The following is a 72,089-nucleotide window of genomic DNA, read 5'->3' on the forward strand; positions in this document are numbered from 1 at the left end:
CACAGTACATAGGTATGCCACCCCTACTCACCTCCTTACCCCAGACTTCATCCTTTATGTGATGTGATGAGACCTGATACTCCAGAAGTGAGAAACAAAGGATTTTTTTTTTTCTCTTCTTATAAGGAGGAAGAGACATCTGTCTAGCTCTGCTCCTAAAAGGGTTCCCTTCTTCCTCCAAACCTTTCCAGAAGACTTTTCTGACCTGAATTATTTTCAAATTTGAAGACTTCATCCTTTGGCATGTAAATTCCTAGGGAGGTAATGCTCTATTCTCAGAGGCACCTTGGGGCTTAACCTAGGACCAAGATCAAGCTGTAACCATTTGACTCTCGGGGAGATATAAGAAAGTTTTATTAGCCTTTTGGATCAGAACAATTAACTAGAAAAATGGCTGCAGATACAATTCTTATGATATCGGAAATGTTTATAAGAGAATTGAAAACATACATCCTCTACTTTTATAGTGCCTATGCTTCATGGATTAATAGGGTAAAGCTTTTTATAGGAAGATTGAGAAAAACATGAAAGTTTTATTCTCCAGAGATGGTCAGTCCAATTCAGTGCAAAAACTATGGTCAAATTCCTGTTAGAGCCACTATGGCCAGTTTTCAGGTGCATATAACACAGTGCTTGCCTTCAAGGAGTTTATAATTTCATAGTGTCATTGAAGCCAAAAGACAAACAAATAACTCTAAGACTGAATGTATATACTTTAGCAGGAATACATTTATAGAACATTTGAGTGTTAATAGGAAGATGTAACATCAATTTATAATAACTGTAAAATATTTCATAAAAGTGATAATTAAGATGGATCTTAAAGATTGTAAAATTCAGAAAGGCACAATTTCTAAAAAGGGTACATTCCAGATACAAGAAACTACATAGATAAATGAATTATAAAATATTACAATATGACACTATTTGTATTACCTGGGGTTGACCCCCATTTATGGTCCAACTGACCATTTATTTTGTAATTATTTACTCAACATTTTTTTAACATCTACCCTATAACAAGGATCATTCTTGGTAATCACAAAAAATGGAAAATAATACTGTTGAAATTTAGTTTAGTTAATTAACTACTTAATTACTATACATATTGTGTGGATACATATTATAAAGTAGGATAAATGAACATAGAGACTAGAGTGATATATTGCAATGATTGGGAAGTCTTCTCTGTTAGAGTGACATTGATCATTTGATGAAAACACTGAATGAAACGACTGAGAAAGTCATGCAATTGTAGGGGAGAAAAAAATTTTTTTCTTCTATCCATCTTAGGTCCCCTGACTGGGGCTGTATAAATTAGACTGACAAAAGACAGATTAACAAGAAAAAAACAATAAGTTTATTAGTATGTGTATCATGCATACACATGGGCGGGCTCAGAGATGAGTAACTCCAAAAGTGTGGTTAGATTTGGGAGTCTATGTACCTTAGTAAAAGAAGGGGATGGGGAGTAAGGGCACTTATGGAAAAACAAATGACTTTTTATTTTTTTATTTTTTTTTATTTTTTATTTTTTTTTATTTTTTACTATTATTTTTTAATTTATTTATTTATTTTTGGCTGTGTTGGGTCTTCGTTTCCGCGCGAGGGCTTTCTCCAGTTGCGGCAAGCGGGGGCCACTCTTCATCGCGGTGCGCGGGCCTCCCACCGCCGCAGCCTCTCCCGTGGCGGAGCACAGGCTCCAGATGCGCAGGCTCAGTAGTTGTGGCTCATGGGCCCAGCTGCTCCGCGGCATGTGGGATCTTCCCAGACCAGGGCTCGAACCCATGTCCCCTGCATTTGCAGGCAGACTCTCAACCACTGTGCCACCAGGGAAGCCCCAAATGACTTTTTAGAAAGATAAATAGGACCTTAGGAGAATAGATGGGATATGTAAAAAATTAATAAACAGAAACCTCAATTAAACAGAGTCGGGAGACCAGAAGGGGGAGTTTTACTGCCCTGTCACCTTAGCAGAGCTCAAAATAAAGAAGAAAGACCCCTCTTCTTTCCTGGCAAGGACTCAGCCAATGAAAAGCAATGGACTCTGTTAACTACAGTCCTCCCGATTCCTTTTCCTCTCTATAAAAGTGTTCTTTCCTTGCCATGAGGACACTTGCACATGGCTCTTCATGGTTGCAGAGCCCAAATTGCAATTCTCTGCTGATCCTGAACAAACCCATCTTTGTTGGAGAAATAGCTGGCAGTCTATTTGTCTTATGTCAACATTTTGGTGGCTCCAGGGGCCAGAGAAGACCCCTGAGGGCTCTGGGACTGGTGAGCCAAAAGGTGTGGTACCACAGTTGAGCCCATTGTGCTCACTGCTTTTCATGTCAGTCCTGGAGTTTGAATGTAAGTCTCTCTCCTGGATCTGAGATCATACCCTCTTTGCATCTGAAGCTCTCCAGGCTTTATTTGGGATCTATTTTAAGGTTTTATGCTGTCTGGTTAAGACCTTTTTCTGTATGTGAATGCTCATTTGGCACCTGGGTCTGATTTTGGTGTAAACGGTTTCAATCCAAGCTGGCTGATAAGCTGTCAGCCCATTCCTTCAGGAACAGAGGCTGCTTCACTGAAAATGCACCAGTTCAGCTATTGGACCATTCCTTTGGAATAGGAGCTGTTCTCTGGAAACTGGCTAAAAAGCCTTTGATCTGGCTTCTCTGGGACCATGCTGTTTCCTTAGAACTTACTGGTATTAGCTAGCAGGTTGTTTGAGACACAGGCTGTTTCATTTGAGCTGTTTGAAAATCATGCTTTCACTCTAGAGAAAAACGTATGAGAAATGAGATTCCAGCTACCTAAATATTTTGAGTGCACCCCCCTTTCAGGGACTCTGACTGATTTTGTTTAAAAACCAAGGTCCTTCCTCATGCACATTCCTAACTAAATGAAACGAACTGACCGAAGGTAATTTAGAATATCAGTGGCCATTATGGGAACTTTTGAAATCCTCAATTTTCTTAAAATGTAATTGGACCACAATAGCTCAAAACTTTCCAGAAGTGAGTGGAATGAGTTATTTTGATTTGTATTTTGAGGCTGCCCCAACAATATCAGGAGTCTAAAATTGCCTCTCTGCAAAACAATATTTTAAGATGAAGTGAGGCAAACAAATGATTAAAAAAGGTAAAATGGCTCCCGAAGCCTCAGGCTCTTCTTCCTCGGCTTCTTTGTCTCAGGTTCCACCTGTGGCGCCATCCCGTCTCTCTGCATCAGACCCTCATGCTCTGACTCCACCCCCAGTGGCATCTTTCTCCTCTCCTCCCGTACCGCCGGCACCTCTTCTATACCTTCAGGACCCTTGGACTATTTCTTTTGCCGAACTTACCTTTTTCTTTGAAACTCTCCCCACTCTATTTACCTCGGAATTTATCAGGAGCTGTCCCTTTAAAATGAAGCCTTCTGAAGGTCAAGGCTAAATCCTTAATTTCTTATATACTCTGGACTAAGATGAATTGTGAGCCATAGTCAGAGTTTTCTCGAAAGTAACTGAAGATCCGCACAGATTCGCTGAGGAATTTAATATAGTCATTCAAGCTTATCAACCTAATTTCTCTGACATATGAACTAGCTCATATGCTTGTTGATAAAGGCCAGGCTCAACACTGGATGCAAGTTGCTAATTGGGAAAATCTTTGAAGGTCTGTAGAATTACAACCAGGAGACCAGCCGGCTAACTTATTCTATGATCAGACTTGGGCTATGGCCCAATTCCTATTCATAGAGCAAGTCCTAGTCTTTCTCTCCAGAAGGGGAAATAATTCTAGAATTAGACAGTAGTTGTCAATGTAACCAGGTGAATTAAATGACCCTTTGACATTTTTTATGTGTTCCATCTCTAAAGGTACTAGAGCTGATTCTGGAAACACTGGTCATTTGTCTTTATTGAATCAGCTACCACCTTTTTTATGAGCCAAATCTCCAACTAATATTAGGAAAATTCACAGCATACCTCCCATCAAGATTCGAAAAATTCCTCAAAATCTCTTCCTGGAATTAATCAATACCCTATAAGTAAAGAAGTCTTTAAGGCATGAAGCGCATAATAGAAGATTACAAGACTCAAGGCCTCATTATCTCTTTCATCAGTCCCTGTAATACCCCTAATTTACTGGTGATAAAACCAAAGGGCTGAAAGTTGAGTTTCCTTTGGACCTCTGAGCAATAAACAACATTGTTATCCTTTGACACTTTGTTGTTCCTAAACCTCAGAATTTATTAACATCCATTCCCACCACCAGAAGTAAATTCTTTACTGTAATTGACTTATGCAGTGCATTCTTTACTATTCCAGTTGATGAAGCTAGCCAATACCTTCTTGCCTTTACTTGGTAAGAAAAACAATTCACCTGGACAGTAATGCCTCAGGATTTTACTGAGTCATTCTTATTTCTTGCAGATCCTGAAGGCTGATCTGGATGATGTAAAGTTTCCTATAGGTTTTACTTTGTTGCAATATGTGGATGATTTGCTTCTTTGTTGTCCTTCACAAGCCTCCTCACAGGAAGATAGCATCCACTTGCTAAAGCTTTTAGTCTTAAAGGGACATAAGGTCACCAAAGAAAAATTTTAGTTTTCCTAAACTCAGGTTTGATTCTTATGACATCTAATGTCAGAACAAGGACTACACCTAGATTCTAAGTGTCCTAAGTTTCCCACAACCCAAAACTAAGTACCAACTGTGAGGTTTTCTTGGGTTGGTTGGTTATTGACAAGATTGGATTCCAAATTTCTGTCTTTTGCCAAAACTCTGTGTGTTTTGCTAAAGAATAACAACCCCCAAACCAATTTTATGGATGACATATGAAATACAGACGGCATAAAGGAAGTTTGATCAACCCACCTGTCTTTGGGCATCTCAATTATCAGATTCCCTTTTTCTTTTTTGTATATGATCTGCAGGAAATTCCTTGGGGTAACACTGACTTTTCATGGTTCACTGATGTTTCTTATTTAAAAGGTGACAATGGCACATTTTGTTCTGGGTATGGTATTGCAACTCCTTTTGATGTGTTGAGGCAGCATCTTTACTTCAGGCCAACAGGCTGAATTATGTGCTCCTATGAGTCTATTGCTTTAGCCAAGGACAAAACTGCCAGTATTTATAATGATAGTAGATGTGCTTTCAGAGTAGCTCATGATTTTGGAATGTGAAATCAACATGGATTCATTACTTCCAGTGGGAATAAAATTTAAAGTGGTCCCAATATTCTAAAATTATTTGATGCAATAATTTTACCTGCTGCTTTAGTGATTACTATGATTCCAGAGCATTCTAAACTTTTCTAGAAGCTAAGGAAAATCACCTAGCTTCTATTTCTACAAGAAATTCTGCCTTTAAAGGAACTAATAGCAGCCATGCTGTTTCATGGTCCAAAGGGATATTTCCCCAAATAATAAATTTTAAAAATTTCTAGAGAAGCCTAACAATTGGCCTCAGGGAGAAAACAAAAAACAAAACAAATCAAAAAACAAAAACAAAAAAAAACAAGATTGGAAATTCAACAAATTTTGGATTGATAAAAAGAGAAAGCTTTGATTTGGACCAAACAACAATCCGGCCTTACCAGAAATTCTCAAATTCCTACTTCTCACCATTTTACCTTCATTAAACCATTGGTTTACCAACAGAATGATAACATTCATGAATCAATATTGGTGTGGAAACATCAAGGCCACAAAAGTGACTAACTCATTTGTACCACTTATCCAAAGTACAACCTGGGGAAGCCTGTTCACACTGCTCTTGGATATTTTAAACTGCCTATTGGTCTGGCAAATGGATTGCATACAACTTCCTTCATCTAATGGATATAAATATGTTTTAGTCATGCTCTGAATGTTTTCACACTAAACTGAAGCCTTCCCTTGAAGAAAGACTGTTGCCTCTTCTGTGGCTAAAGTCCCGTTGGAAAAGATTATCCCTACCTGGGGAGCTCCTCTCAAACTGCATAGTGATCGTGGAACATATTTTACTGGTCAGGCACTTCAACAAATCTGTGCTGTCTGGGCAGTTTTACAGTTCTTTTACTGCGTTCACCACCCTCAATCCTCTGGCTTAATAGAACACATCAGTGACATTATAAAGACTCAACTGGCAAAATTTGTAGAGGTACTTTAAATACCTTGGCCAAAAACATTGCCATTGGTCCTTCCAAATCTCAGACCTACCTTTTTTAGAACTGGTGAACTCTCATGCTTTGGGATAGTCACAGGATACCTAATGCACCTGGCACTTGCTTCTTTTGACCCACAACCAACTAAAGGAGAGATACTCCAATATTGTAAAGGCTTAATTGCTTCTATTAAAAATAACCATAATTTGGTAGAACAGTCTTTTCATAGTGCACTCTTGGGAGACGAAGACCTTAAGCATTCTCCCTTGCAACCTGGAGATTGCATCTAATGGAAAAGAGACCTCCAGAAGAACTCTCTTCAACCTTGTTGGAGAGGTCCCTATTGGGTACTGCTAACCAACCCTTGGGTGGCTAAACTCCAAGGAAATGACTCTTGGATTCATGTAACATACCTAAAGAAAGCACCAAACTCTGAGTGGACCCGCACATCATCTGTTGATTTCCAGATAAAGATTTCACAGAATTGAAGCAGATGATATCTGATGAGACAGCTTTCCCGATATAACAGGACCAAGTCTGCTCGAAGTTTGTTGCCAAACCTTTGATGATGACACAATGCTTCAGATGATCTCCAGTGTCTATGATCTTGATAACATACGGACTTTAGATAAAATTGCCTGAGGGTTCTCCTTCCTACCTCTCTTTGTTACTTGAATGTGACCCTAATAGGTTTCAGTACACCCAGGATAGGTCTTTCCTGACACCAAGGAACAAAAACAACAGCTGAAACTAGAAAACCTGACTCTTGATCAGCGATGCTTTCAGAGAATGATCTTGAACAAAAAGGGAAAATTTAAAAATTAATAAACAAAACCCTCAATTAAATAGAGTTGGGAAGTCAGAGGGGGAGCTCTCACACCTTGTGACAATAGCAGAGCTCAACAAGAAGACCCCTCTTCTTTCCAGGCAAGAGCTCAGCTAATGATTGGTCATGGACTCTTTGTTTAGTGTAGCCCTCCCAACTTCCTTTTCCCTCACTATAAAAGTGCTCTTCTTCCCTTGCCCTGGGGGGATTTGCATGTGGCTTGCCATAGCTGCGGACCTCAAATTACAATTGTCTGCTGATCCCGAATAAACCCATCTTTGCTAGAGAAATATCTGGCAGTCTATTTGTTTTAGGTCAACAGAAATATGGCAGCTTGGTAACTGTCTGTTTGGATATGGTGTTGACTTCTCGTCTCTGAGAAGAGAAGATTAGAGTTGTTCCTGGGGAAGGAATTTATGACACTTGAGTTCTTTGGGGAGACTGATTTTAGGCAGACAAGGAATTTCAGGAACTGAAATACCTTCAGCAAAACACCATTCTTTTGCCAAAATGGCATGTGGAGTGACATATCCTGATCTCCTTCCCAGGGAATTAAGAAAAATTAATATTGTGTATGTAGACACAATATAGACTCCATATATACTAGTAAGCTCTTTTCCTAATAATAGTAGGAATAGCTAGCTTTGAGCAAACATGATATTCGCACTCACGAATCTGTCCTTAAAGTAGATAGTGATAGTCTCCTGAAGTTTGTTTTTTTTTTTCTTTTTTCCAATAAGATGGATGTGAGTGGAAGAGTTATCAGTTAGGAGATAATTGCAAGAGCATCTGTGATGGATAATGGAGGCACTAGAGTGATGACTGTTCAATTTTAAAGTGGGTGGATATGAAATTTTTCCTGGAAGGTGAACATTTGCATTTGGCTCTTGGGAATGAAGTCCAGGATACTGAGATTTTTAAGTCTACATAGTGAGAAAAACAAGAGTCCTATTCCCAGACATTGAAAATTTTAGAGGAAGAGTTGATTTTGAAAGAATAATAATGGTTTGGGAACTGTTGAGTTTGGGGTTCTGCTTAGTAAAACATCTAAGTAAACCTAGAACATGGGATTTAGGAGAAGAGATCAGTATTGCATATACTGACTTGAAGTAATTTGTTGCAAACTGACCCAAGCTGATATGCAGTTCACAAACATTAGATTCTTTTCAGTAGTTATTGGTATCTCCTAACAGTTAGGGGCTGGTGTGTGCTGTTGGACTCCTCTCTATAGCCTGAAGATATGGTCGTATGTTGCAAGTTGTGCCACACATATACAAATATTTGTAGCAAGCAGTCATACAAACAACCATTCATACTTTCTGTGATTTCCATAAACTCTCAGCTATCTGTCCCTTTATATTCTCTTGCAACCTTGCAGAAAAGATTTTCTTATGGCAAATGCAAACATATTCTGATGATAAGATTCATCTAACCTTCTAGTCAAGATCAACAGAAATATCCTCTGATACAGCACTTTAACTTACAACCAGTTTGGAATCCTAGGATTAGAACACCATTTTCAAAAGAAATGGCTCTTAGGCTTACTAAGTTCTTATACTATGTTTATCTAATGATGAGAATGTCTATGCAATATTTCAGGCCAACCTACTACCTAGAACATCCTCTGGTGTTGGTAATATTTAATGTCATTTAAAGTACTTGGTATTTTAATTGTAGACTAAGCACTCCTAAATTGTAGATTAAATTAATTAATATACACATATAGTCCTTACTGTGTATGTGAAGTGTTTTACACAAATCCCAGGCAATGTACCATTTATTTTATAACAGTCTGAGAATATATTTCAATCCTCCCCAAACAACCTTGGCCCATAGATTATGTTCTGCCATCTCCCTCTTTCTATATGTGTTACAAAATCTCTCCTCACCAGCACTCCTCAATTACATAGAGTTCTACATTACTCAGTCCCATCATGATTTTCCACATAGTGTTACATTAATATCAGAGCTAATACCCTGGAATTTGATCCAAAACAAAATTTAGGTCAGGATTAGACTAAAATTTGTCCCAATTATTTGAATATTTGAAGGAAGAGTGTGTTCCCTTAAAATATTCACTGAGGCAATAGCAACAATAGCTCAAAATTTCAAATTTCTCTGTGCCCAATACCATGATTGGTATAACAGGAACAATAAAATCCAAGAATCTTAGTAAAATAAAATATTGTAATATGAACAAGCAATCTGATGCACTTATTTTTCTGAAAGAATGTTCAGGGGGCTGTTAATACACTCATACTCCTCATTCATTATTTCTTAAAAAAAAAAAAAAGTGAAAACGATACAAGAGGGAAGGGGGCAGGGCACAACATTTAAAAGAATGACATAACCCAAGGACACAACGTAAACTGATTAGAACCAAGTAGGTCCAAGATGGCAGACGAGTTGACTTTCACTAGACCTTGAGCCTCAGTATACTCTCACATCAGCAAGCTAAATGACACACCCACAGGCGCCATGACAGTTCCAAAGCTGACCATAAAGGTCAAAGAGTGGGTGGTGGCCTAATTTCTGGAAATCCCCACCTCTTCCCCAAAATAGCTGGAATACTTCTCCCACTCATTAGCCTATGAAATGACCCACTGCTATAAAAACTGACAACCCCGCCGTACCCTGGGGCCACTCTCGCCTTCTGAGATGGCCCACATTGTCTGTGGAGTGTGTTTCTCCCAAGGCCTCTCACCTTCTGAGATGGCCTATACTCTGTGGAGTGTTTTTCTCTCTAAATAAATCCACTTCTTACATATCACATTGTCTCTCACTGAAGTCTTCCTGTGATGAGACATCAAGAACCTGAGCTTCATTAAGTCCTGAGACCAGATGTGTGATTTCAGTTAAAAACTGTGGGTTCAAGTCCCAATCTGGGTTTTAGCTGGGATCGAGTCCTGACCCATGGGTTCAAGTCCCAATGTGAGTTGCATGGTTTCAAAATCAGCTCTAGACTCTGGTCTTGAAGGACATTCATAAGGGACTTAAAACTTTATTCAAACTCAAACAATAAAAGCCTTGGTGTTTCCCATACCATACCTAGAATGAAGATCATGAAGTTAAACACTTCACTTTTTCTTTGAAGAGTTTCTTCTTGTGTCATCACTGGGTATAAGGAATTACCCAAATAATATGGTTGCTTTCTTATAACTTAATGTTTAAATTTTTATTTATTTTTATCTTATTTAAAAGTATTACATCATTTGATGTTTTTATTTATTTAATGAGTAGTCACAAACATCGATATAAGTTTTTTTTAAAAATTAGAAAGTTAAAAACAGAAAAGCAGCCATTAATTTTTTCCCTCCAGGCAACTATTGTTATCTATTACTTGTATTTTTAAAATAGATATTCTATATGTTTTCTGACATATGTAAATATGTATATATTTTATATAAAAATAAGTATGTCATTATTATAATGCCTCATTAAATATACATATATATAATTTAGAGAGAGAATTAATAGTATGACTGTCAAAAACTGGATCATTCTTTTTAAGCCACATAAAATTCTATTATGTGGAACTACCATACTGCCAACTACAAATTGACATTTTCCAGTGGCACTTGCTATCTACCTCTACAAGGATTAAATCATGTGCTGCTGCAGGTGCTGACTTTCAACACCCCCTGAAAAGAGCTCAGGATGGAGAGCTGAAATGAGGAACTCTGTGCTCTGGGAAAAACTGGCAGAACAGGTCTTCAGGTAGTTAGATATTTCCAGGAGCCAATTTTATGAGCCAATTCTTGTATCTCTTCATATCTAGAAAAGCACTAAAATCCTTCCTGGTGACATATGCGCCTCGTGACTAACAGTAACTTGCATGAGACTAGCAGAAACCTTCTGTAAATAATATGTGCTTGATTGCATGTATTCCCCCTTCACCAAAATAACATATATACTGACCTTCCCCCCTGCCCCTGCCTCTTTGGAGCAGTTTCTCAGAGATATCTGGGATGCTGTCTCCCTGGCTGCAGTCCTCATTTTGCCCCAAATAAAACTTAACTCAAAACTCTCACGTTGTGCATTTTTTTAAGTTGACAATACCATGCCCATCTTTTCCTTATTGGTGAATATTTGGGTTGGTTCCAATATTTTTCCCTAATCAAAAATGCAGCAATGGATATTCTTGCACATATCATTTCACATATGTGTAAGAATATCTGTAGCAAAAATTGCTAAAAGTGAAATTAGTAGATCAGAGTGTGCAATTTAAATGTACATACATTATTTAAGAATGAAAAAAGCATCTTAGATCAATAAAATATCATCCTTTGACTAACATAAAACAGAACAAAGAACAAGTTGTTCCTTTTTACTTATTTATAGTCCTTGTCATTTTTTGTTTCTAATAAATGTTACTTATATAAACTTCTCTAGCAATATTTGAATCCGATTCAAGTTACGTATGAAATATTTATCTAAAACATCATTTCTCAAACTGTTATTAATTTTTCAAATTCTCAAAATGAAAAACTTTTCATGGTCATCACTTTCAGGGGAAAAATGCATATTTTAGCCTACTTTAAAAGCTAAGGATCCTAAAATCTGAGAAATTTTTCAAATAAAGGAAACTGTACAAGTGTATTTAGTCCAGCAATTCTCAAATGTGTTTAACAGTTATTAACATCCTTTTGAAAAAATGTTCCTTGGAATACATAGAGTTAATACACCAGAAAATGAAATATGCTAGACTGTTCCAGAACAATCATTTAAAATCTACTATGTCTCAGATACTAGGCAAACAAATAAGCAGATTACCTTGTCCTCAAGGCTTCACAGTGTTTTCAAATTCAAAAGCAAACATTTTCTAATAGATTGACAAAGATGAGAACTCAGTCAAAAGTAAACCAAAACAGTCTCCTGTTTATTAAATCATATTCCTTGGTATGAAATATCTGTGCTTTATTTGCCAACTTTAGATTTGTGAATTTCTTCCTATTGTCTTTTTCCCAAATTATTATTACTATTATTAGGAACATGAAAATAAAAGTCACAGTGTTTTTTAATACAAGAAAGCCACTGTCATTTAATTTTTATCACCCAAGAAGAATCCCAGAATCTCAGAATTTGTCACCCCCAAATATGCCACTTTAGTGTAAGGATTATTTTGAGTTGAAGACAATAGAAAAATAGCAAACACTGAGAAAAATAAAGCTCTGCCTTCACCTACCATTTCCCTCAAAACCATTTCTTAATCACCAGAAACAACTTTAGACTCTTATCAGCCCAGAGACAGTGCAGTGGGGAATCTACATAACAAACCTCACTAAGATAACCCTTATCTCAGCGGTCCCCAACCTTTTTGGCACCAGGGACCGGTTTTGTGGAAGACAGTTTTTCCACAGACAGAGGGCTTAGGGGGCTGTGGTGGGGAGGGTTCAGGCGGTGAGGTAATGTGAGCCATGGGGAGCGATGGGGGCGGCAGATGAAGCTTTGCTCACTCACCCACCATTCACCTCCTGCTGTGCAGCCCGGTTCCTAACAGGCCACAGACCGGTATGGTCCACGGCCCGGCGGTTGGGGACCCCTGCCTTATCTTCCAACAGTTCCCTCCCCCCATATATTTACCTTCCCAGAGTTTGCCACCTCTAAAAGCCTAAACCTCTTTTTCTTTGTCTTGTCACTTTTCTACAAATTTATTGTTCTTTATTAAGATGCTATATCACCCCCAAATTCTAACTACCCCCTTGAGATACTCCTCAGTTTCTCCCATTTGTAGGTACACTGCACGTGTTAACAAATGCTGGGGTTTTTTTCTCTTGTTAATTTGTCTTTTGTCAGTTTAATTTCCAGGGTCCCAGCTGGAGAACCTAGGAGGGTAGAGGAAAAAGGTTTTTTCCTCCCTTCCAGTGTCATGCTGAGGGCTATGAATTACACAGCGGACAAAGAAATAATCATGGATTCAAGGAACTCAAAAAGGGAATCAGATGTGTCAACTGCAATAGCTAACAATAACCAAGGCAATGCATTAACAATGCAAAGCCTATTTTGCTAAATTAAATGCTGTAACTTTCCGCAGAGAGATAATCTCTTGATATTCCACATCATGAAATTGATTTTCCTCTTATCATTTGTAAACATGGGCCTTTTTCTCTGAAATTATGTTTAGCTACATTGTTTTTCCTTGGCCAGAATATTTTTGATGTTGTGGATAATCACTCTATAAGTGAACTGAAATCCCTTTTATTTACATATAAGTACACTCAAAACAATTGCCTAGGCAGCGTAATTTTTCTAGTCAAGACAGTGGAGTCACACTTGCACTTAAACACATAAAAACACACACTCTCACACATACTACACACACACAAAAGCAGTAACATGTAAAGAACATTAGCAAGTCTCCAAATTTCTTTCTTAGTTTAAAATAGGCACATCTTAGTATAGGCCACAAATAATAGAGGTATACAAGTAAACTTAATAGTACTACTGTCAGAACTGCACTATTACCCTAGAGAGAAGACTACAATATACTTTTTCTCCTAATTTAAAAATATAAACACAGCATTGTGAATCAACTATACTTCAATAAAAAAATTTTAAATTAAAAAAAAATAGGAACATGGAAACTTCATGAATGGTCTAACTTTGAATTTAGATTTTCAAAAGTATTGTTTGATTCAATAGTTTTTATTTAAAATGGCATAACAAGCAACAATAAACAGTAAAAGGAGAAACAACTAACACTGCTTTCTGTACTCTACCCAGGACCAGAGGATAACACCATCATTATAAGCTCTTCCTGACAGCTCCGTCCCTCCATATTGCCCAGGCTCTTCTGTCTGTGTGGAATTCCTCTTGTTTAATTAGTGGTGTCTTAATTGTCTTCCAAGATAAAACCCAGGCATCTTCTCTGGAAATAAATTGTTGATTTTCCAGAGCTAAAACTAAAACATTCCCTCTTTTGACCAACACTATACTTATGTGTATCATGATTACCATATTGACAACAATTATTTGTTTAAATATCTCTCTCTGGCCAGTCTTTCTACTTCTTTAGGGCAGGGCCTATGCATCTTCTTCCCAGAATCTAGGACATTGCCTGGCATATTGTAAACACCTAAACTATCTGTTGAAAAATGAATGAATACAAATGCAAATGAATGAGGAAACACAGTGAACACATAGCTGTGTAAGTATTTGAAATATCTTTGCACCTCTTAAGAAACATCTTAACATTTTTTTTAAAACATCAGAAAGCTGCTATAATAAATCACACTTCCTGAAATTTCACAATGCATTTATTTATCTCATTTCTTTTTAACATGTTTAATATTTATTCTTTATTTCCCTCTAATAAATTCAATTGGCGTACAGTGGTTTTGCTTTGGTTAGCTCATAGTGTACATAATTTGGATCTGATAGCACTTGAAAAGACTCACTATAATACATTTTTACCGTTTTCAGTTTTTGGAGATCAATGAAAAAGAATATCAGGTCAGATTTTATTTTTCTTTTCCCTGCAAAAACAGCAAGGACATATCCTCAGACCATAGATAATATGAAAGGGAAAAGAAAGCACTATACATGAAATGATTTGAGTCCTAGTTCTGGTTTATTTCATCAGTAACAAGAAAATTCCTACCGATATTCCATTAAGAACAGTTCTTCTGTGAGGACTTAACATGAAAGACTGTGAGATTAAACCCTGAGGCTGTTCGTATCCAAACGGTGCAAGGACACCTCGAGTTCCACACATAATTTAACTGGCCAAGTTTTTAGTTCTCCTGCTAATACTATAGTATATCATTTTCATGATTCCTGTTACCAGTAGGAGGACTATGGTAGCAGATTGAAGGTAAAACCTGTGATGGAGAAAGTATACAAAGAATGACCTAGCAAAAATATTTCCTTCTACAAAGCTGTTCAAATAAAAAAGATGGGTTCACTGTCTCTAGTTAACCCTTGCCCACCCACTTCCCCCCACCCCCGCCGCCAAATTCTAATTACCTGTGACCCATTTTGGCAATTAGACTATGACATATTCAAACTACTGTCAGTTTCCTTCAAAGTAGAGGTTTAGGAATAAAGATAAAACATCTAGGAGATATGCAATCAGAGTTACTTTTTCCTCTGCCTCCTTTTTTTGACCACCTAAATTAGATAAGTTGTTTTAAATTTGTTTTATTTACACACTTTAGAAGGTAAGAAATAAACAGTAAAGAAAATTTTGGTGCTGATGAGTTCTTATGCAGGGGTCCTGACCCTTATCCCAGGCAGAGTCATGGGTTGGAACATAGAATTCCCATACACTTTTTTGGATCAGACAGCAGACGGGAGCCCACATCCTTTCCAAATTTTCCATTCATGCAGAAACACTTCAGAATTCCCTGTATCTTTCACCATGACAAAGGGAATATTTGTGTAGAATGTGGTGCTGTGTAAGCAGAAAAGTTCTTTATTTGAGTGAGTGGAACTAAAATTTTATCTTCTAATAATGTACAAAAGTCTGATCTTTGACTCTTTCTTGATTCTCCCATCCAAGCTGTCACCAGTTGCTAGTGAATCCTCCTGTCTCAAATCTGGTTCCCCCTTACCTTTCCCATTGCCATCATCATGACCCAAGCAATTAAGAACATTTGTCTCTTGCTATCAACTTAATGTTTCTGTCCACCCAACATTCAAATGTTGAAGTCCTAGCTGTCAATATGTTGGCATTAGGACATGGGGCTTTTCGGAGTTGATTAGGTCTTGAGGGCAGAGCCCTCACAAATGGGATTACTGCCCTTATATAAGAGGCTCCAGAAAGTTCCCTCACCCCTTCTATCATGTGAAGATACGATGTCTATGAATCAGGAAGTGGGCTCTCACCAGACACTGAACATACCAGTGCTTTGATCTTGGACTTCCGGCCTACAGAATTGTGAGACATAAATGTTTGTTGTTTAAGCCACTGGGTTGTGGTATTCTGCCACAGTAACCCAAACAGGCTAAGACAGCTCTTTTACCCCTAAGGTTACTTGTGTCTTGAACATCTGAGCTTTTCCCCTCACCTTCAATAATGCTCATAATTTTTCATTATTAATATTTCTGAAGTACTGATCAGACATGGTACTATTCTATAGGAAAACTTTTATTTATTCTGAATAAAATCCATGTTCCTTGGTATTCTAAGAGATATCCTTTATAATCTGGTCCCTATCTACTTCTGCAATCCTATCTTCCAACAGTATCTTTTTTATCAAGAAAGATTCTAAGTTTAATATAGCCTCTATAGAGCCACCTTCATTCTCTTTCATTAGCTAAGTGTTCTCTCCTTCTCTTTTATTGAAATCTTGTTATCCTTCAAGATCTAGATTAAATTCCACTTTTTTCACAAAACAGTTTTCTCAAACACTATCAAGGCACTGATTTCCTTTATTCTTTGAACTCCTAAGTACATTATTGCACCACCCCTTTTAGCCATTATTATTGTCATCCTCATCGTCCCCACTGTTGTTGGATTATCCATTATCCTCCCTATGATGTTGTAAAAGTTTTCTCAGCAGGGGCTACATTTAGTCACCTTTCAGTAGGTAGCCTAACTAGAGCTTTGTGTAAAGAAAGCATTCGGTATATTTTTGTTGAATGAAGGGGAATCAATTGATCCTTCATTTTCAGAAGAGTTTAGGACTTGGCAGAGCTCAGAAATTGACAAAAGAAACCCTTCCCTTTATATGCGCACTTAAGTAAATAGGCGTATCCTTGCCTTGCCTTTCTCCTTCTAAGGTGCATCTGTGGCCTCCAGAGTTAGCAGGAACCAAAGCAGAAGCAGCAGCAGGTTTCCAGTGGTTAACATTGCAAGCAGCAGGTATGATCTTTGGCAACTAGCAGATTCCAGTAGAGCTTAGAGGGTGTTACTGTACCACTGAAACAGATTAACCGTCAAAGTATCTTCCTTTTTTTTCCATTTGGCTTTTGTCAGCAATTGGCAAAGCTCCACACAGTAAGAACATACTAAAAGAAGAAGGAAAGTAATGAGAAATAGAGGTGGCTCATTGCCAACCTATGTCTGCATTTGAGAAGAGAAGCTGTTGAACAATATTAGGAAAAGTAACTCCATGCCTAAAATCTAAATGAATATTGCTGAGGAGGGTCAATAAGATAATATCGTGAAAACATAAATTCTCTCTCAATTACCATTTACTGATGACTGGAGCATATTTTCTGGAAGCCATAATACAGTGGGCTGGGAGCTGAAGAATTGACATATGGAACTAAGAACCATGAACTCACTCCTTCCTTCCCTCTGACAATTCCCTCATTAATGCACAGCCAGGAAACCTGGGAAAGGCGTGCTTTCACTGAGTTGGAGAGAGATCAGTACTGTCAGCTGCTGAGCTTTTGTTCCTTTGTTCAGCCATATTAAAATGATAGAAGGGAAGTGAGGATGAAGCTTCTTTTTTCCCAAGCCCAAGGTCTAAAGGATTTATTGGACATCTGCTTACCTATTGTTGGTTTTGAAAGGTTTCTTCTCACTTTTGAAAGCAGAAACACATTAGGCTATCACATCAGGTATCAAGGATATTAGACAATTAGCCATTGCTTCTGTGGGTAAAAGATAACTGGAAATGAATGAGACATCAGGAAAAACATCAAATACTTCTTTCACAGCAGGAGGTTTTTGTTTAATAAATAGGATTTCTCAAAATGCAAGTTACCCCTTCACATCAGGCAGTCATGTTTTGAGACTTGAGTGGAAAACTCAGGTCTGTTTTAGGAATTTTAAAAGTTTTAGTGAGTATGCTGACAGAATAAAATATTAAATTAACAGTAAAAGCCTCAAAACATGGCTAGATATGGTGTGACTCACATACTCCTATTCCATGCTTTTTACCCTCTTGATCTGAAAATAAAAGTCGTTTAAGCAACATCTTCAAATGTCTTTGTCTCAGGAAGGTATTTGTAACCTATGAAAATCTACCCAAGGAGTCATAAAAGTGAAATAATTGTAAGGCTTTCTTTTATATTCCTTTTTTTGCTTTTTTATGTTCACCAGTAGAAAATACTAAGAAAACAAAGAAAGAAGCCTGTGTAGTGCTCTATTTATTCCTTACTCTGGGTCCCTTAGTGTGTAACCTTCATTAGAGCAGAAATATATTCAAATGGGATTTCATTCCACAGTGTCACTACCTGGGTCATCCGCACAATCAAAAACAATTTGTAATTAGCATCTCAAATGGTCTGAGAAATGCAGGCACCAGGTAAATGAAATCACCTCCTAAGGGACTCTCTCCCCCTCCAGTGAACTGCCTTCCCAAACAATTCCCAAATATTTAAATAGATAAATCAAATTAATAACTTATCTCCAGTATATCAATTGTGTCATTTATGGAATAGGAGACCAGATGCGGCAAAAAATTCAAGCTCTAAAACCTCATTTGCACATATGCAGACACACACACACACACACACACACACAAACTACTGTCTTCAAATACCATTCAACCTTGGGATCTAGATAGGAGACAAGAATACAGGTGGAAGAGATTTAAAATTATTTTTTTTTAACTAGAGTTTTAATAGCATCCCGCAGTGAAGCTTGGTATGCTCCCTGATGAGGATATAATTAGGGAAATAAAAAAAGATAAAAACAGCAGGTGAGAAGATGGGCAAACTATGCAAGTAAAACTTTTGGTTGTTAACTTCTATTTCCTTTTTTCCCTAGTTGACCCTCCCCACCCCAATACACACTTTTTTCTTTGAATTTCATTCTTATTGAATGGGGCCATTTCTAAGACTGATTAACTGAATCCAGGCTCCCCTGGAAAGCCTTGCTCATTTGCTTCTGATTATTTCACCAAATACTGGAGAAATCTTCAGTTCAAAGATTGCTTTACTTTAAAGAAAAAAAAAAAAATCAGAGGCTTGTCACGGTGCTCAGAGGTTAGAATGAATTACGGTGGAAATCAAGATCTCAATTCCTTAATAGAATTCTATGTTAAAAGAACTTCCTCAGAAACTTCCTGAGATTCATTGTCCTCTCACACTGGAAGGGAACAGATATATGAAGGCACAGAGATTATTCATTGTACACATTATGTACTGAGTAAACTCTTTCGAATGCCATTCTGGACCAATATATCAATTGATTATTTTGCTTTTTTGCCTATAATTCTTTTCGTTCTCCATTATATTTGTGTGATAGACATTGTGTGAAGTCTTTTACATTCATTATCTCATTTTTTCTACATAACAAACATGTCATAAATCTTACTATAATCACCATTTTACAGGTGATGAATGCTGAAGCTGAGAAAAGCTAAAAGTCTTAGTCAAAGTTACCTAGCTGATAAAGTTTACTTTTTTAATGTGGTAAAAAACACATAAAACAAAATTCACTATTTTAACCATTGTTAAGTGTACAGTTCAGTACGGTTAAGTATATTCAAATTGTTGTGAAACAAATTTCCAGAACTTTTTCATCTTGCAGAACTGAAAACCTGTACCCAGTAAATAACTCTCCTTTTTTTCCTCTCTCCTCAGTCCCTCATAGCCACCATTCTACTTTCTGTTGCTGTGAATTTGACCTCATATATTTATTTATTTTTTGTGACTGCTTATTTCACTTAGCATTCTCAAGATTCATCTATGTTGTATCATGCCATAGGATTTTCTTCCTTTTTAAGGCCGAATAATATTCCACTGTGTTGAAGTGGTCCAGAAGACACCACTGTGGCATAAAAATTATTTTTATCTGAAGGCATTGGAGAGCAGAATTTTTAAACTCCCTTATCTTCTTAAAAACAGTCTCCCAAAATAAGTCAATTGTTACAAATCTTCTTGAGAGTTTCTCCACCAGAAATTGACTCATCGCTAGAGAGAAATCAGCATGAAATCTAACCAGGCATTGTTACAAAACTATTGTATCTCCTATCTGTTCTCCTAAGGACCCATTCAGAAGTGTTTTCCCATAAGTGCCTTTCTCCTCCTCCTTTTCCCCTAGTGTAATAAGATGCTATGAAAGTCCCAAATTCTAACCACCTTCTTGAGCCACATTTTTTTCTGTGAACTCCTGTATACCCACAACGAAAACATTTGTATTTTCTCTTGCTAACCTGTCTTTTGCCAGTTTAATTTGCAGACCCTCCAAGCAAAGAACATAAGAGGACAGAGGGAAAGTTTTTCTTCCCCAGCAGTATGTAGATAGCAATTTGTTTATCCATTTATCTGTCTGTGGACATTTGGGTTGGTTCCACCTGTTAGCCATTGTGAAGAGTGGTGATATAATCATGATTGCACAAATACCTCTTCAGGACTCTGTTTTCAATTATTTTGAATCTATATCCGGATGTGGGATTACTGGATCATGTGGCAGTTTTATTTTTAATTTTTTAAGAAACCCTCATACTCTTTTCCAAAGTGCTTGCATCATTGTACAATCTGGCAAACAGTGGACAAGGTTTCCAATTTCTCCACATTTTCACCAACACTTGCTATTTATTTGTTTTGTTTGTTTATTTTGCTTTGTTTTGATAGTAGCCATCCTAGTGGGTGTGAGGTAATATTTTATTGTGGTTTTGACTTGCATTTCTCTGATGACTAATGAAATTAAGTATTTTTTCTTATGCTTGCAGCTAATATATTTTTAACCCAGAATTGAATTCAGGCAACCTGACTCCAGAGCCTACATTTTTGGTACTAAATTGTGCTTTGCATGATTTCATTTTTTCTATTTTTCTTGATTATTTACTTAACTAGAAAATTTTAACACATGTACTTCCTAATTTTATATCCTATATTTTTAGGTTATCTTATTGTTTGATGATCATAGTTTTAATTATGGAAACATTTTATTTTAATTACATAGCAATAGTTAAACCAATAATTTAAAACTTTGAGTTCTTACAGGTTATAAGGACCTGTATACCCTTCTATACCCTTTTCTTATGCTTTCCAGGAATGTTCACTTTTGGAATAATTACCTTTTTTTTTTTTTTAATTTTATTTATTTATTTATTTATTTATTTATTTATTTATTTATTTATTTATGGCTGTGTTGGGTATTCGTTTCTGTGCGAGGGCTTTCTCCATTTGCAGCAAGCGGGGGCCACTCTTCATCGCGGTGCGCGGGCCTCTCACTATCGCGGCCTCTCCTGTTGCAGAGCACCGGCTCCAGACGCGCAGGCTCAGTAATTGTGGCTCACGGGCCCAGTTGCTCCGTGGCATGTGGGATCTTCCCAGACCAGGGCTCGAACCCGTGTCCGCTGCATTGGCAGGCAGATTCTCAACCACTGTGCCACCAGGGAAGCCCCCCTTTTTTTTAATATAAGTTTATGTACCTGTATGTTTGGGGCTTGTATTTTCCCATTTCTCTTTGTGACTACTTATACTGTGAGAACCACAATTACAAAGGATAGATGCAACTAAAGTAGGGTTAGACAGAGAATGGATTTACTAAATTAACTCAGGTTCTTCATTTCCTTTGAAGAAGGAATGCCTTGAGGCTGAATATTCATGACCATGGGTTATACTTAGTATGCCTGATTATTTTAGCTCTTATATATGGAGTAATGTGCTGATCAAGAGCTTTGGTACCTGTTTATGCCAATTCCAATTGATTTATTTTTATTGTAAATATATGATTTAGATAAATCTTATGTAAAGTACAACATGAACAAGTAAAAGAAAACAACTGTAATTTTAATTTAAACCTGGTCTGAATATTTTGGAAATATTTAATGAGTCAGTCACTAAAATAAAAATAAAATTTAAATTTAAAATATGTCAAAATTGGGGAAATATGAAATACTATTAATATTTGGAAAATATAAAAGTATTAAATATTTAATACTAGATTGCTTTTCCTGTGTTTTAAGTTCTCATCCCTCTTCATGGGAATCCAAATCCAAATTGTATATTATGTTTTATGGGTATAGTTTATAAATGAAAGCTAGGACTTTAATTTGTGACTCAACATCAAAGGAAAACACGTGGACCTATATCAGAAGATTATCCAATGAATGTTTATTTATGTGTTAATTAAAAGAAAATGAGGCAGATATGAATCACATTTTTTGAGTTTAATGCTTACCTGACTTTAGTTAATCAACTAAATGCATTGCTTGCTTTGGATAAAAATGGCTTTTACTATAAAAGCTCAAGAACTGATAGCTCTTTTGGTCTCCTTGTTCCTCTTTCTCTATCTTTCCATCTTTCTGTTTCTTTCTCTCCATCTAGATATACAGATATATATAGATACATAGACCGATAGCTAGATATAATAGTTATATATGCATAGATGAATCCCATACATATGAATATTTAATTTCTTATTTATTTATTTATTTATAGCTGCGTTGGGTGTTCGTTGCTGTGCGTGGGCTTTCTCTAGTTGCAGTGAGCAGGGGCTACTCTTTGTTGTGGTGTGCAGGCTTCTCATTGTGGTGGCTTCTCTTGTTGTGGAGCATGGGCTCTAGGAGCACAGGCTTCAGTAGTTGTGGCACGTGGGTTCAGTAGTTGTGGCTCACGGGCTCTAGAGCGCAGGCTCAGTTGTTGTGGCGCATGGGCTTAGTTGTTCTGTGGCATGTGGGGTCTTCCCGGACCAGGGATCGAACCCATGTTCCCTGTATTGGCAGGTGGATTCCTAACCTCTGCGCCACAAGGGAAGTCCGAATCCCATACATATGAAAATATACTCACCTCTTCCATGTTATCAGAAGTTGTTTGAATATCTTGCTTAGGAGAAAAATTGCATAAGTGACTATTATTTCCTATTATAATTAATGTATAAACTGCAAAGTTTCATTAATGCAAAAGTAAATTCAACAATCAAGTTGGCACTAGTGATAATATATTCAAAATTATATACTGTTGATGAGTCAATCCTGCTCTCTCATTAATTAGTTATAAAATTATCTGGAACAACCTGGAGCTTGATAGAAGTTATAAACACTAGCAAAGATCAGTTGACTTGGTTTTATAGTGAATATTGGTGACCATTTTTCCCAAAAGCTATTTTTTGTTCAGAAAAACATACATGCCTCAGTTTCCTCATCCATAAAATGGCATAGTCACACTTCATAGGGCTGCTTTGAAGATTAAATAAATTAATTTGCGTAATGGATTTAGAATAGAAATTGGTACATAGTAAGCACTCTATGTACTAGATTTATTGTTATTATTGTTATTTTAATGTAAGAACATAGTATACAACATCTACCTTAGTAGATATCCAGAGAAAATTTTTGATTGAAAGCTTTGATCTCCTATGCTTTTAAATATATGGAATTGAAGATCCAAACTCAAGGGTTTGTACATCTAGCAAAAACGCTGTGTAGAAATGCAGTAGACGGTGAAAAGACACAGTAAATCATACACGTATTATTCAAATCATACTAACCAGGTGTCCATTGGTCATTTGGTTACTACAATGGACTGAATGATGTCCTCTTAAAAGATGTGCTCATGTCCTCATTCCTGGAACCTGTGAATATTACCTTATATGGCAAAAGATGTACTTAAGTTAAGGATCTTGAAAAAGGGGGCTTATCCTAGATTATCCCAGTGAGTCTTGTATACCATCAGATGTATCCTTACAAGAGAGACACTCAAAAGAAATACACAGAAGGGAAGGTGATGGGAAGACAGAGGCATAGATTAGAGTGATGGCAGCCACCAGAAGCTGGAAGAGGCAAGGAACAGAGTCTCCCCTAGACTCCCTGGAGGGAATGTGGCCCTGCTAACAATTTGATTTTGGCTGTTCTGGCAATACTGACTTGGACTTCTGGCCTCCAGAACTAGGAGGGAATAAATTTCTATTTTTTAAGCTACTGACTTTGTGGTAATTTGTTATGACAGCATAGGAAACTAATACAATTACTAATAATTTAGCAAGAGCAGAAGGAAGCTGGAGCAATGTGCACAAAGATGGCAGTGACAGTAAGAGTCTCTGAAGTGTCCTCCCCACTGGAGGAGCAGTCTCGCCTTTCCTTCATGTCCTCAGTGTGCTACTGGTTATCATTGCTGCTCTACCTCCACTGACTCACCTCAAAATCTTCCCTTTAGTTTAGTATCCTCCTGATGCCTCCATGTTTTCTGGTTAAGTGCCTGCTTTTTCCCTCATTATAAGTAATGATGAAACTCCAGACACAGGTTTTACGACGATTTCTCTAAGCTCAGATCAAAGGATTTTACAGGGACAGCATTTTTGATGTCTCATATCCCCAGCAGGGCAGGTTTAGACCTGGATGAAATCTATTTCTTCACCTGGGTTCAAATTCAAGTTCTGCTAATTACTCAATGTGTGACCTCTAACAACTTAATTAACCTCCGGAGTTGTGGTTTTCCTTATGCATAAATCCAAGATACTATCGACTTCACCGGTTAGTTATGATCATTATAGATTAAGTGAGTAAAATGTAGGGCAAATAGAAAGCTGAAAGATTTGTTCTTATTCTCTACATTTGTCCAGCTTTGTTCTGCCCTCACTCAGGACAAACCACAGAGCCTGGTATATCCGTCCATTTTGCTTGCATGGGGGGAGTGTTTTAGGTGAATGTTTGGCCAGGGAGATCTCTTACTGCTGGCCAGACTCTAAGTTCATCAACATGAATTTATATGCTCCTCTTTGTAGGAAGCAAATGAGAAGTTCAGGCTTTATGAGACAGACAGTTGTCAGAGTCATTTTTAAAACCTCTTTTATTTTCTCCTTCAGATAATACTAAGAAATAAACATGTATGACTTGCACTGGTTTTACCGATTCTGCTGGTTAACTTCCTGACCTTGAATTATGTTAAAATTCTAAGGCAAACTGAAGAATTTAAACTGCACCTGCACCTCTATGGTTTGAGTAGGGGGTAAAAAAGAAAAAAAACCTCCATAAGCAGTTTCCATGGACAAAATCTTGTTTTATTTTCTCCTTGGTGTACTGGGAGGCTGACTTCTTCTACCCTCTAACAGAGATATTACAAAATAACATATGCAGAAATCCTCCAGTTAATAAGATTAAAGGTTAGTTTATGCCCTTGTTGAAACTCAAACAAATTATCTCCTGAGGATGAAACAGCTCAAGTGCTTTGCTCTCCCAGGGGAGTTTATCAAGTTCATTTTTATTTTTCCTGTATGAAGGCAGAATTTCCACATGGCTAGTGGCCAAGTGCTCTGGTCCTGGAGGCAAGATTTCCAATATCCTTCCTGGCGTGGACTTCTTGTAATTCTTACCATCCCGGAAAAACCTCTTCTGAAGGACAGTGTGAGCCTTTGGCTGCCTTTCTTTGAATTTATTTCCTTGCAATGCAGCTCATTCGCACAGTTTCCATTAGGACTTGAATATAGCTACAGACTGCTTTTTTGACTCTAAAATCCCCTGGAGTTTCATTCTCACATTCGAAGTTGTTGGCTGACATCTTCACGTGGGTGTCATGCAAACACTTTAAGCAAACATGTCCAAAATGGAACTCACACATACAAAGATAACTAACAATTCAAAGGGAGATAAGAAAAGAGTTCCAGAAAGAGGGCACAGAGTAACAACTAAAATTTTCAAAGAGGTGGGTTTCTGCTGACTGGGGTGGTTGGAGTTGGCTTGATGTGAATGATAATTTTGAAGTAAACTTCAAAGAATAGAGGTTTCTATTCTTACCTTTCATGATTCTTACCACGAAAGGAATAGTGGGCTAAGATTCAGCGGTAGAAATACTCAAGGGATGTTGGCAGAACAGTGAATAGTCAAATTTGGATAGAAAAAAAAAAAAAAGAGTTCTTAAAGGGTTTCTTTAAACAGGAATAAAGCCCCACATGGGCTTAGCATTCAAAATTCTCCATGGTTTTGCACGTAATTCTTTGTCCTCCTTGCAGATATATTTGGCGTATTCCGTCTTATTTATTTCCTTACTCTATTTGACTGCTCAGACCTCAGTAAATTTTGCCTCACATTATCTTTCTCACAATATTTTGTTAAATTTTATCCTTTTCCAATATACATTCAATCACTTTAATTGTAGATCTCTTAATTTTTACCCGACATTGTTTTTTGTTTGTTTATTTAATAACCTCAAGTTCAAAAAGGCTGGCTTATTACAAAGCTCCTCTTTAGCACTGAATCTGATTGCATCCTCACCCTCCATCCCCTTGGGCCTTCAGTTGGCAGCTTTGTAATCCATATTTAAAAGGGCTAAGATCAACCACCTGTGCTTTACCCATCTATCCGTTCTGCAAATATATAGAGTAGAGAAGCCTAAATGTGTTTTTAAATGCACTGAGCTTTTTTTCTCAGAAAAGGACAAACATCGAAGTAGCTCTGTTGCTGAGGGTAGTTTCCTTGGGGAAGCTAGGTTGGGCCTCTGGCTATCCAAACACTCAGCACTCTCACCATTTGACATGATCCCATTAAGCGAGCTTCAGTCAGGTTCTCTGGCACTTCAGGGCTGAATTCAGCTGTGTACTTGAAGTTTGATGGCTCGTCCTCAGTTCTTCCATGGATACCATGACCAATTTGCTTTTGCATCCAGCAAGAAGCAGTAGATATAGAATTAAGGTTCATGGGGTTAAGTGAAATAGACAGTCTACATGTCACAATATGTCATACTGTTCTGAAACTGAATTTGAACTAAATATAGACAATTAATATTTTCACAAGATTTTCAAGGGGTAAACAAAAGCAATAGTATCTTTATGTAAACAATTCCAAAATTGATTGTACAAAACTAACTTGTTATATCTATAACCATCAATTTCATACTGATGGTGTTAAAAGTTGTATAATATTTTATTATGCTAATTCTGAATAAGCTTTAGTCCTATATTAAGGAAATTGATGACTTTAGGCATAATTTGATGAGGTTTTAAAATTACACAATATTAAAAAATAAACAGAAAAATTGTAGGGAGATAGTTGACGAGTGAACAGTTATGTATCTGTCAATAGACAAATTTTCAGGAATATTGTGACTCTTTTAACTTTATTATTCAAATTGTGTTTCTAGAAATTTTTTCTTCTAATAGTGAGTTTCTCTGATTATATATAATATTTTACTTTATATTCTGCTATAGGCATAAAATTTCAAATTCTTATTATAAAAGAATGATGTTTTAAAATTCTTATTTTTCTGTCTTTGAAATATTTGATAGATATTTAAAGTTTGTCTTTATAAACCGAAGTTGTGTTGAGTCAGCAAGAACAATATGCCAGGGCAAGGTAAAGAGAGTTAAGTTTTTCTTGGACTCACATTTTTCATACAGTCTAAACATTTATCATTTTATTCTGATAATGGAAAAATACAAAATTTTATTCAGAAGCCTATTCCTTATTTCATGTAAGAGGTATGAAAAAGTATGGGGGATGACTCCAAAATTTTGTGTGTGTGCTCATTAAAAAAGATGTAAAAGCACAATCACCTTAAATAAAACCAGTTAATATTGATGACAGTATATTCAAAGAACCTAAGTTTTCTGTTTGAGTGCTGGCATTACATAGATTTATAAACTAAAATCACATGGTAGATAAATAAGGTTAGATTCAATGCTAATTTACTGGCTAATGACTCATTTTTGCCCAATCAAGCACATCAGTGTAGACCTCAATCCAATTGTGAAGTGAAGATGGCTAAAAAATACCAAGTTATTTTTTAACTTGGTGATTGACTAGTGTAAATGCAGCCTAATTTACTGTATTCCTATTTTTGTTATTTAAGTATTGATGTGTCCTTTTCTATATTCTGTATATGTTTTAAACAGATTATATTCTGAGTGATTCTAAATAGCTACAGTGAGGCCTATAGTTATTTTTTTCTGTGTCCAAGATGGAAAAAATAAATCATCATTAAGATAACATCATTTTTAGAAAATTCAGTGGAATTTCTGTTTTATTATAAGATAAAGCAAGTAAATAAAGCACTTTCTTTGTGGAAGTGCTGACAACCTAAAAGTCTTTTTTTTTTTTTTTTGGTGTTTGCTTTGGTTTGATTTTTGTTTTTGTTAGTTTTTAAGCTTCCATACAAATAAATGAGTGATCTATCTCAGTTGATTTATTTGGCAAGAATAAGTTATAGCATGTCAATTATGGTACAGAAGAAAAGAAACTTTGTAGCAATAGGATTAGAGGCAGTAAATATTTTTTTGTAGGGTCAATATCCAAATGTCATTATCTGAATAAGGAGCCTAATACTTTATTTCTTCTCTTACATGACAATTATTTTATATTGTTTTGTGTTATTTTATTTTAATTTATTGTTTCTTTTTCTAAATAATAGTTTGTTTTGTGCTTTGCTTTTGCTTCATATGCCTATGACAACCAGAAAGGAAATATACCACAAGTATCCCTGTTATACCTTTTACAAATGTCCTTTGTTCGTGATGTGTGATTTCTACTTCTGCAGGCTGTGAAGGTGGATGAATGTGGATAATACTTAGTATGGCTCTATGCTTCATGTTGCTTACCTAACTTGCAAATGTATTGTTAAGATTAATGCTTATTTGAAGTACCTACTATTGCACTTTCCATTAGAGAGAATGGCTCATACACATTACAAAAATCACCCAGTGGAAATAAAATTATACATACACTTACAATCCTCTGAACTTGCAGTAAGGGTACATTTTAATGAGACAAACATTTTCTATAGCTATGCTACAGTATTCTTAGTGATCAAAAAGAAGCTGTTGAGATGCCATGAGGGGAATTTAAGAGAAAACATAGGAAGCTTTTCATCATTATGGGTATTAGTCAAATGGCATTTAAAGAACACTAAGTTATGTACATTTGGATTATATAGTCAGTCAACCTTATAAAAACAGATATACTGAAGAAAAAAATACAAGCCCATATAGCTAATTTCCCCAGATCATACCATCTTTCCATTATGAACAGCAAATTTAATAGATCATAAAACTACACTAATAATCAGATACTGTGCCTTTTGGCCCCAGAATTACTACCTAGTGACTATTAAAAATAAACAAATCTCATATGTAAGAAAGTGAAAATCCTAGCCAACCCAATACTTACTTGCTATTGCTAAATAAGTAATATTTGCTACTTGCTATTTAGGTACCCAATAAAATAGATTTTCTCAATCCATTACTCTCTATCCTAGGAATAATATTACTATTTTATTAATACCAATTTCTAAAATATGGCTATTTTTATGGAATGAAATGTTGAAGTTCAGTGCTCCCATAATTTCCTACTTAGTTCCTGGCTGACATGAACCTTCTCATGGATCCCCTGGATCACACCATGACCTAGCAACGGGAGAGTCAAATCATGGTAAGGCAGTTCCTCTCCAGGCACTTCTCCAGTGCTCTCTGATTCCATTCTTTTTTTTTTTTTTTTTTTAATAAATTTATTTATTTATTTTTATTTTTGGCTGCGTTGGCTCTTTGTTACTGTGCGCGGGCTTTCTCTAGTTGCAGCAAGCGGGGGCTACTCTTCGTTGCAGTGCGCGGGCTTCTCATTGGGTGACTTCTCTTGTTGCAGAGCATGGGCTCTAGGCGCACGGGCTTCAGTAGTCGTTGCACGCGGTCTCAGTAGTTGTGGCTCGCGGGCTCTAGAGCGCAGCCTCAGTAGTTGTGGCGCATGGGCTTAGCTGCTCCACGGCATTTGGGATTTTCCCGGACCAGGGTTCGAACCCGTGTCCCCTGCATTGGCAGGCGGATTCTCAACCACTGCGCCACCAGGGAAGCCCTCTGCATCCATTCTGATTGGCCAGAGATCCAGCCCTGAGACAAGTCGATTAATGTGTGACTGAATTTGATTAGTCTTGGTTGTGTATCTGAGTCAAGCAGTGATACTATACCTTATATCAAGAGCTCTGGACTTGGACAAAAGACAACAGGATGCTGCTTATCAGTCTCTCTCCAGTGACTTACTTAAACAGTAAGATGTAGAACTCATCAGCCCCGGAACAGTCATGTTTTCTCCCTTGTAAAGTAAACGAGCTGCAGTCAGAGAGAAGGATGGCAAAATATGGTGTGAAGGGCTTCCCTGGTGGCGCAGTGGTTGGGAATCTGCCTGCCAATGCAGGGGACACGGGTTCGAGCCCTGGTCTGGGAAGATCCCACATGCCGCGGAGCAACTAGGCCCGTGAGCCACAATTACTGAGCCTGCGCATCTGGAGCCTGTGCTCCGCAACAAGAGAGGCCATGATGGTGAGAGGCCCGCGCACAGCGATGAAGAGTGGCCCCCGCTTACTACAACTAGAGAAAGCCGTCGCACAGAAACGAAGACCCAGCACAGCCAAAAATATAAAAATAAATAAATTAAAAAAAAAAAAAAAAAAAGGCGTGAAGAAGAGATGATTAAGAGAATGAGAACAGTTGCTCCTGAACTCCAACCTGCCTTTTTCACAGCCTGGTTGTTCAACATTTCTCTAAGAGTATATGAACCACACATTCCATTCTTAGCCTGAGTGAATTCTAGCTCTTTTGTTCCTGAAACAACTAACAGCTCTCAAGGGCCTTTGCCACCATTTTGAGTCATTTAAATGTGCCAGTGGCTTGAAGGTAGGGCACTTCTCTCTTGTAAACTACCCATCAGTATTAAACACAGGTGTTACTCACAATAGATATTCAACAAATGTTTCTTGAACGACACTAAATATGTCCCCCTTTATGTTTTTATTCTCCGTGGCCCAGCATAGCCTTAGTTACCTAGAATGAGCATAATAATCATTGACCTCACTGATTTTATTTAACATTCTTTAAAAAGTATTTCTGAATACAGTCAGTACTTTTAGAGCAGGCAGCCACACTGATATAGGAAAAGATTTGTGATCTTTGACAATCAGCTATGTAATTTATTATATTGTCCCAAGTAATGCTACTTAATTAATATGGATCATCACAATGTTAGCCATGGAGGAGGCCTTTCAATTTATATGGTTTATTTTTTTATTTTATTATTTTTTAACATCTTTATTGGAGTATAATTGCTTTACAATGGTGTGTTAGTTTCTGCTTTATAACAAAGTGAATCAGTTATACATATACATATATCCCCATATCTCTTCCCTCTTTCGTCTCCCTCCCTCCCACCCTCCCTATCCCACCCCTCTAGGTGGTCACAAAGCACCAAGCTGATCTCCCTGTGCTATGCGGCTGCTTCCCACTAACTATCTATTTTACGTTTGGTAGTGTATATATGTCCATGCCACTCTCTCACTTTGTCCCAGCTTACCCTTCCCCCTCCCTGTGTCCTCAAGTCCATTCTCTAGTAGGTCTGCGACTTTATTCCCGTCTTGCCCCTAGGTTCTTCATGACCATTTTTTTTTTTAGATTCCATATATATGTGTTAGTATACGGTTCAATTTATATGGCTTAACTCATTAATTTTATTAATTAATGAGAAAACTGAGAACCAGAGAAGTTAGGTAACTTCTTCAAGGTCTCATTAATATTTATTAGTTAAGCCAAGGAGAGGATTGAGAATAGATTTCAAATCCCTTGATGTTATCCATTATACTATGTCAAAACTTTATTTTAAATATCAGTATATCAAATACATATCAAATAATACCTATGCATACCTTAATTAATGCTTCTTTGTATCATTTATTAGGCTTAATTACATAACACCATGATAAAATTGTGAATTCTGTGAGAACCACTTTTATCTTGTGCTATTTTTCACAAGTGAATGTTATAATATCTGACATATACATTGTCACATATGTGATATGATGTCACATGCATACAATTTTAATAGCAATTCACCTAATTGATATATTAGTATCATGATAGAAGCTTAAGCTTCTTCACAACTCAAAGAGAAAACCAAACCTGAGCTGATATTTTATTTCTATTTTGCTTAATCTCTTTTGATACATACAGAGATTCCTCTCCAAACAACAATTCATTTCATAATAGTTGCCAGCACAAGGACTTACTATCATCTGATTAATCTGGGATTATTGTTGCTAAATGTCTTAGACAACTTTCCTTAGAAAACAAAGCCTGAGACAAAATTTATGCACTTAGGCTTTATTGTATGATGCAATACCAAGACAGAGAGCAAGAAAGAAGGTAATTTGTTGTTTCATGAAGCTGGCATCATTTTCCAAGTAAAGCACAGCTAGTTGCTCCTTCTGGCAGGATGTGTTCCAGAAGAACTATGCAGACTATTGTACTTTGGAAGAACCTCTCATGATGAAGAAGAAAGAGGGATTAATCTACCACTTCCTTCTCATCTTCCCATTGGGTATTACCCCCATGGGTATTAACTCCTCCAGACTTCTAGGTTGTACATCTATGAAACTGTTGGAAATTCCAGGTCCACATCCTACAAGTGCAGTCTGAGCCCAGAAGTTATGGAAGAAACTCTGGCCTCCATAGTTTGGGTTGTGTTGGACACATGTGCTGTGTTGTAGGCACAAAGAGGTCAAGCAGAGCTAAAACCTTAGCTCCAAGGAGGCTAACCAAACCGGTTATTAGGGCAAATGTGGTGAGTTCAATGAATGTGATGGCTGGATTTTCCAATGAATATGTGGCTAAGTACCAAAGAGCAGGTTTGGGCCAAAAGAATCTGGAGAAGAACATAATTTATGTGTTGTACCCTGGATTGCTTGAGTAAATAATTGGTTGAAGTAAGATATATAAACTTTGGGTTTCTGATATCCGGTCTTTTGGATCCTTAGTCTAGTTCTGTATAAGTAACCAGACTTATATGTAACAAATAAGCTTTACAATAAAACATTTAACAAGTTGTTATAGGAAGAATAACAATTCTATTTCCTTTCCTGCTATTGTATTATAGTGGAAAACACAATTTTGGCCTCTCAAAGTTTGTAAGTAGTTGATAAATTTTAAGCCTTTTATTAATTTTCAAAAAGATGAATATATCCCTCACATTCCAAATATACAAAAGTGCATTTGTACTTTACTACTCAGAACAAACAAAAATTATGGTATATTCTAGTTCAGTCTAGGTCTTATTCTCAAATATTTTCTTTTGATTTTTTAATGTTAGGTTCTTACTGATAATCCAGAATCAATTTTTTAAGAATTCTACAAAATTAGTAATTTTATATAATTTCCATAATTAGAATATCTCCTCATTTTTCATTTGATCATATACTATTAAAAATGTACTAGTGAACAAAGTAGTTGTTGATATAATTGCTTGCCTTAAAAACAAACACAAACTAAAATCTTTTCTTGTTACATCCTTCTCCAGCTACTCTCTATTTTCCTATACCTTTCTAAAGCAAACTCCTGAAGAAATGTATTTACAGTTTCCAATATCTTTATCTATCTCCCTCTCTTTCTGTCTCTTTCTCAACATCTTTATACTGGTGATTTTAAGGATCTATACACCAGTCCATGTTATCTGATCCTGGCTCCACCTATAGGAGAGGGCTGAATAGAGGTCTGAGTGTCAGATCATAGGGGTAGAAAAAACCCTCTGCAAAAATTAAATAAACAAACACACAACAACAACGACAAGATTAAACTCCAAAGGCAAGGAATAATCAGATATCTCCACTTCTCTGTGCACACCTCCTAGTGAACTCTTACATTCTCTTCTTAGCAGTGAAAGACAAAAATCTTAGTTTCATTCAACAAATATGTCCTTCAAATCTATAGTTATAAATATATATGTGTGTATAAATGTGTATTTATGTTTATAAATATAAATATATATATTAAAGCTTTTTCATAAAAAAATTATAAAATAGCAAAAATTAGAACAAATGAAAACTTAGTGATACTAAGTTTTATCAACTTTTAGATGATAAATCAGACAGCCACTTTATTTCATTTCCTTCCAGTCTTTTATATCTATATGTATATAACAACCTGCAGGCATCTTAAGTCTTCAGTTGGAGTTTTGATAATTGAACATGCCTCTACAACTATAACAGGATATAGCAAATTTCTATCAAGCCAGAAAATTCCCTCCTATACCTTTTCAGTCAAATCCTCAGTGTCTTCCAAAGGTAGCTACTTTTTAAACTTCTATAATAGACTAGTTTTGAATCTGGCTTCCTCTTTCCTTCAACATACTTTTGGGTTTCACCTATGTTGTTGCATATGTCAATGGTTCATTCCTTTATTGCTGGGGAGTATTCAATGATATGACTATATTTCTATGACTTTATCTTTCTTCGGGTGATGGGACTGTGGGTAATTTCTCTAATCCCAAACAAAATACCCGTAGAAAAATAACTGGACTAGTTATTTGAAGATATACCCATATCCATAAAAAAATAAACTTAAAATGATTTTTAAAGTTTCATGATTTCAAATATGAGTCTGCTTTGAAACTTCTTAAAACAAGAAAGATTCTGTGTGTGTTTTTCCCTTTGAAGAATAAATTAGATATTAGCTTTGGAAATTAAAGAATAAAAGAAAGATAATTTATTCTTGTAGCCTCACAAAACACTTTTTAAAAAATATAAGGTCTTTTACTAAGGAAACGACATTCCTTTAATTAACAAACTATTAATTAAGGAACTATATTTATGCATAAGAACACATTTTAAAAAAAATCTGATGACCAACTTTAGTCATGTTTAAATATTTTACTATCCATTAATTTCAACACCCCAGACTTCAGTCTCAATACCATCTTTACACACACACACACACATACACACACACGTACACGTACCTTTCTCTTTCCTATGGCCACATTTTGTTGATATTTTGAGTTTTTCTTCAATAACCTTTTTTTCCACATTAAGATTATATGTGCTTAATGATATCTATATTTTACTATAAAAATAATGATCTTTTATGACTAAAATAAGAGAGATTTATTCAACAAAAACAGTGTGTGTATGTGTGTGTTCCATTACAGTTGTAACATGATATATTGACTTGTTGGACACCCCAAGTTGTCTGTCTTGGCATTCCAGTTATTCTATATTTGTCACTATATCATAAAAACACATTAGTGTGAATATTTCTGAAAGGCTGGATCATATCCAGAATGAGATATCCAGAAGAAGAATGAGAATTTTGTTCACTACTGTTTGTATCTCAATGTTCCCAAAGAAAGGGGATATCCACAGGTATTTTCTTTAAGTTCTCTTCCATAAACTGTCTCATACTTAGAGCTGTCATTTAAAATTTCTGTTTCTTTTGAGAAGCTAATATAATTAATCCACCATTGCCAGTAAGTGGAGAGGAAGCAGTACATCTGATATAAAGTGAATTTCAAACAGGTTCAGAAGTCGGGAATATATGAGATTAGAGAAGTCCCAACAGTGAGAGAGATACTGAGGCCAGCACAGGGTGTGGGTCAGCCATCAATAGGACATCCGCGTTAGTTGGTGACATACAGAGTGAGTGAGTGATATGGGAACCATGCAGAAACTAGCTTCCTTGTCAGTTGAGGAGGGAGAGTGGGTCACCTTCTAATATATGCTGAATTTCCCTTACTGTCTTATTTCCCTGAATATAGAAGCTATGCTTTATCATCAGGTGTTAATGTTATATGAAAGAGTAATGACTAATATTCCTGTGTGTGTGTGTGTGTGTGTGTGTGTGTGTGTGTGTAATACTGACACTCAACTATGTCCCATCATTATCTACTAGAACAGAATTCAGCAGTTTTTTTTTCTGTACAGGGCTAGATACTAAATGTTTTCAGCTGGCCACATGGTCTCTGTTGCAACACCCCTACTCCATTGTAATATCTTAAAGCAGTCATTGACAATACATAAACAAGTGAGTGGGACCCTATTCAAATGACATTTTAGTAAATACAGAAATTTGAATTTTACTGATTTTCATGTGTCATGAAATATTATTCTTGATTTGATGTTTTTCCAAACATTTAGAATGTAAAATGTTTTAGCTCACAGGTCAGATTTAGGCCATGAGGTGTAGTTTGCTGATCTCTATATTAGAACATCTAATTATGTCATGTTTCAGTTCAGACTCACTTTTTCTTCATGAAGTTTTCAATGGCAATTCCAGAACTCATCCTCCTCTTAAAAGGGTAATCACTTAAAAAAAAACAACAAATACACACAAACAAAAACAAAAAAACACCTTTGTTTTGTGTTTTGTGTATATTCGTGTTTTCTTCTTCACATAATTTTTTTCTTTAGATCTCTAACACTCTCTAGTCCATGAAGGTATGACTAAATTCCTATAATTAGCAGTATTATATGTTATCCTAGCCTAAAAGTCATGATAGCTGAATGCTTGGCACTATTTAAATACTGGAAAATGTAATATAAAACTCTAGACTTACAGCATTGCTTTTGATTATCATGTGGCAACGATTGGCTGGAATCGAGTAGCAGCTGTCAATTTGGAAAGTGCATTTGATTTCATGTTTACCACTGTCTCCACAACCTATTTGGCATAGGAGAATTCTTAGATGGCTACCTTGACTATGGTGGGACCTGTGAATATGAGGGAACAGTAACTCCATTGATGCATGATACATAATTGCAGGATTACATCATGTGATGTAGAAATGTATTGTAGCAGACTGAAGTCTTGGTGACTTTGAAGAAGTAAACTTCCATGTTGTTAGAGGACCATGTGATAAGGGCCTCTGGTGGCCTCTAAAACCTGAAAGCGACCCCAGCCAACAGCCAGCAAGAAAATGAGAATTCTCAGTCCTACAACCCCAAGAAACTGAATTCTGGGAATAACCTGAATGAATTCGGAAGAGAATGCTGAGCCTCACATGAGATCGCAGCACCATATGTCACCTTGATTTCAGCCTGGTGAGACCCAAGCAGAGGATTCAACTAACCTGTACCTGGAATTCTGAGAAAACTTTGGGATGAGAAATTTGTGTCATTTTAAGCAACTAACTTTGTGATCATTTGTTATGCAGTAATAGAAAACTAATATGCTATTACTTTGCACAAGCACACTTTAATTACTGATAACAATCCACCTAGCCTGAGAATGCCAAAAAGGCTAGACTTGACCTATTTCAATTGCCACAAGGTCCTCTACAAACAATGGCAAATTACATGGAATCTTCCGAAGACTTTTTTTACTTCAAAATTGGTAGAATTTGAAATAGCTAAGTTTTCTGCACTGAATAGCAGAAACTGTAGGTGAATCAAGAAAGCTATTAAGTGCCTCTTTCTGAGTAAAATTGCTAAATTGTTCTAGATTCAAATCTACCTGATATCCCTATTAATTACTCTCAAAGCAGTGGAAGAGGAATACGATTAGAAAAGAGGAAAAAGGGTTTTTTAATTCCCAGTTAGAAGATTGGTGCCTACTTGCTTGCTATATAGCTTCCAGACCTTCCGTTCACAGATGGATCACATGACCCACATCAGACTCTACAACTGTCACCTCTCTGTCCTTCCCAAGACTAGACTCTACTCTGCCCAACACGCCATAAGTGAACGTGGCCCTGACTGAATCTCAGACTGTAGCTCTGGAAACAGTCCTTTTCAAATGCAGCTAAGCCTTACTGCTTTCATACATAATAGCTACTTGTTGATCCCTTCCCTTGGGACTCCACATTTTATCTCCTTATTCTTGGTTTCATGCTAATATTCCTCCTCAGTGCTACTAGAATGCTATAGAAAAAGCACGATCCATAGACAGTATATTCTAGTCTTTCTTCTGGGTGACTGTCCTTATAAATGAATATATAAACATTTCCAGTTTTTAGGGTACACCATTTAGTTTGATTTTGTTGGCCAACATCCTTCTTTAATGTTCTCTAAAATTTAAAAAAAGATAATGATTCAGTGGAATATCTGAGATATAAATATGAATTACATGAGATGTTAATATAAAATATGAATTATAGGTCAAGACCATACTAAAAAACATTAAGAAATATTTACACACTTCAGTTTAACCTTAACTAACAAGAAAATCTTTTGTTTAACAAACACGTTTGTTTCTTGCTTATGACGTACTAGGTGGCTGGGTTTTTTTTAATTTAACAAACGTTTATATAGTGCTTACTAGATGCCCAGCCCTGTAGCAAATGCTGTACAAATATGATCTCATTTAATCCTCATCAAGTCTATGAGGTAGATGCTATTATCATCTTCACCTCTATTTTAAAGATGAGAAAACTGAGACATGAGGGTATTGAGAAACTTGCCCAAGGTTACAGCTAGTTAGCAGCAGAACCAGAAGTTGAAGCCAGGGAGTCTGGCTCTGGAGTCCATGCTCTTTTATTTTTTTAATTTTTTTTATTGAAGTATAGTTGCTGTACAATATTATATAAGTTACAGGTATATAATATAGTGATTCACAACTTTTAAAGGTTAAACTCCATTTAGAGTTATTATAAAATATTGACTATATATCCCTGTAACTTTTTTTTCCCCACACAGTTGCATTTTTTAATTAATTAATTAATTTATTTATTTATTTTTGGCTGTGTTGGGTCTTCGTTTCTGTGCGAGGGCTTTCTCCAGTTGTGGCGAGCAGGGGCCACTCTTCATCGCGGTGCGCGGGCCTCTCACTGTCACGGCCTCTCTTGTTGCGGAGCACAGGCTCCAGACGCGCAGGCTCAGTAGTTGTGGCTCACGGGCCCAGTTGCTCCGCGGCATGTGGGATCTTCCCAGACCAGGGCTCGAACCTGCATCCCCTGCACTGGCAGGCAGATTCTCAACCACTGCACCACCAGGGAAGCCCTCCTGTAACTTTTTTTTTATACATAACAGTTTGTACCTCTTAATCTGCTACCCATATGTTTCCCCTCCTCCCTTCCCTTTCCCCAATGGTAACTACTAGTTTGTTCTCTACTTCTGTGAGTCTGCTTTTTTCTATATTCACTAGTTTGTTGTATTTTTTAGATTCCACATATAAATTATATCATACAGTATTTGTCTTTCTCTGTTTGAATTATTTCACTTAGCATAATACCCTCTAAGTCCATCCATGTTGCTGCAAATGGCAAAATTTCATTCTTTTTTATGGCTGAGTAGTATTCCATTGTATATATATACCACATCTTCTTTATCCATTCATCTGTTGATGGACACATAGGTTGCTTCCATACCTTGGAAATTGTAAATAATGCTGCTATGAACATTGTGTGCATATATCTTTTCAAATTAGTGTTTTGTTTTTTTCAGACAATGCCCAGCACGGAATTGCTGGATTGAATGGTAGTTCTATTTTTAGTTTTTTGAGGAACCTCCATATTTTTTTGTGCAGTGGCTGCACCAATTTACATTCCCACCAACAGTGTACAAGTGTTCCCTTTTTTCCATATCCTCACCAACATTTATTATTTGTGTTCTTTGTGATAATAACAATTCTGACAGGTGTGAGGTGATATCTCATTGTGGTCTTGATTTGCATTTCCCTGATAATTAGTGACGTTGAGCAGTTTTTGTTTTAAGAGCTCATAAATACCAACTCACTTAATTCTTCTCACAGCCATCTAAGTTATTGCTATTATTATCTCCATTGTACACATGAAGAAACTAGAGCACAAACAGGTTAGAAAACTTGATAAGGGCACAAAGATAGAAACTAACTGAACCAAAATTCAAACTCAGGCCATGTAGCTCCAAAGTCCATTCTTTGTACCACTATGATATGCTGCTTCTAGCCATTTTTCTCCACTTTCAATTCTTGACATTGATAAGCAATAATACTTTCATAATGATAACATTTAAAAATGGATAGTGTACTCATACCCAGAAAAACAAAGTATATGTGGGACTTCCCTGGTGGTCAGTGGTTAAGACTTCACCTTCCAATGCAGGGGAGTGTGGGTTCAATCCCTGGGGAACTAAGATCCCACATGCTTTGCAGCCAAAAAACCAAAACATAAAACATAAACAGTATTGTAACAAATTCAATAAAGTCTTTAAAAATGATCCAAATCCAAAAAAAAAAAAAAAACTTTAAAAAAGCATATGTAAAAAAGTCATTTTAAAGCCAGTTTAAGTAGTACAAATTTCTCACATAACCTCACCCAAGAGGATAATGAAAAGATCCTAATGTATTATTTTGGCATAAAACATCTAAGTGCCTTTTACTAGTATTGCATACTCATATAAAAAGCATGCCTATTCTTTTTTTTATTTTTTGATAATACAGAGGAAGAGAGTATATTTCTAAGTGTTATAAATTCATCTAGAGCAATTTAGGTGAAATAAAAATCAATCTAAATCAAATCTTTTACTTATAGAAGAAAATGAGCAAAACAAGCCCAGAAGGAATTTTCCTAAAGCCTCCATTAATTTTGAACAATCTGAAATATCACCCAAGTGTTATCAAGTAAATTTAAGCTTTAGGACTTATGTTTTCTCTGCTCTTTTCTACTTATCTCCCTGCCCCCCGTAAATAGTAGACGATAATGCCACTTCCTATTTATAAAATTTCTGGAAAAGCCTGATCTAGTGTATAGTCTCGGATAAAAGTGGAATAGCTAAAGTACTCTGAATATTTCTCCAAAAGAGTTGAACTGCTTATTAAAGGAGTAACAAGAATGAAAATACTATATATGAACATATATACATATATACATGCATATATACACAAATGCACAGATATATATATACCTATATTCACATATATACATATATATTTATAAATACTTGAACAAAAAAAGTGTACTATATGGAACCGTAGTTAAAAACATAAATTCTGAAGCCAGAATGCCTGCCTGCATCTTAATCTTGCCTTTCCCCATTTCCAGCTATGTGAACTTTTACAAGTGATTTAATTAGTCTGTATTCAATTTCCTAATCTATAAAATGGGAGTAATAATAATAAGATATAATAAACACCTCATGATATTTTAGGAATTAAATATGTTCATGTACATAAAGTGCAGATTTACTGAGACCAATGCTGGCACATAATATGCTCTATATACTCATTAGGAATATATTTCTGTATAAACTGAGGGAAAACACACATATGTATATAGGTGTTTGTATTTTGTGTGTAGGTATGTGTGAATTCGTATGCATGCAGTGGAGACTCAGGTACAACAGAAAACAACTTGATTTATACCTTCTACTTCCTGTTCAAACTACTTTGAACATCCATTCCTCTTTGTCCTTGGATAAATTTAAGGCATATTCCTTGGCTTGTCTTACAGCTCTCAGGTAATAAAAAATGTTCACATGATTTCAAGTTCAAACAGACTCATTTTAATAAAGTGTCCAGAACCTTGGAAGTTCAGAACTCTGAACTTAAAACCTTTCTCATTCCATAGCTCTTGACTACTTCAGTGTGGAGGAGCCTGTGAGGGGACGAGTTCAGAGTAAGCTCCTTCCCTCTTTCCACTGCCATGGTCTTCTCCCAGTTGAGAGACTGCCTCTGACTGACCAGGATGCAGTGGTGAGGTGAGATAAGCAGTGGTCAGAGGAGGTAGGCAGGGATATTATAAAGAGCAGCTGTGGTAAACAGCCAGCTTCATTCTGCTGGGAGCACTTCTGTGCTGTCTTGGAGAAAACCTCTCTGCTCATTCCGGATCTCTCATAGACAGTGACTGTGCTACGTGCCTCCTGGTATGTCACTCAGAAAGGTCATTTCTCAATTTCTGAGGATTCAACTATATTCCTCTTCCTCTATATTTCAAAGTATTTTGCCTTTCCGGTGACTTTTATGACACATTGGTTAAATAATCCAGGTTCACTACATCAATGAGAAGCATGCAACTTTAATACCTGATCATTGTGGGTGGAGTTATTTTTGAATCAGTGCATTCTGTTCCACTGTCTCAAGACATTTAAGCCAGTCTCTTGTTCTTTGGAATGAAAAGGTGTGAGTGAGTCACATACCAAATACTGTGTTCTCCAAGTTCCAGTGGATATATACAAGCTCTCCATGTTGTCCCCACCAAGCTTGCCATAAAAAGGAAGTACCCCTATCCCTTCCTTGCAGGGGCTTAGTAAGACTTGTAACTCATCAAAGACTCTCTCAAAGAAAAATTCCAACCTCTTTCGTGATTGCTTGAGTCTTTACTGGACTGGATTTAAGGGAAGTGTAGGTAGCTATGGGTCTCACAAGTGGTTAACACATTGTACATATGCAAATATTATTTAGATGATCTATCCGTCTTTTTGGAAATTTGAGATAACTTGTCACCTATGCTTTTGTTCTTGCATTTTGTGTGTCACTGAACATCAGCCAGAAGATATTACATTTTAATGTCCTATTATATATTCTTGTATTTATATACATACAAACACTCACATGTGTCTAAAAGAAATATTAAAGCATCAGTAATCTGAAAAATATAGATGGATAAGGGGAGAAGAAAGGGTTGATAAAAATATAGAGAAAATTGGGTTATTTTTAATGGATTTTTTCATTATAAGAAACAATCATTTCGATTACAAGTAAAAAAATAAGTGCCAAATGAATTGTGAAGACACAACTAATATCCCCTAGGTCAGTCCAAAAATACCAAAAAGAAACCAGATAGCTGTCAAATATGGGCGTTTGCATATAATTGAAAATACCTGTGATTAGGATGTAAAAAGGACAATTTTATTAAAATTTCAAAACTAATAATTTCCACTTTAATTTATTATTCTATTTTTTCTCTCTTTCTCCCACCTTCTCTCCCATCTGCCTACCTGTTCACTTATCTATCCATCATCTCTTCTATCACCATGCTGGAAACCACTGAGAAAAATAAATAAGACCCACCCACAGGGATAAAAATCCTCATTTTATAGCACTATTTAAAGGCTTCTAGAGATTTATACATATTACCTCATTAACTTTCACAATATCCTGTGAGGTGTGTAGGTGGAAATTATTTCTCATTTTATAGATGGATAAAATAAGGTACTGTAAACTTACCAAAAAGACTTACATAGGAATAAAATACAGGAAACCAAATGAGATAAGCTTTTGAAAATATAAACTAATAGCTGTCTAACTTTATTTTAGGAGTTAATTTTATGTGTTGGAGCCTATTCAGAAGTTCTTTAAAGGTTGATAAAATTAGAGCCATTCTCTCAATGTTCTTGGAATATGCTAATAAATTGGGAATCTCACCAAATATGATAAATGTTCATAAAAATAGCAATTGATAATGTAGATTGAGCACTTACGCTGTGCAGAAGCTTCCTGCATCATCAGTTTTAGACTCACAACAACCCTACAGTTCTGATTCTCTATTGCAGCATAACAAATTATTCCCAAATTTTGCAGCTGAAGATGACGTTTATGATTTCACACAACTTCTGAGTTCAGAAAACCAGGAGGGGCTTAGTTGGATGGTTCTACCTCTAGGTGTCTCTAAGAGGTTACAGCAAAACTGTTGACTGGGGCTGCATTTTCATCTGAGAGCTCAACTGGAAGAGAACCTGTTTCTAAACTAACTTACTTTATTGACATAACTCAGTTTCTGAAAGGTTGTTGAACTGAGTGGCTGTTAGCTACAGGCTTCCCCCAGTTCCTTGCCACATGGGTCTCTATATAGGTGACAACACCTTTCACCTTTCTGAGATCTTTACAAAGGATTTTACAGTCACACTCAGCCTCATCTTTGGACCAAGTTCTTCTGACATTGCTCTAAATTTTATCTTTTCTCATAAGCCATTTCTAAGTTTTATCATTGGCTGCCATTTAGAGAGGCTGAGAATTTTCAAAATCATCGAGCTCTGGCTTTGTCATGTTTAACAGTCTCAGTTTATCTCTTTGCTGTCACATTTTAGTATAATCAACAGGAAGAGAGTAGGTGGCACCTTCAACATTCTGGCTGAAAATCTGCTTACCTTCCAGTGTATATGTGAAGTACAATTTTACTTTCCACATGTATTAGTTTGCTAGGGATGCCATAACAAATTACAATAGATTGGATCGCTTTAAAGAGGAAATTTACTTTCTCACAATTCTGGAGGCTAGAAGTCTGAGATCAAGGTGTTAGCAGGGTCGGTTTCCTCTGTAGCCCCTGTCCTTGGCTAGTAGATGGCCGTCTTCTTCTAGTGTCTTTCACATGATGCTTGTTCTGTGTCTGCTTATGTCCTAATCTCCTCTTTTCATAAGGACACCAGTCATGTTGGATTAGGTCACTCATATGACCTCGTTTTACCTGAATTAACTCTTTAAAAACCCTATCCCCAAATACAGTCACATTCTTTTGTAACATTCTAATGTTAGGACTTCAACATATGAATTTGGGGGGACATAATTCAGCCCATAACATTCTGCCATCCCCCCAAAATTTATGTCCTTCTCACATGCAAAATACGTTCACCTTATTCTAACAGCCAGAATAATCTTTTTTTTTTTTTTTTTTTAAAGAAGGATTTTTTTTTTTTTTAATTTTATAGCTACTTTATTTATTTATTTATTTATTTATTTTTGGCTGTGTTGGGTCTTCGGTTCGTGCGAGGGCTTTCTCTGGTTACGGCAAGCGGGGGCCACTCTTCATCGCGGTGCGGGGACCGCTCTTCATCGCGGTGCGCGGGCCTCTCACTATCGCAGCCCCTCCCGTTGCGGGGCACAGGCTCCAGACGCGCAGGCTCAGTAGTTGTGGCTCACGGGCCCAGCTGCTCCGTGGCATGTGGGATCTTCCCAGACCAGGGTTCGAACCCGTGTCCCCTGCATTGGCAGGCAGATTCTCAACCACTGCGCCACCAGGGAAGCCCCAGAATAATCTTAATATATTCTAGCATCAGCTCTAAGTCCAAAATCTCATCTAAATACATATAAATCAGGTATAGGTGAGACTAGAGGTATGATTCATCCTGAGGCAAAATTCCTCTTAGAGGATTTATCTGCTTCTAGAACACAGTGGTAAAACTGGCATAGGACAAATATTCCCATTCCAAAAGGGAGAAATTTGGGGAATTCCCTGGCAGTCCAGGGGTTAGGACTCCACAATTTTACTGCCAAGGGCCAGGGTTCAATCCCTGGTCAAGAACCTAAGATCCCGCAAGCCATGCAGCATGGCCAAAAAAAAAAAAAGAGAGGAAATCTGAAAAATTGGAAAGAAGAAAGGGATGATGTGTTGTCCCAAGCGAGTCTGAAATCTAGCAAGGCAAATCCCATTAGATTTTTAAAAAAATTTTTATTGGGGTATAATTGATTTATAATGTTTTGTTAGTTTCAGGTGTACAGCGAAGTGAATCCATTATACATGTACATATATTCACTCTTTTTTAGCTTCTTTTCCATATAGGCCATTACTGAGTATTGAGTAGAGTTCCCTGTGCTATACAGTAGGTCCTTATTAGTCATCTATTCTATATATAGTAGTGTGTATGTGTCAATACCAATCTCCCAATTTATCCCTTACCCCTGGAAACCATAAGTTTGTTTTTTATATCTGTAACTCTATTTCTGTTTTGTAGATAAGTTCATTTGTAGCATTTTTTTAGATTCCACATTTAAGCTATATCATATGATATTTGTCTCTCTCTGTCATTAGATTTTACAGCTCAAGAATAATCCTCTTGCTTTATCCTCTGTGCCCAGTGGGGAGGCAGCCTTATCTTCCATATCCACCTGCCTGGTGGCCCCACACCCTCCCTTGGCAGCTGCTTCTCCTCCTTAGCTCTGGAAGGTAGCCCTGACCCCTTGAACCTGAGTGGCCACCCTGACCCCTTTAGAACTAAGGAGAGGAGCCCCATCTCCCAGGTCTGTACCCAGTGGACCTGTGGTGGTAGTAGAAGCCTGCCAAACCTTGGTACTGCCTTCAGGGTCATTCTCTCCTTTGCTTGGGGGATAATACATATTTACAGCTGGATAGCTCTATCAGCACATTCTGTAGAATCCTAGAAATCTGACAGATTACTTTCATTTTGTCCTATCTCTGTCTCCTTCAGTCCAAGCTGGCAACTGTTTTTGCTGGTATAACCTTATCTCTACTCCTAGGTTCTGCTAAGATGGCTGATTGGATCCATAAATCACATGCCTATAATTTCTTTTTTTTTTTTTTTTTTTATGTCTGAAACATTTATATTAACATATTTCCATACATATTTCCATACAAATACAAATATAAGATTTTTAGAAATTTCATGTAATGCCTGAAACATTTATATTAACATATTTCCATACATATTTCCATACAAATACAAATATAAGATTTTTAGAAATTTCATGTAATGTCTGAAACATTTATATTAACATATTTCCATACATATTTCCATACAAATACAAATATAAGATTTTTAGAAATTTCATGTAATGTCTGAAACATTTATATTAACATATTTCCATACATATTTCCATACAAATACAAATATAAGATTTTTAGAAATTTCATGTAATGTCTGAAACATTTATATTAACATATTTCCATACATATTTCCATACAAATACAAATATAAGATTTTTAGAAATTTCATGTAATGTCTGAAACATTTATATTAACATATTTCCATACATATTTCCATACAAATACAAATATAAGATTTTTAGAAATTTCATGTAATGTCTGAAACATTTATATTAACATATTTCCATACATATTTCCATACAAATACAAATATAAGATTTTTAGAAATTTCATGTAATGTCTGAAACATTTATATTAACATATTTCCATACAAATAACCCAATGAAAGTTTAGTATTAGTTGTTTTGTTTGTTTTTTTAAACTGCAGGTTCTTATTAGGCATCAGTTTTATACACATCAGTGTATACATGTCAATCCCAATCGCCCAATTCAGCACACCACCATCCCCACCTCATCGCAGTTTTCCCCCCTTGGTGTCCATATGTCCATTCTCTACATCTGTGTCTCAACTTCTGCCCTGCAAACTGGCTCATCTGTACCATTTTTCTAGGTTCCACATACATGCATTAATATACAATATTTGTTTTTCTCTTTCTGACTTACTTCACTCTGTATGACAGTCTCTAGATCCATCCACTTCTCAACAAACGACTCAATTTCGTTCCTTTTTATGGCTGAGTAATATTCCATTGTATATATGTACCACAACTTCTTTATCCATTTGTCTGTTGATGGGCATTTAGGTTGCTTCCATGACCTGGTTATTGTAAATAGTGCTGCAATGAACATTCGGGTGCACGTGTCTTTTTGAATTACGGTTTTCTCTGGGTATATGCCCAGTAGTGGGATTGCTGGGTCATATGGTAATTCTATTTTTAGTTTTTTAAGGAACCTCCATATTGTTCTCCATAGTGGCTGTATCAATTTACATTCCCACCAACAGTGCAAGAGGGTTCCCTTTTCTCCACACCCTCTCCAGCATTTGTTGTTTGTAGATTTTCTGATGATGCCCATTCTAACAGGAGTGAGGTGATACCTCATTGTAGTTTTGATTTGCATTTCTCTAATAGTTAGTGATGTTGAGCATCTTTTCATGTGCTTCGTGGCCGTCTGTATGTCTTCTTTGGAGAAATGTCTATTTAGGTCTTCTGCCCATTTTTGGATTGGGGTGTTTGTTTCTTTGATATTGAGCTGAATGAGCTGTTTATATATTTTGGAGATTAATCCTTTGTCCGTTGCTTCATTTGCAAATATTTTCTCCCATTCTGAGGGTTGTCTTTTCGTCTTGTTTATGGTTTCCTTTGCTGTGCAAAAGCTTTGAAGTTTCATTAGGTCCCACTTGTTTATTTTTGTTTTAATTTCCATTACTCTAGGAGGTGGATCGAAAAAGATCTTGCTGTGATTTATGTCAAAGAGTGTTCTTCCTATGTTTTCCTCTAAGAGTTTTATAGTGTCCAGTCTTATATTTAGGTCTCTAATCCATTTTGAGTTTATTTTTGTGTATGGTGTTAGGGAGTATTCTAATTTCATTCTTTTACATGTGGCTGTCCAGTTTTCCCAGCACCACTTATTGAAGAGACTGTCTTTTCTCCATTGTATATCTTTGCCTCCTTTGTCATAGATTAGTTGACCATAGGTGCGTGGGTTAATCTCTGGGCTTTCTATCTTGTTCCATTGATCTATGTTTCTGTTTTTGTGCCAGTACCATATTGTCTTGATTACTGTAGCTTTGTAGTATAGTCTGAAGACAGGGAGTCTGATTCCTCCAGCTCCATTTTTTTGCCTCAAGGCTGCTTTGGCTATTCGGGGTCTTTTGTGTCTCCATACAAATTTTAAGATGATTTGTTCTAGCTCCGTAAAAAATGCCATTGGTAATTTGATAGGGATTGCATTGAATCTGTAGATTGCTTTGGGTAGTATACTCATTTTCACAATGTTGATTCTTCCAATCCAAGAACATGGTATATCTCTCCATCTGTTGGTATCATCTTTAATTTCTTTCATCAGTGTCTTATAGTTTTCTGCATACAGATCTTTTGTCTCCCTAGGTAGGTTTATTCCTAGGTATTTTATTCTTTTTGTTGCAATGGTAAATGGGAGTGTTTCCATAATTTCTCTTTCAGATTTTTCATCATTAGTGTATAGGAATGCAAGAGATTTCTGTGCATTAATGTTGTAACCTGCAACTTTACCATATTCATTAATTAGCTCTAGCAGTTTTCTGGTGGCAGTTTTAGGATTCTCTATGTATAGTATCATATCATCTGCAAACAGTGACAGTTTTACTTCTTCTTTTCCAATTTGTATTCCTTTTATTTCTTTTTCTTCTCTGATTGCTGTGGCTAGGACTTCCAGAACTATGTTGAATAATAGTGGTGAGAGTGGACATCCTTGTCTCGTTCCTGATCTTAGAGGAAATGCTTTCAGTTTTTCGCCATTGAGAATGATGTTTGCTGTGGGTTTGTCATATATGGCCTTTATTATGTTGAGGTAGGTTCCCTCTATGCCCACTTTCTGGAGAGTTTTTATCATAAATGGGTGTTGAATTTTGTCAAAAGCTTTTTCTGCATCTATTGAGATGATCATATGGTTTTTATTCTTCAATTTGTTAATATGGTGTATCACATTGATTGATTTGCGTATATTGAAGAATCCTTGCATCCCTGGGATAAATCCCACTTGATCGTGGTGTATGATCCTTTTAATGTGTTGTTGGATTCTGTTTGCTAGTATTTTGTTGAGGATTTTTGCATCTATATTCATCAGTGATATTGGTCTGTAATTTTCTTTTTTTGTAGTGTCTTTGTCTGGTTTTGGTATCAGGGTGATGGTGGCCTCATAGAATGAGTTTGGGAGAGTTCCTTCCTCTGCAATTTTTTGGAAGAGTTTGAGAAGGATGGGTGTTAGCTCTTCTCTAAATGTTTGATAGAATTCACCTGTGAAGCCATCTGGTCCTGGACTTTTGTTTGTTGGAGGAGTTTTAATCACAGTTTCAATTTCTTTACTTGTGATTGGTCTGTTCATATTTTCTGTTTCTTCCTGATTCAGTCTTGGAAGGTTATACCTTTCTAAGAATTTGTCCATTTCTTCCAGGTTGTCCATTTTATTGGCATAAAGTTGCTTGTAGTAGTCTCTTAGGATGTTTTGTATTTCTGCGGTGTCTGTTGTAACTTCTCCTTTTTCATTTCTGATTTTATTGATTTGAGTCCTCTCCCTCTTTTTCTTGATGAGTCTGGCTAATGGCTTATCAATTTTGTTTATTTTCTCAAAGAACCAACTTTTAGTTTTATTGATCTTTGCTATTGTTTTCTTTGTTTCTATTTCATTTATTTCTGCTCTGATCTTTATGATTTCTTTCCTTCTGCTAACTTTGGGTTTTGTTTGTTCTTCTTTCTCTAGTTTCTTTAGGTGTAAGGTTAGATTGTTTACTTGAGATTTTTCTTGTTTCTTTAGGTAGGCTTGTATAGCTATAAACTTCCCTCTTAGAACCGCTTTTGCTGCATCCCATAGGTTTTGGGTCGTCGTGTTTTCATTGTCATTTGTCTCTAGGTATTTTTTAATTTCCTGTTTGATTTCTTCAGTGATCTCTTGGTTATTTAGTAACGTATTGTTTAGGCTCCATGTGTTTGTCTTTTTTACGTTTTTTTCCCTGTAATTCATTTCTAATCTCATAGCGTTGTGGTCAGAAAAGATGCTTGACATGATTTCAATTTTCTTAAATTTACTGAGGCTTGATTTGTGACCCAAGATGTGATCTATCCTGGAGAATGTTCCGTGTGCACTTGAGAAGAACGTGTAATCTGCCGTTTTTGGATGGAATGTCCTATATATATCAATTAAATCTATCTGGTCTATTGTGTCATTTAAAGCTTCTGTTTCCTTATTTATTTTCATTTTGGATGATCTGTCCATTGGTGTAAGTGAGGTGTTAAAGTCCCCCACTATTATTGTGTTACTGTCGATTTCCTCTTTTATAGCTGTTAGCAGTTGCCTTATGTATTGAGGTGCTCCTATGTTGGGTGCATATATATTTATAATTGTTATATCTTCTTCTTGGATTGATCCCTGGATCATTATGTAGTGTCCTTCCTTGTCTCTTGTAACATTCTTTATTTTAAAGTCTATTTTATCTGATATGAGTATAGCTACTCCAGCTTTCTTTTGATTTCCATTTGCATGGAATATCTTTTTCCATCCCCTCACTTTCAGTCTGTATGTGTCCCTAGGTCTGAAGTGGGTCTCTTGTAGACAGCATATATATGGGTCTTGTTTTTGTATCCATTCAGCCAGTCTATGTCTTTTGGTTGGGGCATTTAATCCATTCACGTTTAAGGTAATTATCGATATGTATGTTCCTATGACCATTTTCTTAATTGTTTTGGGTTTGTTTTTGTAGGTCCTTTTCTTCTCTTGTGCTTCCCACTTAGAGAAGTTCCTTTAGCATTTGTTGTAGAGCTGGTTTGGTGGTGCTGAATTCTCTTAGCTTTTGCTTGTCTGTAAAGCTTTTGATTTCTCCATCGAATCTAAATGAGATCCTTGCTGGGTAGAGTAATCTTGGTTGTAGGTTCTTCCCTTTCATCACTTTAAGTATATCATGCCACTCCCTTCTGGCTTGCAGGGTTTCTGCTGAGAAATCAGCTGTTAACCTTATGGGGGTTCCCTTGTATGTTATTTGTCATTTTTCCCTTGCTGCTTTCAGTAATTTTTCTTTGTCTTTAATTTTTGCCACTTTGATTACTATGTGTCTCGGCGTGTTTCTCCTTGGGTTTATTCTGTATGGGACTCTCTGCGCTTCCTGGACTTGGGTGGCTATTTCCTTTCCCATGTTAGGGAAGTTTTCGACTATAATCTCTTCAAATATTTTCTCTGGTCCTTTCTCTCTCTCTTCTCCTTCTGGGACCCCTATAATGCGAATGTTGTTGCGTTTAATGTTGTCCCAGAGGTCTCTTAGGCTGTCTTCATTTCTTTTCATTCTTTTTTCTTTAGTCTGTTCCGCAGCAGTGAATTCCACCATTCTGTCTTCCAGGTCACTTATCCGTTCTTCTGCCTCAGTTATTCTGCTATTGATTCCTTCTAGTGTAGTTTTCATTTCAGTTATTGTATTGGTCATCTCTGTTTGTTTGTTCTTTAATTCTTCTAGGTCTTTGTTAATCATTTCTTGCATCTTCTCAATCTTTGCCTCCATTCTTATTCCGAGGTCCTGGATCATCTTCACTATCATTATTCTGAATTCTTTTTCTGGAAGGTTGCCTATCTCCACTTCATTTAGTTGTTTTTCTGGGGTTTTTTCTTGTTCCTTCATCTGGTACATAGCCCTCTGCCTTTTCATCTTCTCTGTCTTTCTGTAACTGTCCCTATAATTTCTTTAACAAACGTTCTTTGGCCATGCCCTCAGTGTTCTCTCAAGAGAATGCTTTCTCATTTTTTACAATATGCATAGGCTGAGAATTTTCCAAATCTTCAAGTTTTGCTTAACAATTTCTTCTTCAATTTATCTCATAAGCAGCCAGGTGAAAAATGGCTGTACCTTCAACACTTAGACATTTTTTCAGATAAACATCCAAATTCATCCGTTACAAGTTCTACTTTCCATAAGACACTAGAACACAATTCGGTCAAGTTCTTTGCCCCTTTGTAACAAGAATTGCCTTTGCTTCAGTTTCAAACAATGTGTTCCTCATTTTCATCTGAGCTCTCACCAGAAGCACCCTTGAAGTTCATATTTCTACCAATATTCTGTTCATGATGATATATGTATAACCAACTCCAAGATGATAGAAGCTTTCTCTACAGCTCTCCTCTTCTCTGTCTGAGCTCTCAACAAAATTGCCTTTAATATCCATATTTTTACCAACAATCTCTGAAAGGCAGTCTAGTCTTTTTCTAACATGCACCTCAAAACTCTCCCAGCCTCTACCCAAAACTCAGTTTCAAAACTGCTTTCACATTATTAGGTATTTGTTACAAAAGCACTCTACTTATTGGTACAAAAATTGGTGTTAGTTTGCTACAGCTGCCAAAACAAAGCACTATAGACTAAGTGACTTAAACAAAAGAAATGAATTTTCTCACACTTCTGGAGGCTAGAAGTCCAAGATAAGTTGTTGCAGGTTTAGTTTCTTCTAAGGCCTCTCTCCTTGGCTTGTAGATGCCTCCTTCTCTCTGTATCTTCTGTGCTGCCTGTGTCCTAATCTCTTCTTGACACCAGTCATATCAGATTACAGCCCACTCATGTGATCTCCTTTACCTCTTTAAAGGTCCTATCTCCAAACATATTCAAACTCTGAGGTACTGGGGATTGTGACTTCAACATATGAATTCTGGGAGGACACAATTCAGTCCATAACATCTCATAACTACAGCATAGTGTTGATAAACCAATATTACATGACAAGTATCCTCCTTCCTACAATGTCAAATAAGATTTACCTCACTTACTTACAGGACTTCACCCAGACTCAAAGAGCATGAGGCTTCTAATAACAATTTCTTTAACACACGTTAGACATTTTTTTTTAACATTCCCTCCTCCAAGTCTATTGGCCATCTCAAAGCTATTCCTACATTTTGAGTTTTTCCTACAATAGCACCTCACTTTTAGGTACCAAAATATGTATTATGTATTCATTGTAGCATAATAACTTGCCTCAATATTGATCAACTTAAAACAACAAAAATTTATTATCTCACACAATTTCTTAGTGTTATGAATCTGAAAGAAGCTTATCTGGGTATTTCTGGCTCAGGATTTCTCACAAGGTTTCTCTAGTCAAACTGTTGACCAGAGATGAAACTACTTCCAGGTTTGACTTTGACAGGAGTTTCACTTCCAAACTCAACCAGATGGTTGTTGGCAGTTCTCAATCTGGGGGGAAACTCATCAATGATAATACATATTTTAATGAAAATAGCTGTAGATAATATTGATTGAACACACTTGCAAGTGCTTGTGTATTTATACTCACAATGATGCTGCTATGTTAATATTATGGTTTAACCATTGTACATGCTTACACAAGCAGTAGTAAGAATTGAAACTTGAAAGCAAATGGTTTTAATTTTGGAAAACTTAAAAATTACTTTCATTACTTCTCTATCCAGAATAGCCTGGTGATTCCAATTTTGATACAGAGTAAGGGGAAAGTTACAAAGACAGAAAAAAGAAAAAGCAGCCCTGCATAAATTAGGAATATATGCAGTAAAATCACTCTATACCTAACATAATATTTTTGTTAGAAGAATGATAGATGATTGTGAAGAAAAATATATACAATAGAAAAATATAAAAGTAATAAAATTTTCTACACACTATACATCAGGACTATATTTTATTGTTATCTTTCATATACAGTATTCTTGGTGTTATATTTTTCTATAAATATGACTATACCCATGTGTTTTTTAATGTGTATTTGCAGAATCTATAACTGCATGTGTAGTTCATTAGTTACTACTTAGCAACCATATTTACACATTTTACTCTTTGGAAGACTAGAAGTATTGGAAAGAGAAAGGAAAGTTAAACCAAAAAATTTAAAGTTCAAATTAATGAGAGAGTGCTGAGGGGATATGTATGATTGTGTGTATGATAAATTGAGAACAAAATGAAATAAAAAATAAAGATATTAAAATTACAAGGAATATTGGCACTGCTCTAGTTCAACTCCTTACCTAGAATATGAGCTTATTTTTCTTTATAATTATACCATTTTAATATTAATACTATCTTGATTCCAAATTCGTCTTTTTCTACATACTATAAAGTTCTCAGTCCTTGGAAATCATCAGTTTGATTTTTTAAATAAACATATTTTAAAAGAAGTATTAGATTTAGAGAATTATTGCACATGTATTATAGAGAGATCCCATATACCCCACACCCAATTTACCCTATTATTAACATTTTCTATTACTAGGGTGTATTTGTCAAAATCAGTGAACCAATATTGACATACTATTATTAATTAAGTCAATTCTTTATTCAGTTTTCCTATGATCTCATCCAGGATACCACATTACATTTAGTCATCAAGTTTCTCCAGGCTCTGCTCGGTTGTGACTGTTTCTTAGGCTTTCCTTGTTTTTCTTTTTTGCCCTTGACAATTTTGAGGATTACTGGTTACGTATTTTAACATTTCATAGCATGTCCCTCTATTAGAATTTGTCTGATATTTTTCTCATGATTAAACTTGAATAATATATTTTGGAAAAGAAGAATACAGAGCTGAAGTGCTATTCTGAAGCCATTATAGCAAAGGCACATGCTATCAATGTGACTTGTCACTGTTGATGTTAACCTAATCACCTAGCTTGGGGAATTGTTGTTTCTCCACTGTAAAGCGACCCTTTTTTCCTCCCTGACCTTAGTGTCCTCTTTGGAAGAAAGTCTCTATGCACAGCCCATACTAAGGAGTGGGGAATTGTGCTCCACCTCCTTAAGGGCAGAGTATTTACAGAAATTATTTGCAGTTTATCTGCATGGGAGACATCCCCGCTATTTATTTATTCAAGCATTTATTTGTATCAGCCTAGACTCATGGAGATTTATTTTATACTTTTGGTTATAATCTAATACTCTGTTAACCATGGTTTTTATTTTATGTATTCTGATGTTTTGGCATCTGGGGCGCTACTGACCCTGAAGAGACTGTCCCTCCCGGGGTTAGCCAATTCCTACCTATAGTGAACACCTCACCCTTACGTGCGCCTTCAAATGCATACCAACCAATCTAGACGCCATACCCCCAACTACCTCCTTTTTGGGACCCTTACATGCCAGGCTACTCTCCACCTGCCCTAATCACCCCTGACAACTAAAGACAGCCCCTATGCTGCAGAGCCCACTGAAATGATTCAGACTAGCCTGTTGACATTGCCTTTCCTCTTCCTACCTACAGAAACCATAGTAAAAGCTCTTGACCGATATTTCCCCAACATCCCTGCCTCCTGACCAACTCTGGTGCTTCCCATGCATGACAGCAGCCTTTGCCTTGGAATCTGTGAGTATCTGTGTGTGCCTTTGTTTATAATAATTTTATATCTTCTTGATAATTTGACCCTTTAATCAATTTATCAATTAACCTTCTTTATCTAAAAGGTCTTTTTAAATTTATTTATTTTATTTAAGTTATTTTTGGCTGCGTTGGATCTTCGTTGCTGCGCGCGGCCTTTCTCTAGTTGCAGCGAGCGGGGGCTACTCTTCGTTGTGGCATCCGGGCATCTCATTGCGGTGGCTTCTCTTGTTGCGGAGCCTGGGCTCCAGGCGCACAGGCTCAGTAGTTGAGGCACATGGGCTTAGTTGCTCCGCAGCATGTAGGATCTTCCCAGACCAAGGCTTCCCAGACCGTGTCCCCCGCATCGACAGGTGGATTCTTAACCACTGAGCCACCAGGGAAGCCCTATCTAGAAGTTTTGACATAAAGTATGTTTTAGATTTTTTTTCCCTGATATTAAAATAGCCACGTCAGCTCTTTTTTGGTTCATACTTGGGTGAAATATTTTTCTTCCTTTCTTTTGTTTTCAACTTATTTGTATCTCTGGATCTAAAGTAACTCTTTAGACAGAAAATAGAGTTACAGAAAGAAAATAGGTCATATACTTTATCCATTCTTCAAGACTCTTTTAATTGAGGAGTGTAATTCATTCATAATTAAAGTGATTACTGATAAGAAAAGACTTACTTCTACCATTTTGCTATTTTCTATATGTCATATTTTTTGTTCCTCAATTCCTCCAATACTCCCTTCTTTTGTGGCTTATTGTACTTTCCCTAGTGCATTTTTTGGATTACCTCCAAATTTCCTTTTCTATACATTTTTTAGTTATTTTCTTGGATCCTGGGAATTGTAGTTAACATCCTAAATTTCTAACAGCCTAGTTTGAGTTGATACCAAGATAGCTTCATTAGCATACAAAACTGCTCCTCCTCAGGTCCATCCTTAACTTTTGATGAGACACTATCTCCAGAACTTTTCTTGCTTTTTAAAGCATAGTTTCCCTGTTCTTTGAATATATTTATAATAGCAGCTTTGATGCCTTTGTCTGTTAAACCCAACATCTTGGTCCTCTCACGGGCAGTTTCTGCTTCCTATTTTTTTTCCTGTGTATGGGTCATACTGTCCTGTTTCTTTGTATGTTTTATATATAACTTTTTGCTGTTGGAAACTGAACATTTTAGATAATATAGTTTAACAAACCTGGATAGTGATTTCTCTCCCTCCTCACCAGAACTTGTTTTAGTTGTGGTCTGTTTATTTGTTAGTGATTTGGCTAGACTATTTTAGTGAAGCCATTTCCCTGCACTGTGAAACCTCTGATGCTGCTCTTCGGAGGGCACAGCCTTAGGTACTACGCTCAGAGTTAACCTGGGATGCCAACAGTTTTGGAAGAGCTCTCCTTGGCTATCTCTTTTCCTGATCTCTCTGTTAATTGTCTGCCTAATTTGCTTTCCACCCAGCTATTAGGATCCACTAATTGCATGCTGATTGCTGTATTGTTTTCAACAAGTCTTTATGGCATAAACTGCTCTGGAGTCTAATCCAATTAAATTGGAACAGGGGTAGTTTTTTTGCCAGTGGTCTTTGAGGTTCCTTCCGACCTCTGAAGTCTCTTCTTAGCTTTCTCTTTCTCCAATTCTCTCTGGTGAAAATGGACTATGTTTTACCTTGCTGCTTTTAAACAAAAGGAACTATTGTTTTAAAGAGTGCCTTTAGGCTTGAACTTCCTCACACTTTTTTTTTTTTATTTTTAACTAAGTTATTTTTGAAGTTTGAGAGCTTTGGGTTTCTTTGTTCTCATAGATTGCCTCATCCCAAGAAAAAAGAATCTCTAAGCTTCTAAACAGGTAATTGGGAGGAATGATAGCCTCTGGTCTTCTCAGCTTGTTTCTATTTTTATAGAACCACTGCCTTATTAGCAACCTGATGTGAGGGAGACTGGGGCTTCAGAATTTTCAGCCTGTCAAACCTAGGGTATATATGTAGCAGATGAGTGGGACTGGGTAGAGAAGAGAGTACCCAACATTTCCTCACACTCACCAGAAAGAAGTAGAAATGCTCACATCCTTCCTCCCCTCTATATGAAATAGTGTATTCCTCTGATTGGGAGCTGAGTAGAGAGGGAGCCTAATCTTGGTCACACCTACCCAGAGTGACTTTTTATGCTAAATTGGGGGTGGGGTGGGAAAGGTAGAGAGCAGTTCATGGCTGGATCACATAGACTCTAACTGTTCTTATCAAGTTTTAGTAGATTTTCTTGAATAAATGTTTATTTGCTTTATACTCTTAGGAGTTTAAAATGTTTCTTTATATTCTTCATCAGTTGCACTAGTTTCACCAGGAGTGGGTCCATGGAGCTCTTCACACTCCCATCCCAGAAATAAAAGCCAACCAAGGTTTTTAACTGTTGAAAGTGGAAGGAAAACTTCTTCCCTCATTGAAGATATTTCCTTTCATGTGAAAGGAGATGCTTTAGCATAGCGTTCCCCCAGGGGAGGCAATGAGAATGGGAGCTGAAAATGCCTTGCCTCTCTTTCTCTTGGGAGGAACCTACTGACAGAAAGTGCCTATTTCCTTTTGCACCTAAATGACATATATCCGAAAAGAGCCATCTCTGCTCAACTAAATTAGCTGCAAAACTTCAAGATTCACAAGTTTAAATTATTGGTTTACAAACTTGGAGAAATAGAAAAAGTTACATTTTAGGACAGAAAAGTAATACTGGCTGAAGCTTCTGGCTTTGCTAGAGTGAGTGGATTTAAATTTGGGATGCACTTAAAGGATGCTACAAAGCACAGGTCTTTAACTTGCTAACTTTTTTGTTTGTTTGCATTTAGTGGTTTACAGATAAATTGTGTAGCTTCTTGACATTAGGTAACAGGAGAGAACAACATGGGTTAGCACAAACTCCAAGGAGGTGTCAGGGTGTTTTGAATGTTAACGTTCAAGCTTGACCTTGAATTGGATGGCTGCAAATGAACTCTACAAACACTACAGAAGAAATGTTCTAGGCTCCAGTTTTTGGGAGCAAACATAGATTGGCAGTGCAAAGCAGAAAGAGTTATTCATAGATTTTGAATATCCAGGAAGGAAAAGAAGAGATTTAAATATCATCTGGTGCCCAAGGCTTAAGACCACTCCACAATTCTAAGTCTATGATATAGCAGAAGTGTCACAAAAGGCACTGTCTGAGAGAAAAGAATGGAAAGAAATGTTCCTCCCCTTCTAGCCGTGGTAATCCATCATGCCAAATCGTGTTCTTCCTGGGGGTTTTCTCCCATTTGAATCAAAGTTCAGTGGTCATGGATTCTGGATAACCGACCTAAACTCTGTGACTTCTCGGTGAGAAACAAATTAGGAATATTTTCTTTCTTCCCTCCTTTTCTCAGATAACACTGAATTTCTGCTAGAGTCCTTGTTAGCACTAAATGCTGGGATTTGGTATAGAATTTTTGCAGGGAAAACTGCTCAAAAGCCTGGGAACTGACCTGTATTTTTAATTCAGAGAATGTGGGGCTAGTTTAATGAAAATCTTGTGTGATCTAGTATCTCTTTGTTATCTTTAAAGTTGACATGAGAGATTTGTCATGGAACAATTCAACTCAGAGGTCCTGAGATAACCAGATCCTTTTCAGTGAGAAAAATACAAAGCTTTGTCGATTGATTGCAATGGGATTTAATATTTGACCAAATTTTCCCTGAGTATTTGACTAGTGTTATAATATTTATATTCAAATGAGTGCATCTTATTATTTGTGTCTTTGTTGTCAATACATCTTAGATCTCTTTACAAAACCCCCAGTAAGCCACTGGAAAACATACAACTTGGCTGGTTGTAGTATGGGCTGGGAAATATGATAGGCAGACAATTTCAGTTTTTGATTCATGGTGACTTTAATGTTAATTTACTGAATAGGCTGTTTTACCAAGTTTGGAGCTTTCTGAAAGAAAATATATATATTTTTCCTACTAGTGTCCCCATAACATACGCAAAGAAGCAAGTTCAAAAGGTTAGAACCAAAGCTATACTGATAGATTATTGAGTTCCAATAAATATTCTTGATTTCTTGCGTAACTCCTTACTGAATTCCATAGAGGTGGATACACTACTTCATTGGTGGGTCACAATTATTCCCCAACATTTCCAATCTAGAAGAGATCTGTATTTCTGGGCAACAATGGGGAATCTCTCTCTCCCTCTCTCTTTTTCCCCTCTGATCTGACAAGTGTATCTATACCAAGCTACCTCTCCGGTGGGTAATACCAAAATCTATACTGAAGAATGGAATGTTTACTTGCTCACATTTATCTAGGACCCTCAAATTAAACTTTTTCATAGCAAAAGAAATATTTTGGTTCTCCATCTGTTGATAATACCTCATGCAGAATTTGGGATAAAAACATGGGTTCTGTATAATGAACTCCCTTGAGCCCATCCCAACATTAATCACTGTATTATACTCTCTCACAATATATCCATATTTTTGCTGAAATCTCTATATATCCCACTGTATCTCTGTAGACATGATAAAATCCTGACATCATTTGTCTGCCTCCTCTTTCAATTGCCATGTTCTACAAATTTAAGGATTAAAAAGTTATCATTTCCCTAACACTTTAAAAAACAACTTGTTCACATTTTAATATGATTCTGGATTGTCTTTAGGATATTTAATCTAGATTTTGAACTTTGGTTATTTTGTCAACCAATTTCTCTTAGATGTTTGACCAAAGTATATCCAACTCAGCATAGGTCTAATGTCTAAACAACATCTTCAGTAAGCCTAATGTTTAAAAAAATTTCTTTAGATGCTCAACAGTGTCTTAGGAAATTACTAATACTCAAGATTTTATAGAAAAATGTCTCACTAAAAACTTAAATAAAAATACATATTCCTTGTTCTAAAATTTTAAAAAAAGAATTAAGTCAGGTTTAAATCATCCATCCATTTGTAGATTAACCAGTTTCTCTGTACAAATAATGGATATTTTTGAAAAAGAACAATTTACTATTATTTGAAGAAAAATATAGTCCAATGAACTCTGGCAAGAAAAATAATGCACCTGTCAATGTCTTCCTATAACATCACCACCACCAACACAATGCCACGTTAAGTATTCAATGCCAACACCAAGGCATTTTAGGCAAATCGTTATTTAGGGGTGCCTGTTTATTTCATCAGTATAGCAATTGGGTTTTAGATCTACTTTACTCCCTTATCTGTCAACATATTGAAATTTTTGTATTAGAGTCAGAAAGATGCTAGCTAACTAAAAAAACTTATCACCAAAACAGTTTTATATTTAAATTTTAATACTGTTATGTCTTGAAGGATTGATAAATGTCATACTTTCATCAAAAATTCAAATATGTGACATTTGAGTATTTTACTACCATATATTTGTATTGTATCTTCTTCTTGTAGCCTTACCATCTATATCAGCGGTCCCCAACATTTTCGGCACCAGGGACTGGTTTCGTGGAAGACAGTTTTTCCATGGCCCAATTCCTAACAGGCCACGGACCAGTACCGGGTTGGTACCCCTGATCTATATGATGCTTCAGAAAGTTTGTTCTCTTTCCCTATATATGAATCTACTTGTACAGGTTCTAAAAAAAAATTAAGAAATAAAACAGAAATGACTTAAGATGAATGGAAACTATTAATATTTTCCTTAACTTGGTATGGTTTATGTATAGATACTCAATTCTTTTTTTTGTTTATAAATTTATTTTATTTTATTTATTTATTTTTGGCTGCATTGGGTCTTCGTTGCTGCGTGTGAGCTTTCTCTAGTTGCGACGAGCGGGGGCTACTCTTTGTTGTGGTGCGTGGGCTTCTCATTGCAGTGGCTTCTCTTGTTGTGGAGCATGGGCTTTAGGTGCACGGGCTTCAGTAGTTGTGGCTTGCGGGCTCAGTAGTTGTGGCTCACGGGCTCTAGAGCACAGGCTCAGTAGTTGTGGTGCATGGGCTTAGTTGCTCTGTGGCATGTGGGATTTTCCCGGACCAGGGCTTGAACCCATGTCCCCTGCAATGGCAGGCAGATTCTTAATCACTGCGCCACCAAGGAAGCCCTAGATACTCAATTCTTTAAAGGAAATTTAAAATACTATTCTGAAAATTTGAAGAGTATTATTCTTGACATAACATGAACAAGTTAAAGCAAGATTATAATGAGCAAGAGTAGAATTCTCAATCATTATGCCCCTTATTCACAATATCCTGACTACCCTGGCTTTCTGTCTGCAATTTGAACTCATGCGTGTTATGGGAACAATGGACTTGCTGCTCCCACTGTCCAGACAGTTCTTTCCCCAGACTCTGTTTTATCATCCATGTCTTAAAATACAGATGCCACCACCTTATAGGGGCCTTCCATTACTATTTTATCTAAATTGGTCCCTATGACCATACACTGTCTTCTATTACACTGTTTTGTTTTCTTCATCTTAATGCTATCTTAATTATCTTTTATGGATGTCACATTTTTCTATTGTCTGTCTCACCTCACTAGAATACATATTCCACGATGCTGGGTATATTTTTGTTGTTGTTGTCATTTTGCAGCTGTATTCTCAGCTTCTGGCACAGTCAAAATATTGAAAACTATTAGATACCATAAATTTTATTGAATTTACTCACAAACAGGTGAAAGGTCGAATGAAATTAACAGTGTTTTTATATGTATTGAAAAATGTGCTCTGTTATTATTTTTCACAAATTAGAAAATAATACTTAAAAGACTGAATAAATTGTCAGACACCACACTAGGCTTTCAGATACACAATAAGAATGAATTAGATAAATCCAATACCTTCAAGTGCTTACATTCTAGTGGAAAGTCCAGACAAATAATCAAATTCTTGTGGTTCAAGGAGACATGTTCTATGAGAGAATTATGCACAAAATGCTTTGCAAACCCTTAGAACCATTAATATAGCCAGCTCAGAAATTTAGAGATGGCATCTCAGAGGATGTTGTATTAGCACTGAATCAGGAGAAATGATAGGCCAACACAGGAGGTCTGAGTGAATGCTTTTCCAGAAGGATCATAATGAGCAAGGATTGGAAGGTAGGAGAGTGTGAGGAGTTTGTAATAATGTAAGTAGCTTAGCATGGCCCAGAGCGTAAGAGGACACAAAGAGAGAGGAGTTAGGGAAGTAGAAAGTATAATGGTACTTGCCTGTAGTACCAAGGAATTTAGCCTTGGTTTATTGTTTAACTACCAGTTTTTTTTTTTTTTAAACATCTTTATTGGGGTATAATTGCTTTACAACAGTATGTTAGTTTTTGCTTTATAACAAAGTGAATCAGCTATACATATACATATATCCCCTACCTACCAGTTTTTAAATTATCAATTTATTAATTTTATTTTGTATTTATATATGTTTTATTTATATGCTTATAATTTATTTTTATATTAATGATCAACTCAATCATTAAACTATTCCAGTTAATCAAGTATTTATAGAAGGTTTAGTATTGTACCTGCAATGTGATTGTGTGGCCTATTGAATTACTATGGACTAAAATATCCCTCAGATTATTTGTATATGTTATGTTTATGAATATTTATAAACATATACATATATATGAATACACTGATTATGATTATACATATGTGTGTTTACTTCTGAGAAGGGAAGAAAATAAAAATCTAGAATTAAGTGAAGAGAATTAAAAAATAAAGGAACATTGTAAAATATGAATTCCAAATTTGTTACCTTTGTATTTTCACTATATTCAGAGAAATGTCAAGAAGAGTTCATTAGGAAAACAATTAAAATAACTGCATTATTTATTGTTGTGCCATCAAAAATGTTATATAACCCTAAACTAAATTCTGTGAAACATTTCCAACAATAACGTTTAAACTTACAAAGTAATGGATATGCAACTTCATAGCTTTTGTTCTAAGAAAGAAAAAGACAGCAATATGGTATTTTATAATAATACAACAAATAAGACTACTAAAGAATATCAGAATAAAGACACAATTTCCTTATGAAATAACTAGAGTTTCAGTTAATATTGGCATCACACAAGAGGAAAAAAATGACGAATTTGAAAATTGTATCATACATGTTAAAATTGATCAATATTGAGATTTTCTAGTGTACTATTCACTATTATCAAGGCCAACAGTTATCAATAGTATATACTATTGGCTAAACAGAAGAAAGAGAGAGACTAGCAGAGCCTGAAGAGAGTCATAAAATTAATAAAAATAAAATAATCCAACATAATAAAATTCATAATTTTTAGTGAAAAGTAAAGCTTTATAACTTAATTTTTAATGGTGGCTGTAATGTGTGAGAAGTTGGTCAATATCAAATTAGGAAAGAAAATTACAACTCTGATATATCAATTTCATAATAAAAATGTTATATTTTCCAAGACTGTACGCACTGCTTCTTAACCAGTCTTTGTTTAAGAATTATCTTGGAGGTTTTGGAAAATACACAGCTTTAACCACCTTAACCTAGTGGATCAGGTCATTCTCTGTGATTACCTGAATTTATAATATTTTAAAAATCCACTGCTTTTCTATTGATTAGAGCTGAGAATCACTGCTCTAGAATCACCTTTTTTTTTATTTCCAAGAGAAGGTACAAAGACATCTAGTGGAGGAACTGCTTCTACATATTTTTTTAAAATACATATTCATCATATCTGAATGACTGATATGTTGTTGATGATATTGACAGTGTTGACGGTCAAAATATTTGAATTATTTTGCCTTTGTGTGCTTGTGTGAGCCTTGCGACATAGCTAATTTTCACTTAAATAATTATTATAAACACTCTACATTAAGGTAATTTAGATTGAAGAAAAAATGTCAGTTAGATTAATTTAATCAAACATTCTACATAGGGGTCAACATCTATAGTTGTGCTATCACCCTTTTCTACCAATTATAGAAAATGCTTCATGGTAGTCTTTAATGAACTTCAAAACTTTTCTTGTAACCATTAGGAATATATTGTCATTAACACCTGAGATGAAAGCTATATGCCATCCTAGTTCTATAATTTTCATCTTCAGCAACAGAATGAGTTGTGGTGGTTGTATGTTAGTCTCTGAACTAAGCTGTCAGAGAAATGTACACTAAAATAATAACTACTATAGCTCTTCTCCAGCCTCTCTTAAAATGTTGTACCTTCATTTTCTCAATTCATCTTCATAGCAACATTGCAGGCCGTTTATTACCATCACCATTTTAGAGGTAGTAAAACCAAAGCTCAGAGGTGTAAAATAAACAGTTCAAGGTCATTCAGTTACTAAGTGGCAGAAACGATTCAAACCAGTCTTTTCCTAAAGCCAATGATATCCTTCACACAGTTCTTACATTATGACACAATATAGCTTACAAAATATGGGATTACCATTTTTAAAAATGACTGTGAAAAAATCTCTGAGGAACACTGAATGTTACACAAAATATAATTCTACAAAAATGAATGTCTTCCTTGAATAAGGAGAGATAGAGCATCTCAAACACCTGAGATAGATTGACAGGTTGTCCGTTACTATCACAAGATATCACACTCCTCTTTATAGAATTTATAAAAATGGTTTTTCATTGGTTGTGTGGACCAGAATCATGGAACTCTGGCCTTGTCTTTGCTACATGAGTTGCCTATAAACTGATGGATTGATTTTAATTTGACCTTGGCAGCTTTTGTTACCCTCTGAGGTATTAGTCTTGCTCTGTTCCAGACCTTTTCCTTGAACTCTGCCTTTGGACACTTCCCTTCTTCTAAAGATTTGTCCCTGAGGCCCTAGGCAGGCTGTCAGTCATACTTTTTTGGCCATGACTGATATGGTGTGTCAAACCCGTTAGTGTTTTTGCCAGTTCTATTTTTTTTTTCAAAAAGCGGTACCTTAGTTGTCTAAAAGAATAATCTATATTTTAAGTACTTAATTTGATAAAAGAAACTCACTCAGTGAAAATCTTGCTTTTATTGATTAAAATAATAAATGCATATTATAGTGGTTTTTAATATAGAAAAACTAGTTTTCTGCACAAGTGATTCCATATTCTGTCATCCAGCTAAGTATTGTTACATGTACATCTACTCAGAAATGGATAAGTATTTCAGAAATATTAATCATAATAAAAAAAAAACTGTCAATGACTTAGGAAAGATATTCTCAACTTTGTGAAGTCTGACTCCACTTATCTAATTATTCTCACTGTCACTTATATTAACAATGGCATTACATATCTATATGTCTATATACTAAATTTGATAATCTATAACAAATTTCCTGTTCTAGTTTCCTTTCTGATATTTCTTTTGCTACATCTCTTTTTCATTATTTTACTTGCCTTATCATTTCAACAAACTCCATTCATCTTAATAACCCAGTCAAAATGATTGCTCTAAATAGCTATACCAAGAAAAAATGGAGGTATATATTTTTCGATAGGGAATGTATTTCTATGTCATTTGGGCTGGTATTCTAACAGAGAATATTATATATGTTGGGAATACTTGAGATCAAAATAATTCAAGATGTTTTTATTTCTTGCAGCAATTATTTCAAGGTGTTTTATTTTTATACTGTTTCGTAACTTTTTCATACAAGCAATGCCTTTAAACAATTACTGAACACAAAATTATAAAATGAATGTCGAATTAATCTTAGATGATGAATGGATACAATTATGAAGGTAATTGTATGACTGTAGCAGTTGTTTCACTCTTCATATATAAAACAATGTTTAAAAATATTACTGTTGATTAGTTTTCCTATTATTTTTAGCAATTCAGAAAACAGTAACTCTCTAAAACTCTCCATTTTCCCGTTATTTTTAGCAATTCAGAAAACTTTATTAATAAGTACATAAGTCCAGTCAAATTCTAGGAAATGCAATGTCACTGACCAGTACGTGTCTCTAATAATTTAATGGCTAGTATTAGAGATTATGCAGATGCAGTGATGTTTTCCCTGCAATCCAATATTGATATAGTACATAGTTAACCATTCATAGAATTGGAGAGGTTGAAATAACATTAGAAACAGTATGATCTACACTCCCTCATGTGACAGATTTACTTTTATATATACTATATTTATTTCAACATTAAAGTTAAAGTTAGCACTGAAACAGAAAATCTTTTCAATATTTTATTATATATCAAAGAAAGACATCAAAATATTTCTCTTTAACAGGTGTGTGTATGTGCACAGCTAGGAAACATGAAGTTTTATATATCTATTCCTAGTGAAATGGACTTGAATTTCTAACAAGCATTGACACTTCACACTGTGAAATAGTAAGTTCATCCTTAGAAAAGAATATAGCATTAAAAAAGGAGAGAAATTATTAGAAACAGTTGAGTATAGAAAATAGATCTTTTGACATAAAGATCTTGACAGTATATGTTGAAGCAGTAGAAATCATAAATAATACTAGTTTTTATGTTATACATTCTGAGAATTTTTATAGAGCTCAACTGGACTGTAATAAGATAACAATAAAACTCTCCCTAAGATAATATATATGTTGTAACTTTTATTTTGTGTGAATAGTAAAACAACTCTCTCTTTTTCTTTCTCTCTCCACACACTCATGTGCACACACACACGCACACACAAACACATTTTTTCAGTACAGGCATATATTTTATCTATTTTCTTGCCACATTTTGCCAACTAAAAAAAAATTTAATATAATACCCTTCTTTAAGACAGAGAAGAGCACAATGAGAGTACTAGACAACATTATTGTCCTTAACTGTAGGTGATCACAAACACTGCAAAGCATTTCATACTACATGACATCATAAAGCTGTATGTATTCAAATGCGTAAGCTATAGGACTTAAAAATAAACAATACCAAATCATACAAAAACAGAAAACAATTTTAATAAGTTACTATTGCTTTTATAAACTATAGGAAACACCTATGCTTGAACAAAAATTACTTTCTCTTTTAAGTTCTGGAATTCTTTTGAGACAATTGTATCTCATATTTCATAACTTAGATCAAGAAATGTAGAGATATATTTATTACATTGAGCATTAGGTTGTAGTAGTACATATTACTTTTAGTTCATATCTACAAGTGCAGAAGCATATTTCTTCACAGTAGAGGAAACATGGAATATAAAAATGTCTTTTTTATTTAAATGGTTTCATGTAAACATGCCATTCTTACTTGAAATTAAATGGAAAGCTTTCAAATTAGAATCATTTAAATTAAAAGTAAAGATTCCCACACTTTTCAGTAACAAAGATTTTTAAACATTCAAAAAATATTTATTAATCACCTACATTTTACAAGCCATCCTTCCAGACTTTGGTGATATAGAAGTGAACAAAACAACATTCTTTGCCTGACAGAGAGTCTCTCTATTGTAGAGAGTGGCAAATACCAAGTAAAGTCATTATTTTTAATGTTTAGTTTACATATATATGTATATAAATGAAAAAATGTGATAAGTCAAATAGCACATGAATGATGGCAAATAAATGCAAAAGAGAACATAAATAGTGGAGAGGGAATGCTATTTTATATAACTTGGTCCAGGAAAGTCTCTCGGATAATGACATTTAAATATAGACAGAGGGAGGGACCTTCAAGGTGGCAGAGGAGTAAGACATGGAGATCACCTTCCTCCCCACAAATACATCAAAAATACATCTACATGTGGAAAAACTCCTACAGAGCACCTACTGAACGCTGGCAGAAGACCTCAGACTTCCCGAAAGGCAAGAAACTCCCCACGTACCTGGGTAGAGCAAAAGAAAAAAGAAAAAGCAGAGACAAAAGAATAGGGATGGGACCTGCACCTCTAGGAGGGAGCCGTGAAGGAGGAAAAGTTTCCACGCACTAGGAAGCCCCTTCACTGGCAGAGACTGGGGCTGGATGGGGGTGGGGCGCTTCGGAGCCACTGAGGAGAGCACAGCAACAGGGGTGCAGAGGGCAAAGCGGAGAGATTCCCGCACAGAGGATTGGTGCCAACCAGCACTCACCAGCCCGAGAGGCTTGTCTGCTCACCTGCTGGGGAGGGTGGGGACTGGGAGCTGAGGCTCGGACTTCGGAGGTCGGATCCCAGGGAGAGGACTGGGGTTGGCTGCATGAACACAGCCTGAAGGGAGTTAGTGCACCACAGCTCGCCGGGAGGGAGTCCGGGAAAAACTCTGGACCTGCCTAAGAGGTGAGAGACCATTGTTTCGGGGTGCGTGAGGAGAGGGGATTCAGAGCACCGCCTAAACGAGCTCTGGAGATGGGCATGAGCCATGGCTATCAGCGCAGACAACAGACAGGCATGAGATGCTAAGGCTGCTGCTACTACAGCCACCAAGAAGCCTGTGTGCAAGTACAGGTCACTATCCACACCCTGCCTGGGGAGGCTGTGCAGCCCACCACAGCCAGGGTCCCGTGATACAGGGACAACTTCCCTGGGAGCACACACGGTGTGCCTCAGGCTGTTGCAACATCACACTGGCCTCTGCTGCCTCAGGCTCGCCCCGCAGTCCGTACCCCTCCCTCCCCCCGGCCTGAGTGAGCAACAGCCCCCTAATAAGCTGCTACTTTAACCCCATCCTGTCTGAGCGGGAACAGATGCCCTCAGGCAACCTACATACAGAGGCGGGGCCAAATCCAAAGCTGAACCCCAGGAGCTGTGCAAACAAAGAACAGAAAGGGAAATTTCTCCCAGCATCCTCAGGAGCAGCAGAATAAATTTCCACAATCAACTTGATGTACCCTGCATCTGAGGAATACCTGAATAGACAATGAATCATCCCAAAATGGAGGCAGTGGACTTTGGGAGCAACTGTAGACTTGGGGTTTGCTTTCTGCATCTAATTTGTTTCTGGTTTTATGTTTATCTTACTTTAGTATTTAGAGCTTATTGTCTTTGGTAGATTTGTTTATTGATTTGGTTGCTCTCTTCCTTTTTTATTTTATTTTTTTTGTATATATATATTTCTTTCCTTTTTCTCTTTTTTCTGAGTGTGTATGCATGCTTCTTTGTGTGATTTGGTCTGTATAGCTTTGCTTTTACCACTTGTGTTGGGTTCTGTCAGCCCGTTTTTGTTTTTTTTTCTTTTGATAGTTTTTAGCACTTGTGATCACTGGTGCTTTGTTTTTTGGTTTGGTTGCTGTCTTCTTTCTTTCTTTCTTTTTTTAAAATTATTTTTTATTTTCTTATTTTTAATAATTTTTTTATATTTTATTTTAATAACTTTATTTTGCTTTATTTTTTCTCCCTTCCCTCCTTCCTTCCTTCCTCCTTTCTTTTTCTTTCTTTCTTTTTCTCTCTCTTTCTTTCTTTCTTCCTTCCTTCCTTTCTTTCTTCCTTTCTTTCTTTCTTTCTTTCTTCCTTTCTTTCTTTCTTCCTTTCTTCCTTTCTTCTTTCTTTCTTTCTTTCTTCCTTTCTTTCTTCCTTTCTTTCTTTCTTCCTTTCTTTCTTTCTTCCTTTCTTCCTTTCTTTCTTCCTTTCTTCCTTTCTTTCTTCCTTTCTTTCCTTTCTTTTCTTTCTCTCTCTCTTTCTTTCTTTCTTTCTTTCTTTCTTCCTTTCTTTCTTTCTTTCTTTCTTTCTTTCTTAATTTCTTTCTTTCTTTCTTTCTTTCTTTTCTTTCTTTCTTTCTTTCCTTTCTTTCCTTCCTTTCCTCCCTTTTCTTCTGAGCCGTGTGGCTGACAGGGACTTGGGGCTCCGGCTGGATGTCAGGCCTGAGCCTCTGAGGTTGGAGAGCCGAGTTCAGGACATAGGACCTCCAGTGACCTCATGCCCCCAAATAATATCAAATGGCAAAAGCTCTCCCAGAGATCTCCATCTCAACGCTAAGACCCAGCTCCACTCAACGACCAGCAAGCTACAGTGCTGGAAACCCTATGCCAAACAACTAAGAAGGCAGGAACACAAGCCCACCCATTAGCAGAGAGGCTGCCTAAAATCATACTAAGTTCACAGACACCCCAAACACACCACGGGAAGCGGTCCTGCCCACCATAAAGACAAGATCCAGGCTCATCCACCAGAACATAGGCACCAGTCCCCTTCACCATGAAGCTTACACAGCCCACAGAACCAAACTTACCCACTGGGGTCAGACACCAAAAACAACGGGAACTATGAACCTGTAACCTGTGAAAATGAGACCCCAAACACAGTAAGTTAAGCAAAATGGGAAGACAGAGAAATACACAGCAGATGAAGGAGCAAGGTAAAAACCCACCAGACCAAACAAATGAAGAGGAAATAGGCAGTCTACCTGAAAAAGAATTCAGAGTAATGATGGTAAAGAGGATCCAAAATCTTGGAAATAGAATGGAGAAAATTCAAGAAACGTTTAAGGACCTAGAAGGACTAAAGAGCAAACAAACAATGGTGAACAACACAATAAATGAAATTAAAAATTCTCTAGAAGGAATAAATATCAGAATAACTGAGGCAGAAGAATGGATAAGTGACCTGGAAGATAAAATAGTGGAAATAACTACCGCAGAGCAGAATGAAGAAAAAAGAATGAAAAGAATTGAGGACACTCTCAGAGACTTCTGGGACAACATTAAATGCACCAACATTTGAATTATAGGGGTCCCAGAAGAGGAAGAGAAACAAAAGGACTAAGAAAATATTTGAAGAGATTACAGTTGAAAACTTCCCTACTTTGGAAAAGGAAATAGTCAACCAAGTCCAAGAAATGCACAGAGTCCCATACAGGATAAATCCAAAGAGAAACATGCCAAGACACATATTAATCAAACTATCAAAAATTAAATACAAAGAAAAAATATTAAAAGCAGCAAAGGAAAAACAACAAATGACATACAAGAGAATCCCCATAAGGTTAAGAGCTGATCTTTCAGCAGAAACTCTGCAAGCCAGAAGGGAGTGGCAGGACATATTTAAAGTGATGAAAGGGGAAAAGCTACAACCAAGATTACTCTACCCAGCAAGGATCTCATTCAGATTCGACAGAGAAATTAAAACCTTTACAGACAAGCAAAAGCTAAGAGAATTCAGCACCAATAAACCAGCTTTACAAAAAATGCTGAAGTAATTTCTCTAGGCAGGAAACATAAAAGAAGGAAAAGACCTACAATAAGACACCTAAACCAATTAAGAAAATGGTAATAGGAACATATATATATCGATAACTACCTTAAATGTGAATGGATTAAATGCTCCAACCCAAAAATATAGACTGGCTGAATAGATACCAAAACAAGACCCTATATATGATATCTACAAGAGACCCACTACAGACCTTGGGACACACGCAGACTGAAAGTGAGGGGATGGAAAAAGATATTCCATGCAAATGGAAATCAAAAGATCTGGAGTAGCAATTCTCACATCAGACAAAATAGACCTTAAATAAAGACTATTACTAGAGACAAAGAAGGACACTACATAATGGTCAAGGGATCAATCCAAGAAGAATACATAACAATTGTAAATATTTATGCACCCAACATAGGAGCACCTCAATACATAAGGCAAATGCTAACAGCCTTAAGAAAGGGAAATCAACAGTAATACAATAATAGTAGGGAACTTTAACACCCCACTTTCACCAATGGACAGATCAAACAAAATGAAAATAAATAAGGAAACACAAGTTTTAAATGATACATTAAACAAGATGGACTTAAATGATATTTATAGGACATTCCATCCAAAAACAACAGAATACACTTTCTTCTCAAGTGCTAATGGAACATTCTCCAGGATAGATCATATCTTGGGTCACAAATCAAGCCTTGGTAAATTTGAGAAAATTGGAATCATATCAAGTATCTTTTCTGACCACAATGCTATGAGACTAAATATCAATTACAGGAAAAAATCTGTAAAAAATACAAACACATGGAGGATAAACAACACACTACTAAATAACCAAGAGACCACTGAAGAAATCAAAGAGGAAATCAAAAAATACCTAGAAACAAATGACAATGAAAACATGACGACCCAAAACCTATGGGATGCAGCAAAAGCGTTTCTAAGAGGGAAGTTTACAGCAATACAGTCCTACCTCAAGAAACAAGAAACATCTCAAATAAACAACCTAAACTTACACCTAAAGCAATTAGAGAAAGAAGAACAAAAAAACCCCAAAGTTA

Source organism: Balaenoptera acutorostrata, chromosome 5 (assembly GCF_949987535.1).
Source record: "Balaenoptera acutorostrata chromosome 5, mBalAcu1.1, whole genome shotgun sequence".
Taxonomy (NCBI): Eukaryota; Metazoa; Chordata; class Mammalia; order Artiodactyla; family Balaenopteridae; genus Balaenoptera; species Balaenoptera acutorostrata.